General features: G+C 39.1%; 1 protein-coding gene across 2 annotated transcripts; it reads left to right on the top strand.

Annotated features, from left to right (window-relative positions):
• The first annotated feature begins 29454 nt into the window (after positions 1-29454).
• On the top strand, positions 29455-41660 carry SYT4 (synaptotagmin 4). Of its 2 annotated transcripts, none has more exons than XM_042028771.1 (4): positions 29455-29910; positions 32681-33489; positions 35035-35155; positions 38157-41660. In XM_042028771.1, exons 1-4 carry the CDS (start codon positions 29877-29879, stop codon positions 38462-38464), a joined length of 1272 nt encoding a protein of 423 aa, XP_041884705.1. In that variant the 5' UTR covers positions 29455-29876; the 3' UTR covers positions 38465-41660. The 2 variants fall into 2 exon arrangements, with proteins under 2 accessions (XP_041884705.1, XP_041884704.1); XM_042028770.1 differs by having other exon boundaries at positions 32681-33495.
• The last annotated feature ends 30429 nt before the right edge of the window (positions 41661-72089 follow it).

Below are 72089 nucleotides of genomic sequence, written 5' to 3'. Positions count from 1 at the left end.
AAAGCCCTGCCAAATTCTGTTTTCAATCAATCTGTCATGAGCACCCAAATGCCATTCCCAAGGCCCAGCCTCGCTTCTCACTTCTTTGTATTTATCCTCCCCCCCACACTTTGATGCTCCTTCCCCTCTGACACAGAGTTTGTCACTTCACAGTCCACCCTCTTGTTCTCTGCTGTTCAGTCTCCCACCCCTCTCTCAGAAGTTATGTACACCTATTTTTATGTTTTAACACTCCAGTTGTGCTGATTTCCTGGTGTGGTCAGAGTGCAGTTCTGCAGAACAGGAATCCTCTTCCTCTGACAGGGGTGAATTGTAGCATGTCACAAGCAAGTGACGCAGCCTTACAAGAGCCAGCTGTGACCTGGCTTCAGCCAAGCACTGAGAGCAGAGAGGTAACACAAAAACCTTCTCATGTCTGGCTTGAAAAGAAACTCACATCCTCAGAAAGTCTTTGCCTGCATACTCTTTGCATGCACACCAAGTCTTTATTTTTAGTTTCACATCCCCCAAAGGATAGGAAATATACACATAACAGTAATAGTCAACAGTAATAATGAGGATAACTACTTGAAGTAGTTATGAACCATGGGCAGTATTTGAAGTGTGAATCAGATCTGGGCAAGGAGATGTGGTTTGTCAACTTTTTTAAACACTCTTTCAAGGGCAGGATAAAATCTTGGGATCTGGAGTATTATCCATAATCATTTCCCCTTTCTACAGAAACTCAAACAAGCATTTTGATTTTTATGTTTTTAAAAGAAAATTGTTCTCAGTTTCCACTGCAGTTATAGGTTGAAGTTATATTTACCTAGGATGACTAGTCATGTTACAACCACAACTTTTGAGGGCAGGAATAATTTCAGCACAGGGCAAAAAGAGAAAAATTACCTGTTATTTTCAAAAATTCTGAAGTTGCTGTAATATGGATTAGATCACAAACCAAATCTCACATGATATTCTAATGCTGTAGAGTGTTTGCAAACAGCATGGTAAACTTCCCCCAAATCACTGATTTCAGGCTGCTATAAATGATTAATTGTTCAGCACATATTGGAATTGTAGTATCTTATATATATATGTAAGATTTCTCAGCTGTGTCAGTTGTCAGTTCTGTTTAAGGATAAGGCTGAGTTGAGAAATGGGTAAGATTCTTCCCCACAATCCTTTCCACTGGTATTGGCACTCATTTTGGTGTCCTTGCTCACTAACTGTGTCAATATTGGGGGGTAAAAAAGAGCAAAGAACTTTGTGAAGAGACACTGATTGCATTTATGTGGCTGAACTCCCTATCCAGCTGCCCTATCCCCAAAAAGAAAATAAACATCCATGATAACTTCTGGAAAAAATCCCTGTCCCTTTCTGTTTTGTAAACTGCTTTAGCACTGGCTGTAAAAATACAAACAGTCACAGATCAAAACCATGCTGGTGTGCCAGCAATTTTTATTTTATATTCCTGAAGCATAAACACAGGGATTTTCACATGTAGGTCCATGGGTAAAGAACCATTAATTTGGAAAAAATGCATTAAAGTGATTTTGCTGGAAAAATTAGCAGTTATTTCATCTGCCAGTCAAGTCCCAGTCAGGGTCATTGACCTTACTTGGTATCACTGGGCTCCATGGTTTTTAAAGTTTTTTAGTATTTTCAAGTGATGTTAATTAGATATGGGTGAGCCCCTCACCCCCCTTTTACCCACTCTTAACAGTATTAATCTTGAGATTTATACACTTAAATGTCCTTTATCTTACATAGAGGGTACTTTCTCTCTCCCTGTTTAATTTGAGCATCCTTGAAAGAGAATTTGAAAAATTTCTTAAATACCTTCAGGGTTGTGGAGCATGTTTTCCTGTTTTCCTAAGCACCTGAACTTCAGCAAATCCCATAGTCTTGGTTACTTACCCATTTTTCTTAGCCTGCTTTTTACATTTCTGTATCCTTTTGTATTGCCATGATTTGACAATAGGAAATTATTTTATTTGCTTTGCATGCATATTAACCTGCAGGCAGCAGCTTTGCATGTAATAAATGATTCTGTCAAAGAGAGACTTGGACAAAACAGAGTTTTCGGGTAATACTCATTTCATCTAAAAAAGAATTACACAGCAAGCAGACATTTATTCCAGATCTAACTGCCTATTCATACAGTTCAACAGACTGTCAGATTAACTGTAATGGTGCCTTCTGGTGACTGAATAATACAACAGTCTGGGCCCTCTCAGTGTTTTTTACCTGTTTTGTTTAAGTGGCTGTAAGAGGTGTGTCTAGATTCAGGTTTTGGAAGTGAGGAGTTGAAGGACTGACCTTTGTTAGAAGAAGTTGATGTTTCTCCCTACCTAAGTCTCTTTTAATTGAAAATAAAGTATGAAGCCATAAGGGTTTTACTAGTGAGATGCCATGATGATTTTTTGCCTTTTCTTTTATACCCCTGTTATACCTTTTTACAACTTCTGTATTCTTAGTGCTTTTTGCCTATACTCTTGGACTTGTTTGTCAAGCTGAGAGACTAAACATTTTAGAAGCTTTCTAAGTAGGGGTTAGTGTGCCCCAGAGCCCAAGGTCCTCTCCAGAACACATTCTATAAAATAAGATAGAACCATCCAGGAGAGGGTTCCTTGGGGAGGGCGGGGCTCATTCAAGCCTCTCGCCTCTCATTGGGGAGTTTTTGATAGATATGCTAATTAGTAACACCTATAGTGTTTTACCAGATCTTTTGGGGGGCATTGTGGTGTGCAATTTGGTGCATTCAACCTGGATGTGTGCGCCTAAGGATCCTTAAAATAAATACCAAGATAAAATGCCTTTTTCCCTTCTAACCATGTTTGACTCTTGATTTTAAGACCAGGAAAAGGCATCACTAGGACCTAAAACATATCAATATCTTTTCCCCAAGTAGAGTCTGTGGTGATAAGTGATAAGCAGTTCCCCTGCCTCTATAAGATGCTTTGCCTATGAGTCCAAGTAGTTGAGCAAAGTCTGGTTTGGCTTTGAGCAGCACTGCCAGAATGAAGTGCCTCACTTGTAACTCAGTGATTTTGACACAGCTGGACTGGTCAGCTTTATCTAACCTGGAAAAGGGACACAGACTCCTCATCTTTTCCCCCCCCATAACACTGAGCAGCTGGGTGAGCAGTAGAGTTAAGACATAGCTCTTGAAAACATAGTTATTGCTTTTCCTTGATACAGAGAAGTGAATTTAGTTAGTTCAGTTTTACTTAAGTACTTCCAGGCCAGACTTACATTTTCTGATTATTTAAATGAAAAAAAAAAAAAAAAAAAAGAAGTACCTGTGTAAAGATACATGTAGCTGTGCAAACCATGCACACACTTGAATAATACACATGCATTTTATATGTGATGCTTTTTAAATGCAAGAGAACTTACCTTACAAGTTTTAGACAGAAGAGAATCTTAGGTCTGTCATTAAATTATTTGAAAGCAAAAAGTAACAATTTAGACAGACAAAAAAGAATTGCCACACAACACTTTACTGAATCACAGAATCATGAAATCAAAGAATTATGGTTGGAAAAGACATTTCAAATCATGGAGTCCAACCTTCAACCTGGCACCAGCCCAATGTTCATCACTAAACCATGTCCTCACTAAATCATACCCACATGTGTTTTGAACACTTCCAGAGTTGATGGTTACACCACTTCCCTGGGCAGCCTGTTCCAATGCTTTACAACCTTTCCATGAAGAAGTTTTCCCTAATATCCAACCTAAATCTCCCCTGACACAGCTTGAGGCCATTTCCATTCATCCTGTCCCTGTTCCCTAGGAGCAGAGCTAAATTCCCCCCGGCTGCCCCCTCCTGTCAGGGAGTTGTGAAGAGCCAGAAGGTTCCCCCTGAGCCTCCTTTGCTCCAGGCTGACCTGACCCCTCTCCCTCGGCTGCTCCCGGTGCTCCAGTGCCTTCCTCAACTCTGTTCCCAACTCTGGACACGCTCCAGCCCCTCAGTGTGTTTCCTGTATTGAACAAGAGGAAAGAAAAGGGCAGCAAAGTGAACAACAAATCTGACTAGCCCAAGTACTTCCTGGTCTGTTCCACTGTGAACAACTACCCATTTGACTTCTAATAATTACTTTCTCTATAATTTGGCAATCGTCATTTCTTCTTCAACTGAAAGGTAGAGAAAGTCAGTGCAAAATCCTCTTCACCACAGAGTCCCTGAGAGTAAGAGGTTAACAGTGCAGGAGAAATCTTATCTTCAGTCCATAATAAAAATGAAAACACATTATTAGCTTAGACAGGATACAGGTTTCAGAAGAACACAAACAACTGAGGAGTTGAAGCTCATATAGGCTTTCAATGAGATTTAATTTCTAAGTAAAGTTGCATCTTGTTTATCAGTTGAAATACGTTGTCCTAACCTGTACATTCAGATTAACTTAAGCAATTTGTGAATTCAAGACAATTTCAGCTAATTGCTTGAATCATAAAAGACAAAAGAAAAGAATATTTCTTTGCTGATATTTCTAAATGGAAACAGTAGGGTTTTTTTCAACTCAAAATACTTTATAATTATTAAAGTAACTCAGAATTAAAAAAAAATCAAATATTTTCAGGTTAGTTTTTCCAATAATTTTCTTATGGTGTATACTTGGCTTTGTGCACTTACATTCTATTTCTGACTGTGGGCTGCGGAGAAATTGGCTTTTGATTGCACAAGTTTTTTTCTGTGTCTTTTATTTCCTTTTCACACTACTTATATGAACTGTATACATTAACAAAAATGCCATTTTAATTTTACCTAATGCAAAAGGTGGTACAATAGTCTGGTTTGAATCTTATTGCACTTTTTATTTTCAACTAGTGCTCAAATATAAATAAAAATATTTAGTTCAATTAAAAAACAGACATAATTTATTTTGGAATTAAATTGTTGTGAACACTTATTTCAGATTTGTAAATCAACATTCTCCTATTGAAATCAACAGAGTTTCCTCTGGTTTTAGTAGAACAGTTCTGATTAAACTGCAAAGAAGGCTCCAGCCTTGCTTTCCAAATCCAAGAGTGATAGGTATTTATAGGAAAAGACAGTTTCCCTGCCTGCTGCAGATATGGAGTCTTATACATACATAAAACATAAAAACACACACCAGTGTGCCAACAGGTTTTTAATTATTCATCACACTCAGTACACAGAGTGTGATAACATTTCTGAAGTCACTTTTTCGTTTGTTATAGCAGGTTTGCTTAATGAATGTTCAGCATTTGTTTGCAAAGCATGAATGCAAAATGCAACAAAGTAAGATCCTTGTCAAAGACCATTTAAATGGTAATGCCAGTATTGCAAAAGGTGATAGTCTGTGTCCCTTCTACAGAATTTATTTCTACTACCCCTGCATAGCCTTCTTGCTAAGCTGACTGATTTACCACCCAGTGATTTGGATTGACTGAAATTTTTCTAAATGTCCGTGTATTTTAAGAGGTACATACTTTAAAGGTGTGCTTGCACCAGGGTGTGCAAGCAGGGAGGGGGTCTTTCATAATTTAGGAGTTGTTTGGTGTTTTTTTCCTTCCTTTCAGAGAAGATGACTCCAGTAATTTCACTTTTATTTATACCTGTGGTATAGGACTCAGAGTTTTCAAACCCAAGGTATCTCAAAAGTGACACAATTTAATTCCAAAAAAAAAGAATGTCTGATTTTTAATTAAACTAAATATTTTTGTTTATATTTGAGCACTAGGTGAAAATAAAAATTGCAAAAATATTCAAACCAGACTATTGTATCACCTTTTGCATTGGGTAAAATTAAAATGGCATTTGTGTTAATGTATACGGTTCATATTAGTAGTGTGAAAAGGAAATAAACTCCTTTCTGACATTGAGTGTCTGTGCCATCACCCAAAGTTACAAGTGTCTTCAGGAAATAAGATACAGAAAATTTTCTTTTTCAATACAGATACAATATTATGTACAAAATGCATCTATGTTTATTGCCTGCTTAGACTACAGAAGTACATCTACAAAGGAGTTAATATTTAAGCTACATTTTAAGGGTCTGGATATAAAAATCACCTTATTAAGCTCACATTTGGTTGAACCTCCAAAGTACCTAAGGGGAATCACTTTTCCAATGCCCCTCAGCCATCATTCCCTTAAGCTGCTGAGCACAGATGTACCAACCTCAATTGTTATTGGACAGTTTATATCAACTGTGTCTTTGAAATTATCCGGGAGAAAAAAAATCACCATTTTTGTTACGGGGTTGGGATACAAAATGTCCTTTATAATCAGTGATTGTCACTTAAATAAGCAATTTCATGATGAAACATCTTGACTAACAACTTTTTTTTTTTTTTTTTTTAAGTTTTTGGGGATAAAACTCAGAGATCATTGGGGATTCAAATACTGATTGCTGGTTACATATACATTTTTTTCCTGGTAATGATAACGCTTTTATATGTGGTTAATTTAATTTTAGCTGTCAGAGGAGATGTTCAGTGTAAATTAGTCATTGTTGGAGTTCCTGGTACAACAGAAAAAGAAAAGGATTCTCTTAGAGAGGGCGAAGAGCTCCTTTCAAGAGCCTCTGGCCAACAGTATGACATACCTTCCAGAAGAGTTTTTTAGCAGACTAGACAGAAAGCTTACACTAATTTTAGATTCCAAAGTTAGGTGAAGTGATCCATTAACTACAGTGCCTTTTTATACTCAAAGGGTACCAACATCCAAATCTAAACTACCTGTAACTAACAAAAAGACTGCTCTTCAAACCAGTTGTCTCAAACTCATCCTTCTTCATCAGAATTTTTTCACATATATTTATTACATTTACATAATAAATTGCTTATAGTTATTAGTTTGTCCTCTGTCACTTTACTGCTTCTGAGAGTTCTTTCCACACTTCCAGACCAGACAACTGCATAGTTCAATAGTCATTTAATAAAGTTTTGAACCTGTTCTTCGTATGTATAAGGTGCAATATGGAGCTTGCAGGCAGAACTCACAAAAAATATTTTCAAGAAAAAGGTTTTCACAAGGGGCACAGGAAAGAACGCTGTCATTAGAAGAACGGTTCTCAAATCCAGGATAAAATTTCTACTCTACTGAGAGACAGATCCACCTGTCCTAGAACACTTTTTTTATTATGGATAGAATGTATCTGCATTCTGAGTTCCATTTTGGAAAAATTCTAGTTCTTAGTTTAGTTACCGCCTTATTCCTTTGCAGTTGCCCTTTTTGTCCTTTCATTCAGTAAGTTCTCCTTCACTGGCTACACTGGGACTATTTTAGCTCTGTATTTCAAAACCAATGTCAAAGTTGTGGCTGGCTCAAGTACGGACAAGGTGACTGAATCCCCCATCTAATCACAAGGTGACAAGAACCTCTTCAGCTTGTTGTTTGTTGTAGCTGTTTCTCATTAGCTTTTTTTTCAAAGTAAGTCCACTCCTACATTCAGCTTCCTTTCTAGAGGTTAATCTTCATGAAGCATGCTCTCCTATTCTGTTTGAATGCTAAAAACGGTCCACAAATACTTCTTTTTCCTCTCTGTTTTTGAGGATATTCCAGTTCTATCTGTATCAAATGAAAAAATTCAGCAGTAGTAGGGTACACTGAGGTACAGGAATGTCATTCCAAGCACAAGAAGACAAAATAGGGGTTTTGGGAAAGCTCAATGCTTCCCACATTTTGCCATTCTAATATTGCTGCTTGACAGGGAACTGTAGCTGGCAACACCACTCACGTGGAGGGGAAAGGGATGTTGGTCCCATGGAGCACATGGAAATTTCTGAGTAACTGGTGGCTTTCTTCTGTACAGGGAGCACATGAAGAAAGTCTAGATCTACCAAGATTGCGGTGCAGATATCACTCCTTCGCATTTCTGGTAGCTGCCTGTAGTACACTCTTTTTTCACTTTTTCCAGGACATCAGCAGCAGTGTGTGTAACAGCAGTTCCCAAATTTCCCCTCTCACCACATTTTTGAGTAATGACTATTCTTTCTCCTACCGTGTAGCTTTACATCGTGAAATGTATAAACTGGACATGTTTTGAGAATTCATTTCCCTTCTGCTTTTATGCAGCCTTTCATTTTAATGTGATGTTTGCTTTTTCATCTTTGCTGTATGAACTTAAAGAAGAGAAGGAACAAATCTTAATTTATTATCAAGTTCACCAATTTTACACAAGCAAGATTATATTTCCTATTCCTTTCTGTATTTCCAGAGATCTCTAGTCATGAAGGTATCTCTCACTCCAAGCTAATCTTTGCCAAGATTTCAAAAATATTGCCTTAGTATGAACTCTGACACTGTGAATAAATAATTTCTTTCATTTTTGCAGGAGTCTATGTAGTTGAAAATTGCTACCAGCTCACTCTGCTGTTACTCTCCCAGAAAACAATTTGAAAGCTGTTCAGTCTCCTAGCATAAGTTTCCTGAAATTTTGCTTGCTTTCCTCTTGACTCCCTTCAACTGTTCAACATTTCCTTAGAAATTCAGGGACTCAAAAGGGTCACACTTGCCTTCCCTTCTTAACTTCTCTGGTTTGTTCCCAGTCTTGGATATCTCCACAAAAGAGATGATACTGAAGTGAACTAACCCTGTTTGGGGTGAAGCTGAAAAGGTGTTTTTAAAGGTTGTCTGTTCTCTGATCTCTAGAATGAAAAAGACTGCCCGTACACTTCTAAAAAGTTTGTTTTCCTTTACATTGGTAAATAATGTCTTCTGCTTCAGATTTCCTGTTACTTGTGCAAGAAGTTCCTGAGATAGCTTTTCCCTTTATGAATATAGCATTTCTTCTTATTTTAGAAAATTTTAAGATTTTTCTCTAATTACCTTGGAGCTTAAAATAATGGTCTGATTATTTTCCATCTCAACTTTTAACCAAGCCAGAGTGAAGAAACAATTATTCATTATTGGAAGGAACCTTGAAAATACTGTTCAGAAGAAAAACTGGTGGCTTTTTGATGTTTGTCTCAGATATTCAATATACTGCACAGAATGAAGTTCCTCAAAGTAGAATTTCTGGCTAACAGTCAGTTCAAATTTGAGGTTTCTGGGATGAAGACACATTTATTATTCCTGTAGGGTCATGGGTGATGATTTCAATATCTACTTCCAGAATAAATGTTAGAAGAATAACTTATTTGTGACTGATTCTGGATAGCATGTGTATGTGATGAGAATATATTAGGATTACTGCAGATTGTTCTTCAGAAATTCAGCATATTGCTATGGAAGTGAGCTGGGTGAGCAGGAGAAAGAGAATAAAGTATTTGGGAGAAAAAAAAGAGATTTAGTCTCAGGCTGGAGGAGGGATAAGGGATAGGAAAAGGAAAAATAGGGGAAGCTTGACAGTGAGCTCTAAATTAAACATTTTTGGGGCATCAATATGAATCTGTCACTGTATGCACAATCCTTGATAGTTTTAGTTCTTGCATGAAACACGAGTTTGGGAATTCTTCTGTTTCTGAAGATGTCTAATTGCCCTATTTTTTGCACTCCCCCACAGTACCAAATTCCAAATGGCTTTGGGACATCTTTCCCCTCTGACAGGGGTCTGATTCTTCCTGTTCTCTCCATATACTGTCTCCCAGAGGCAGAAGAGAAAACCCACTTCTCTGAAGTGAAACTCTATGGAGGATCTCAAATCCAGGCTGGGGCAGAGTGAAGATGGCAAATGCAAGGTGCACATCCTTGGAACAGAAGCATTGATTCTTCTAAGGCAGCAATAATAGAACCAGCTCTGGTGACTGAAGCTGTTCAAACATTTAAAAGCTGCTGCTTCAGACTAGATTCATCTCCATGCTCTTTTCTCATTCAGCTGGGAACATTTCATGGAGATGAATTGGTGACTTCACACTTCTGTGAACCTCCTAAACTACAGATGGATGTGGAGAGCCCTTTGCTTTCATCCTTCTTTTTAAAAGTCCCTTTTTCAATACTGGCAATGCCACTACGAAAAAAGTAGTGTTTTGTGATTAATTTTACATCGTAGTACAGTGGATAATAGACTTCCTAAAGTTAGGCTGAAGAATTTCTGTCTTCCAGGAACTTTGGAAACATTTTAGTCTGGATGACTGGCAGGATTGTTTAAAACTTGTTTCCTTTGGTAGTGATTCAAGAAAAGTTAAGATTTTAGGGTAAGGGCTTCTGAAGCAAAGTCCTCCCAAAAGTCAAAGACAGATATTCTATTATTACTTTGAACGGGAAGAAGTTCTAATTAGTGAGTTTTACTGTGTTCCAGCTATTGTAATAAGACAGGTGATTTCTCCTTTGCAGGCAAGCAGCACATGTGCCAACCTGCATATTCCACACGTCTTTAAGGACAGGAAAAAAACATTATCAGAAAACAACTGTTGGTGCATTGCTAAAATCCATTCTGAATTTTACTTCTGGAAAATACAAGAGGGTAGAAATGTAGGAAAGAAGGAAAAGAACAAAAAATTGTGTAGAAAAGATTGATTTGACTGGGTAGAAGAGGAGAAAGCAAGGCTACACTAATGTATTGGTGGCTTACAGGAATGAAACTAAGCAGAAACAGATGTAAACGGAGAGAAGATGTAAAGGTGCCAAGTGGGAGAAACTGGAATAGGTTTGACAGGTTAGTCTTGGAAAAGAGATAATAGATTACCTGTTATGGATCATAGAATGTGAGGGAAACATCGCAGCAGCACTTCCCTTTCACATTTTAGGATCTCCAGCAACGTAAGGATGAAGTACAGCTAGGTGGGGAGAGTATCTAGAGCTTCACAAGAGAGTTCCAAAAGTCCAAAGGAGCTTCACAGGTCTTTTTATTTCCCTTCAGTGGAGACCCAGAGCTTGGGCCAAGGGTGGCTTTCAAGTGGCATTGAAGATCCCAAGAAATACAGCTCTTGAGTAGACAGGTAGAGAAAATATCTTCTTCATGACCTCAAAAAGCAAAGAGAAAATGTTTTGGTGAACAAGTTGACTATCTTCTATGTCACAGCTGAAGGTAAAAAACCTGAAGACACGGATGCTGGTTGGCTGCGTTTTTTTTAGCTAATGATACATTGTTTGCTTGTATTCTAACAGCAGAAGGAGCTGATTTTGATTAATTAGAGCAGTGTAAATTTGCCACAGTGAAAATTTAACCAAAACTTGAAAGAGTATTAAATAAAGTAATAATTCAATAAAGTCTCTTGTAGTAAGTATGTAATTTATTTTGTTGTGGGTTATTTCTGAAAGGTGAAATTTCCAAATCACAGCATTTATCAACATTCAGAAAATATCTATTCTAGTAAAAAATAATTTAAGGAAAACCTTTTATGTTGAAGAAGCATGAATATAGATTCAATTTTCATTTAATTGCTTAAAAAATAGGTAAGTGTTTTTGATGGAATGTACATAAGATACGTAAGAGACCCAATAACATGTTCATGCCAGTGCAGGAAATAGCACAATATGAGAATGATATAATGAAAGAACCTGAAGTTCTACTAATGTGTTAATGAAGATGGTTGTGTTAGGTTTTGTTTGTTTGTTTGTTTGTTTTTATTAAGATGTTTGCCATTCTTTGATACATTTCTTTAAAAACTGCATAATCTCTAAAATGTACAGAATATTGGAAATCACTTGTCCTACACATTAATATAAAACTACATTTCCCAGGGTGCATTTCTCAGGCTTTCACGTGTGGTCACTGTAACTTTTTTCTTTTTCTCCTCTCAACACAGAAATATCAGCATTTTTTTCATTACATCTATTCTTAAGCTATTATATTGTGAAATAACCATTCTTTGCCCCTTCAGCGATGACAGAGAGAGACAGTGCAGTGTAAAGCACAGGATTTCTCAGTGAGGGAACTGTCTCACATTTTAGGGAAGCAGCATTGTTTGGTAGTTACAAGTTTAGGGCATGCAGGTTTTTGCTACTAAATAATGAAAAAAGAGAGTGTTTTCTCAAATCACCTGTCTACCATTTCTTTAACTTCTTTCCAAAGATACCCATTTATCAATTTATCTGAGCCATACCTTTATCCGCCACAGCACTCCTTACCACCTAAATCAACAAAGTTGTATGTCTTTCATCTTGACTGAAGAATGTTCTTTTCCTTTCTCTCCTTCTGCTGTGAGTCATTAAAATATGAGACAAACTTTGTTTTTGTTTAAACCCTATACAGAGGCTCAGGACACCTCAGTTTTGCAGTGGTGACTCAATGCACAGTGACACTGAGAATTGTCTCCCTTCCACAGGGAGAAGAACCCCAATGCTGATGCTGCCACCACATAAATGGGTACTTTAGACTGTGTGATTTTCCTTCTAATGATGCCATAGGGATAACTTCAGCTTCCCTCTTCATTCCCCTCCCCATAAGAGTGAAAAACAGTGCTTTCAGAATGAGAGTAGGTTAATTTATATTTCTTCTGGTAAAGTAGAACAACCTTGGTTTCAGCAAGAACAATACATATTTTATAGAATCATAAAATCATTCGGGTTGGAATGTACCATAAAGATCACCCAGTTTCACCCCCTGCCATGGGCAGGGACACCTTCCACTACCCCAGGTTGCTTCAAGCTCTGTCCAAGCTGGCCTTGGACACTTCCAGGGATGTGGTAGCCACAGCCTCTCTGGGCAACCTGTGCCAGGGCCTCACCACCCTCACACAGAAGAATTTCTTAGTACTTAAACTGAATACAACCTCTGGCAGTTTAAAGTCATTACCCTTTATCTTATCACTATATACCCTTGTGAAAAGTCCCTCCCCATCTTTTTTGTAGCCCCTTTAGTTGCTGGAAGACCACCACAAGATTTCCCTGGAGCATCCTCTTCTCCTGGCTCAACAACCCCAAATCTTTCAGCCTGTCTTAATAGGAGAGCTGATCCAGCCTTCTGATCACCTTTTTGACGTCACACTAATATTAATATTTTTTGAATCAGACTAATAATTTTTCTTAGTACTGACTGAAAGGCAGTGCCAGTCCATGAGTCATGGTTCTCTACCTCTTTCCATCTTGTTTACTGGAAAAAATAATTCTATGCTGCTATTGCTTTCTGTGCAGTCTTACTGAAAATAATAAGTGTCTGTTTTTCCTTTTCTTCCTGCTTGCCTACGGAATAATATGAAAAAACAGCTTCTCAAAGCCTGAGAACCAATGTTCAGGCAGATTAAGAAGAAAGATTAGTAAAAACAGCACAAGTGATAGTATGTCTCAGCATGTATGAGGGGGAAGAAACACTCTTGTATAAGCCCTAATCCTGCGTTTTGATGAATTTTAACAACCACTTCAAAACCTTGCCTAGACTCTCAAGATAACTCCTGTGTGATGAAAATTCTTACGAGTGTTTCTGTATAATGCAGACTCATTATGGTGGGGAGCTAGACTCTCCTTGAGAGACACAGAAGACTTTCATCAGGTGTTTCTCTAGTGGTTTGACCCTGGATGAACACCAGCTCCCCAACCAGCCACTCCATCACTCCCCTCCTCATCTGGACAGAGAGGAGAAAATATGTTTGAAAAAAAATATATGAGTCAAGATAAAGGCAGCTTAATAAAACAGAAGCTATATGTGAAAGAAAAGGAAGACAAAATATGGACACAAATATGCTGGTAGCAAGAATTTTCCTTGCTTCTTTCCAGTCCCGTGAGATATTTTTCTCTCTCACGGAAGATATTAGTAGAGTTCTATAAACTATGAAGATCTGTGACCTTGCAGAGCTTTGTTTATGGTACAGTAGAAAAATATTTTGACAATGAGTATTTTAGGATTTTAGCCAATCACCCCAAGGGGTGGCTGATCCTTTTACCAATTAGACTATGAAGAAAAAAGTCTATAAAAGACTTTGTAAAATAACTAAATAAATCAATCTTGCTGCACAATTCCTGCCTGTTGGATCTCTCTTCTCCTCCCTACCACTGTGGGATACCGTGACAACAAAAGATTTGTTCTGTGCTTTCCGTCAGCAGGCAATGTCCAACCACTTCCCAGGATTCAGCATGCGTGGCAGTTGCTCCAGAAGACAAATGCTGTAAGAAGTGATGCATCCTCATTCTCCTTTCAAGAGAAGCAATGTTTATTGTTGAGCTGACAACAAAGGGTCTGTTGGGTCAGCATTCCTGGCTGTGTCTTCTCGCAAGATCTTGCCCACCCTCAATATATTGGTAGAGGGGGGTTGTTGGAGAGATGTTACTGGTGCTGTGCCAGCACTGCTCAGAGTAGCCAAAACACCGGTTTTGGCTACACCAACACCTTTCCAGCTACCAATGCACAGCACAGCACTGGGAGGACTGCTATGGGGAAAATTAACACCATCTCAGAGTGACCAAAAGGAGCTTCTTAGCACTAGTGGAAAAACACAGGATTTATTTTCTTGGTTCCAGTGGTGTTTCTTGGCCTGTTGTCCATGAATACTCAAGGCACCCTTCTAAGAGCGGCTCAAAAGAACAGACAACTTTTTGTTCACTCTCAAGGGGTCTGTGCCTCCCTAAGAATATTTGAGGACTGACAAACTTTCACAAGAATTTGATGGCCGCTTCTTTAATTTATTAGATTTTAGCCAATATAGATGAATTATATCCGTATTTAATTATTTGAAACTTTCTGCTTTCATGACATTTTCAGAATGGTGTGGCACTTTTTCAGGTTATTCACTGTTGACAGGCAATGTAACCCTGTGAAACATAGGCAATTTATCTATGATGCAAGTTCTTTATTTAAGAGGTTTTGTTAGGTTTCAGTATTTACAGAATCAAAACCTTTTCTCTTAAAATTGTTTGTAACTTAGTTTGCAGTATTTGGCAATTTGCTCTTAAAAATTCACATTTAATATTTACCAGAATGGTTTTGTGCCTTAATGCCCTGAATCTGAGACTCAAATTCCTATACATAATTGAAGTTTTAGCATTCACAAGACAGCGTGAATGAAAACAGAGAAGTAGTTAGGTATAATTTTCTCATTCTGATTACATTCAGAAACCTGACCAACCGTACCCCCATGCCACATCTGTTCCACACATAGATGTATAAACCTATCAGGACTTCTAAAATGAGAGACAGGTTCCAAAGGGTTGTTTAGAAACTGCAGTATGAATCCATAGATTGCAAGGAATCAATCAGTGATGCATTTACTTTGGTTCCAAACGAGACTCTGGATACGGGCTAGGCTGTGAAATTATTCCTGTCACCAGATGCTGTTTGTCTGCTTCTGTGCTCTAATTACTATCAATAATTGAACACAGGTCTCTGATTCATATGCACAGAGGCAGAGATTCTTAAATTAAACATTTTAAAGTCATTACCGTACATTTTATATGTTCAGCTAAACACTGCACTCAGGCTGATTATGATTAAATACACTGATACCAAATTATATATTGATTCCATAAATATCAACGGATACCCAGAACAAATAACATTCCTAGTAAAGAGAAGGAACATTTTCATTTCAGGTGACTAACAGAAAGTAGCTTATATTCATTTATATATGATATGTTGCACATTGTGCAAAAAGATGGCATCTCCCAGCTGACGTGCAGAAAACATGAAATAATTTCCATCCATTTGGAAAATATCAAATGTAGACAATGGGGTAGACCCAAGTTTGTGTGAGAGCCACTTGAAAATCCAAGTCTGAACGCAAGTGAAGCTTACGCTTGTTAACCAGTCTGTGGTGTGCATGATCTTTTCCAAAACTGTGTCCCCAAGGTCATTCTCACTCTCTTTAAATAGAATACAGTCTTCAGTAAGACTGGAGGAAACAGGGAAATTGCAGTCTTTGAAGCTCTGTTTACCCTTTGGCAGGCTGTACAAGGTGATGACATACTTTCTTATGATGATTGCTATTAGTCATGCTACCATCCTCGACAAAGGTTTGGCACACCCTCAAACGGAGGGATGATGATGATGAGCTGGTGATTCACTCTTACCACTCCAGCCACTGAGGTCACTGTAGTGTGACCACAAATATCATGTTCCAAAGTACAGTTCCTCTGGAGTCTGATGCCTCTGTTCAGACATTATTCATCTACTTGTTCCAGATATTTGGGACTGTTGTCCTCTGTTTCCAGAATCCCATAAGCTTCTTTCTGTGACTTCTGGTTGGCATGAGAAGATTTCAAACCACTCAAATATCCCTTGGCTAAAGTTTATTTCATTTGCAAGTCCAAGGCAGGTTGTCTTTTGAAATCTGCATCTAGAAGTGGGTCCTATTCAAAGTTATATTAATTTTCTTTGTTTCCTTTGATAAGCTGCCACTGAATAGCTCTGGGAAGGCACAAATCTGGGAAAGAGATTTGTGCCTGGACAAAGGTTACTGAAAGACAATGAGTTTTGTTAGACTTTGAAAAGCCCTCCTCTATTTGCAGAACAGCTCTCAAATCTAGTTTATCTTTTGCTAATAGAGTCTCAGAAGTGTTAACTCCAGGGAAATATTTGGAAAAATAGTGTACCTGAAGTATAGTGTGTGTCATAAAATTTTATAGAGGCTTCACCACTGTACACTGTGGGAATCTGAAGGTGACTTTCAGTCTGAGACATTGGCAAGAAATCATCATAAAAATTGCATCATTTAATGTTCTCTTCCTCAGCTCACATGACCAATTACTTAGGCTCTCTTCCACAGGTTTTGTTATCAGAAGGGAAAATCTCATCTTCTGAAAAATCAGTTCAGATCCTAAGATGACCAGTGCAAATCAGCAGTTGTTTCTACAGTCAGCTGCATTCCTGAAAGGAGCTCAGCATACGAGATAATTGAACTATTGCTTGACACAATATGGGTACTTGAACATAATTGTCAAATTGTCATTTGTCATTTTAGATGTACTAGGGGTTTATGTACGTATGCCAACAGCTACACTCCAAAAAAGCTTAGGTCTCTCCTAAGTGCTGTGTCATGCACACCTCAGATTTCTAGGATGTTGAAAATGACATTTATGTTGAAGCAAGCTGACTCATAGACGCATCTTTATGTGTTGCTCATAGAGTCCCATGCGGGTTAATGTTCATGAAGTTCTTGGAAAAGAAGTGCCCAAAGTGTAGCATGTGTCATCATACAGTCAATAAATCTAGAAATCTTCAATTAGCTGTTGTTTGCTGTTAGCTTGAGTTTTTGTATTGCTTTGCAATAGCTCTACTATACAAAAAAAAAAAAAAAAAACCAAAAAAAATCTGCCAGAAAAAATTTGCCAAAATTCCACATTTTCTCATAAGCTGATATTATTTTCCAGAACAGCTTAGTAACCTGCTAAAAAGTACAATTGATGTTATGCATTTTAAGACCTTGTTTACAGCTGCTCACAACTTTACAAACCCATAATTATGTGGACTAAAAAACTTTATGTACATATGGTGCTTTGTGCATGGACTGAACACATAGCTAGACCACACAAAATATTGTTGAAATTTTTTAGCCAAAACAGCTCAAATAGCTCCTATTATAGGCAAGCTAGAGAAACAATCTTCTGTTTTGTTCCCAGAAAACTCACAGTTAAAACCATAATAATGCAATCATTTTCTTTTCACAGCTGTGTGTTGTAGTACAGGCTGTGCATTTGGCAGGGATCTGGCCTTAGCAAACTGACTGAGCCACTTTAATTCAGTCCCTCCCTGGGAATTACTTAATGATGGAATTATGTACATGGGTTCCCTATCTGCTCCAGAAAACTGATGTATCCTAGGGAGCAGGCTCATGGAATAATGCAGACTGCTGTTAGTAGGATTCGATCTCAAAAGCTGAAAGGAAAATAGTAAACAAAGTTGAAGCCTGAAAAGGAAAAAATATAATCTGAAAACTTAATGAAGTCCTGTTTGCATTGGATTGAGGGACTGATGACTAGTGAGCTTGTAAACAGAATTAATTGAAGGTTGTAAAGTGAACTCACACGTTTGCAGACCTGCAGAAAAACAGGAGGAAGAAATACCATGAAAGCTTTTATGAACAGATCTCCAGCATATTGGGCATACTCGTAGTGGTCAAAAACATACTTGGGGACAAATTATTTTTGAGGTGTAAAATTCCTAATGAGCAATGAGGCACAAAATCTGTTCCTTTCCTCCTCCTGTGTTTAGGACATCTCTAGTGACAGCAGACAGGTGAATTTTGTGATTTCTGAAAATGAGTGAATTTACCATCCAGTGTTTTCCTCACTGAGATCCTCCAACTGTCCTATTACCTCTCTCTGGTCATTCATTCTAGAGCTCCATTCTTATGAGTTAAAAAATATGACAGGCTAATAAAGATTTCTCCTTCAGAAAGTGAGGCAGAACTTTCGTCTCCTCCTCCACAAAACCAACCTTTTTTCTGCCCTATGCATCCTACTTGCCAAAGACCATCTACTTCCTTCCCAATAATTTTCCATGTTCCTGTTTCTTTTTGGCCTGTCTGTTAGACAAGAAGCACTACGGGTAGTGCAGTGAATAGAGTGACTGGTCATTTGCCTCTTAGCAGCTGAGTTGGTCAGGCAGAATGTAATATTTTTGAGCAGGCACGTGTAATCCTTAGGCAGTATTTTTGTACATCTCAGTCATGAGTACTTTAACATCTTTAAGATTTCTACTCGTCTGTCCAGTTTGGCTGATATCAGCCAGACGGATCCAAAGTTATTGTGAGAAAGAGGACTGACAGAAAGAATCAGTCACAGAGACAGAAGAGATGCCATCACATCAGGTTCACCCCCTTAGGAAATCAGACTAAAATGTTGGACATTTTCAGTATTAAGGAATTGATTGCTGCCCCAGAGAATTTCCTCACTGAATCTGCCACAGCTTTCTTATATGATGGTGGGCACATCACTTCAATCATCTAAGTATGATTTCAAACATGAAACGCAGTGGAGCTGAGCTATGGCAACAAGGCTGAAGTAACTAGGGCTTGTGCTTTAAAAAAACATAAACTACTATATAGTACTAAGAAGTCTGAAAACACAAGCCCTCTGGGACTGGTGTGGGACACTGAATTAGGGCAGACTGATGGCCTGAATTTTTCTTGCAGGCATTTAAGAAAACCTTTGGGTTCTTGAAGTGACATTTGGGTGAAATTTAGAAGCAGAGGTTTAAGAAGACAGTTCTGAAGAAATGTGTTTACTTTTAACGTGTCTACCTGCTACCTTGGTGAAATGGAGGTCCTTAATAAGATACTAAGAATTTGCAGATTCTGATCATGTGCTTTGCTTTTTAGTTTCCACTGATTTCTCAAATCAAAATACACAACTAGTCCTTGAAGAAAACCATCCCATAGTTTGGTGGTGGGACTGGAACTGGTGTCAGTAGTATCACAGTCAGTCACAAAGGTGCCAGCAGGAGGTTGTTACTGCCTGCTGGTCTACAACTTACAACTATATTCCTTCTGTTCTTACCACATCCTACAGCCAAACAAATTCCAAGCACAACCCCACTCCTCTGTCTTCCTCATGCTCCTTGTCATGATTTTCCACTGACTTCCATAAAGTTAACCCTGTCCTGTTAGTATTCATATCATCTAGGAGTAACATTCCATGGTCATACGCTTGCATTTAAATTATTCTAAGAATACTTTTTTCTGCAAATTTCCTGTGGGTCCTGGAACACTACATCTTGCTGTCACATCCGTCTCTGTAAACAGATTTTACAGTGGACAATTGTGCTATCATTTTTCATTTATTTAACTTGATTGCCATTGGAAAGAGGAGATTTCTGAGGGAAAGACTTCCATTATGAGCAACAGGAAGTACATTTTCTGTGTCACGTTGTTTTCCAGAAAGATAAAGACAATTCAGTTTCTGTTGAATTTTCTTAGGAAAACCATGCCAAGCAGAATTCATGTACATATGGCCAATTAGACAGAGAACATGCTTCCATTACTTTAATTCGAAAGTGAAGCTTTCCATGAAAGAGCCAAGCAAGTAAGATGAGGCTGGAGGGCCAAGATTAATCTGTACTGATGTGTAATCCTCAATATGTGTCATATACTTAATTACAGCTTTTGATGGTTGTGGTTTGTATCATCATATTTTGTTCCTGTAATCAAAATCTCTGTTGTGTTTTCTCAGCTATGTCATTCCACTGAAATATTGCTCTTTTCTTAAAGTGTCAGTTTGTGGGACACCTTGCAACACCCATCAGAATGAGCTGAAGCTCCTCTGGGTGGGTGTAATTTTATAAAGTGTTTTGAGGTGCATAAACATGCACAAGACGAGCAAATCCACGACATGGATAACCTGGACTCCAACATGTCTGAATATTGAGTACAGTAGTGTTGGAGATTTGCTAAGAGGTTTTTGTCTACCTACTAGTTAAATTGCAAGAGGAGTATTAAGAATTTTCCTCACTAAATTTTATTAATATAGGTTCTCCTTGTGAGAATCCCATTGAAAAGAATTCAGGGAAGCTGGGTAAGCCTATGAACATTTCCAAATCTTACAATCTAATAAAAAAATTCAAAAATATTATTTGAACTGTTCTTTAATACTGCAAAATTTAGGAGAATTTGAATCTCTCTATTCAGGATGTTAGTAAATATCAAAAATGTAAAGTAGATGGCTCACTGAAACACTAGGAATTGTTTGATGGCATAATAATGTAGGTAATTTTCTATCTGCTGCTTATGAAAATGAAAAACAACAAAAAATGCATAAAGTTATTTTCTGCTACTTCTTATTGAATGAAAAAAAATGTATTGTTCCTTTTTTCTAACAATATGTATTTGCATCTGACAGAATTACTTTCTTAACCCAAAATCTTGTGTGAAAATACAGAAAAAAACTTTACTTATGCTTGTCAGCAATTCAAACACTGTCTAGATTTCAACATAAAAGGTCTGGACTGTTGGTCTCCTGTTTTGTCTGTCTTCCTTTTTTTTTTTTTAATATTACAGCAGTTGGTTCCTTTAAACTTATCTGCATGAAGTGAAAGCTGTATCGAGCACTCTTCATGTTCTCAAGGATCTCTAACAAAAGCAGCTCTCGAGATGTGATGCGTACCATATTAAGCACAAATTCAGCAGAGCAGAATTCTAGTCGTAGATTCCTCTCTTGGCTTGTCAGCCGCTTGCATCACTACATTACTAATTTTTTTCATCCTTGCTATCCTACAGAGCTGAACAACCTCTTTTCCTCCCTTCTTTCCTTTTCCCTCCCTCCTTGTGTTCTGCTTTTGAATTAGTTTGCAATAAAATTTGTCCAAATTCAGGCTTCAGATTTTATCCTAATCACATTTTAGAGAATTCTACAGACATATTGAAGAGTAAATGTTCATTTCTATCTGTTACTGGTTAGAATGTGAATGATTTGGATCCATCAACATACAGGATGTATAGTGGGAAGAAGCAGACAGGGAGGAAGGTACCCACTTTCTTCCAGCACAGAAGAAGAATTGAACCCTTCACCATTTGGCAGATTTGTATGGATTACAAACAGAGAGCTTCAGGATGATCACTTAAACTTCACATATACTTCAAACTTCATAGCACGGATGTAGAAATAATTTGGCTCAGAAATCCTAATGCTATATTTAGTTAAATGAAAGCACGTCTCATAAATGCTTTTATCTGGATGGTGCACTTGGTTTTCATCTACAATTTCCATTTATTTCTGTAGTGGCTGCAGAAGCCCCACCCCACCTTAAAAAATTTAGATCTTACTGACACTGTTTTTCAATTTTTTACTTGATATGTTTCTCTTCCCCAAAGAGCACACACTGTGTCGGGAAAACATCACTTGGAATGGAGAGCAATATGTAACAGTATGGTATCAGATTTTCAATGAATTTTGGGAGTACTTGATCTTTAAATCTAAGCTCCACACATTGTAATATTAATTTGCATGCTTAAATTGTAGTGTGTTAGCCTTAAGAACTTCAGTCAGAGCTTTTACATCTGATGAAGACACACACTAAGGGCAGAATATTTGGGATCAAATATTTACTTGTAGATATGGATTTTTACAGGGTTTTTATCTTTAAAAAACCTCTTTTTCCTTCCCTTCCCCTCTTTTTTACTGTGACTCCAGTTTATGTGTGTTTCCTCTATACAGAAAAGTAAACGTTGCAGCATTTCCACAATTAAACTCTGTAAATGTTAACGGTAATACCTTTGCTGAATTGTACCATGTAATCCTTAAAGACCAGACAAAAGGCACTGTTAAGAAAGTGTTATATATTGCATCAATTGCCCTTGCTAAATTCCCTCTGTAGTGCAGAGCCTTTAGTCTGATTTTCTGAGAATTTCTCCAGGGTTTGAGCCTTTAAACATTGAACCTCCTGCTGGAATGAATCATTTGCTCCTGTAATATTCAGCTGCCATTGGTACTGTGATAGAGAAGGGCTTGGAAGGAAGATGAGAAAGTACATCTCCACCCTTTGAGGATTGATCTAAACCCTGTCTTCCCATGCAACCCATGTTGCATATTTATTTTCTGACCCAGAAAAGTATTACATTGGCAAATTATCATTAGGTCCATTTCTAATTTTAAAGAATGTTGATCAGGATATTTCCGCAAGAATTAGGTGCACAGGAAGTTTTGAACTTCCTGGTGGAATGCTGTAATGTCTGATATCCTAGAAGGATATAAGGCTCTCTAGATGCTTTTGTCTGGTGCCTGCTCCATCAGTCATGTCTGAGGAAAGGATACAAAGCAGGTGAACAGGGGTTAAAAATTGACTACTTACCTCATTTCTTCATATAGCAGAGCAAGCATTCTGGAGCATGGCCAGATGAGAAAACATTTTACAGGATGTCCTTATTGTTCTAAGGTTTCGCAAGAGGTTCAGTCTTAAATGTAAGTCCATTGCAGACTTGAAGGCTTGAATTTTATATTAAAGTTCATGAAACTGGAGTTAGGTGAGATTTAAGCCTTAAACCTCTGGGTTTGCATAGTTTTCAGTCCTTATATTTATTAATTAAATAAAAACATAAAAGGCCTCTCTGTCAATTAAGGCTGAAATTTCTAAAGAAATTTGAATTAATTAGGTAAGGACTTAAAATTAATTTGAGCCTTCTAATACCATAATACTTCTCCAAAATCTCAGCCTGTCCTTCTCTAGTGAAACATTTTTTTCTTTATTTGAGTTATACTTCAACTGCTAGTGCTAAGTAACAGGCAAAAGAGATCCATGACAAAAATAAGATTCTGATTCTGCCTCCTATTTTCAGCATTGTTTGTTATCAAAACCTTTACTTGAAGAGGAAATGAAATTTTCTTTTCCTCTACAGGCAGAAGTTACTAATATTAAAGAGTATTCTATCTCCTGAGGTATTTATAGATCTGGCTGAAAGTGTGAGAGTTGTTCTGACTCACCTAGACTGCAGAACCTATAAAACAGGTACAGGCACAGTAATTTTACCAGCTCACACATGAACCTTTACACATTAAGACCAGCAGAATCTAGCTTTTAAGAAAGTAAAACTGTCAATTGATGTGATATATTGCCTGGGAAAATTTATCTTAAAAATAAAAAAAAAAAATAAAGTAAGAAATGTCATAGGGATCATTAGTAGCTGCTGCTTCCAAGACCAAGGTCTGCTTTTTGACACCTTGTTACACAAATGTGCCAGTAACCCCCAGAGACCTGATTTACAGGTACTTTGGAAAGACTGTGAGTTTCAGTACATAAGGATTTAAATCAATCTGAAAAAAAAAAATTAATGGGAAGAGTGAGAGCTTTTTCCCTCTCTTCATCCACCATGTAGAACTGCAGGGATGTCTTAAAATGAAAAAAAGGAAAACAAAATAAATTCCATTGTGTGCTCAGCAAAACATTGTGGAGGCTGGCCCAATTCTGAAGGCATGGCAGTACTGCTCATCTGTGGAAGATCCTTGTCACCAATCAAACAACCAATGTTGCTTCTTCAATATAAAAGTCACTTCTAATTGATTGAAATTGTATCTTTCACTCAGTCTTAAAATCCTATCAAGATGCTGGTCTACACAGTGCCATTATGGAGAAGGAAAATACTTGTTTGCTTTTTTTTCTAGTGAGACAAGGCAACTGCAACTGTAGACTCCTCATAAAGCCTTAGGAATGGAGGTCAGCCTTAAAACTACCATATCAAACTTCATCCAACATTGCCTTGAAGACCTCTCTGGACGGGACATCCACAACTTCTCTGGGCAACCTGCTCCAGTGATCCCTGGAGCATGACTGAATTTCATGTTGAAAGCATTAATTTACACTTCTACACATCTGTAGCTGAGATAGGGGATTTCCTCAGCTGCTTAAATGACGTAGTATAATGAAATTTGAGGCAGGTTGCCTAGACCAACCATTGCAGCAGGCACCTCTACCCCACCCTCTGCTGCTGCTCCAGGTCTGTAGAGGTGTCCTGTTCATGCTGTCTTGTAGTCACTAGTTCTGTGCGAAAGTTTAGGGCTTTACAGTGACTCTAGACACATGTTCAGAAGCAATTCGACCAAGTCCCAGAGAAGGAAAAGTTCATCTCTAGATTTGCGGGCCTGAAATTAGATGTTTAGATGAAGTGCATGTGCTAGAGGATGATTCAGTTACCAAAAGCCATACCTCTTGTGCGATTTTGGAAGCTCTGTGATATCTGGTGTAGCCATATGGGACTGGTAAATACAGTCCAGAAAGCGTACACCATTCTTCAGCAGAAACTGGAAGCCATGCCAAAGTATTACGCTGTAGCACTGAACATTAAAATGCGTGCAGATGAATTCAGTAACAACCTAGGGAAATGAAGTCATATGGACAAATAGGCAGCAAGGTGAGTCTTCAGGTGACAAGTCCAGGGTTTTGTGTGAGTGGCACTCAAAAACTTGCCTTTAGGCATTTAAGAAGTGTCAAAGGCTTGAGAGATAAGATGGGGAGGGACGCTGGCCCCTTTCTACTGTCTAATTGTGGAGCTAACTGAAGTGGAAATTAAGCAGAGTATGACTACCTAAATCCTTTGTAGATACCTTTGAAGTTGTTTGACTTTCAGAAGTGTTGAATGCTTTTCACTTCCCAAAACGAGGGACTGATATCAGTGTTCTTGCTGAGGTTTTATTTTGTAAGCATGGCTGGAGGGCCTGATTTTCATAGGTGCTGAATAGTATTAATTAATGTCTATAGTTTGGCACCTGGCAACTGCAGAACTCAAAATTATATGCTATTTTTGAAAATGTAAAACTGTCTAAGCTCCAGGGAAACATTCTACAGAGATGGAAAGGGGCTATTTTCCCAGATTCACCTCATACATATAAATCTCTGAGTTTTATTTTTAAATGTTGGCTGACTTTTGGGAATCGGGGAGGGGATGGACTTGTTTAAAAAAATGTTGTGGTTTTGTTCTTTCTTAAAGGGAAAGGATTAGGTTTTCTTCTCACACAGGCTTTGGGATCTGAAAAACAGCGACAGTTCACTTGTAGGTGGCGGGCCACCATTTCCAGCCCCATATGTGTATTTGGGGACTTGGCGAGTATCTGCTTTGGGAAGTGTACAGTCTCTGTCACTTAGCAACCACACACCCTCTTCTTGGAGTAGCAGGATGATGCTCTGCACATGCATGTGCACCAGTAACCTGGTTTTCAGACCATAGAAGGTCTCATTGTAATACAGTCAGCCAGATCACCTACTGTGATATTTTCCAGATGATCAATCCATTTTGATTCTGTGCAGGCAAAATCTCAACCAGCTCCTATTAATGTTCTCTGTCTGAGCTGAAAGTGTTTGAGATCATTGTTTGCTGGGAAAAGGAAGGGAATATTACCCAGGCAGTGAGTTCCTAGCTTGAGTCTATGCTGAAGAGCCTGTTGCAAACTGAGTGAAAGGAAGTATACACAATGCTGCCTTAGAACAGGGGGAAATGTGAAGAACTTACAGTCCCAGAAATGAAGAGTCATTACTGTTTTGCAGGACTGAAAGGCCATCACTTAATTGGTTAAGAAACACACAGCGTTCACATTATTTTCTCTCTGGACACTTGTCAGAAGTGCAATGAATCAGCAATGAGCTGGTTATGTATCCTTGTGCTTGTAGTACCTACAGGAGTGCACGTTCGTCATCCAGCGCTGGTGGGTCTGAGATGTACACTAGATGGTGCTTGCACAACGCAGGCAGCAAACGTGTGTCTGTCTCAAGATGTGTCAGCAACTCAGTGCTCCACCTCCTCCTCAAGTATTTTCTGTGATGAGCACTCTGTTCCATTAAGTGGAGTCCCATATTAAATAAAAAAGGTTCATGTGTGATGCAAAAAAACGGTTATTTTCTATGTCACTGACCAGTGCAATAAAGAGAAAAATATACTTATTTTCATATCTATAGACATGTTTGCACACGCTTCTGTATATACACAGTCCAAGTTTATAAAGACAGAGACCTGCTATTGTGAAACCTTTTTTATGTTACCTTTATTAAAGTGATACACATGCACAGAACTGAGATGAATGGAAGGGCTTTCTACTCCATGTTTGTACAGCACAAATTACCATTCAGTTTTGAACTGGTGTCTAAAACCTATAATGAACTATCATGATTTTCTGAAAAGGAGAAAAAAAAAATACAAGGATTTGTATCTTCCCCATTTCATCAGCATTGTCCCAGAAAAGAAAAGTAAAAGAAAAAAGACTGAATGCTGAAGAAAATAATCCTTGTGAATTATAAAAATAAAGTACATATTGTGTATAAAGATTTTTATATATCCCTGGGACCTGTGAGAAACTAAACAGAAGAAAATCTGAATTGATCATTTTTTATAATTCCATGTGGCCTCTAAATGATGTATATTTCAACAAAGGACGTCTTGAGGTTTATTCAAAAATAAAAAAAAATTTAAAAAGCTTCAAAAATAATTGACAATAATTCAAGTGTCAGCATAATATTTATGCTCACCCTATCCCAGCTCAAAGAGGATAAATGCACTATCAGGATATACCATATATTGATTCTCAGTCTTTTGTTTTTAAAGTCCAGACATAGTAATTTACAATAATCCAATAATCCAGTTATACACATTTAACTCCAAATTTCTTTCAGGATTTTGTTTATTTCAGTCATGTCTGGAGTCTCGTACACCTGGAATGTAGTCTAAAATCAAATGTGATTACTTTCAATGTGTGCACATTTTGAGAAAGGCTGGATTTTGGACAGAGAAAGGGAAATGGATAGCAGGGCTAGGGAAATAAAGATTTCCAGAGAGACGAAAAAAGCTGAGCCAGGTTTGCTTGGTTTGGTTGCCAACATGTGAATCCAAAGATTCCAAATCAAATTGTGCTGTCAAAACACACCAAAAAAAGAGCTCTACAACAGTTTCTTCAGTCTTCTTATACCTGAGTTCATTGTACTCTGGGTGTTTGTAAGAGGAACAGTGGTGGCAAGCTATACTCTGCACTTTATTGAAAGGAATGGGATGTAGTGATGATTAGGGTAGTGCGTATGGCTGTTCCTGCAACAGTTTTGGAGGTGTATACTGAGACCAAGTTGCTGACGGTACAACAGAAGTAGATAAGCATAGACAATATTAACCAATGGACTCTCAAGACCCAGGATACATCAGGCACTTCATTCAGATGTGTTTTTTACACCAGATTGTCATGTTGACTTGAAGGGAGGCATGTGTTTTTTACACCAGATTGTCATGTTGACTTGAAGGGAGGCTAACTAATGATACCAAGTTGGGAGGATCTGTCAACTCCCTCAAGGGCAGGGAGGCCTCTTGAAGAGGCCTGTTAAAGAGAGACCTCAACAAATGAGAGAGATGGGAAATCACCAGCTGTATGAAGTTCAACAAAGGAAAGTCTTGGATTCTGCACCTGGGATGGGACAGCCCTGGATGTACAGACAGACTGGGTAATGAGATGTTGGAAAGCAGTGCCAGGGAAAGGAACCTGGGTGTTCTGGTCAGTGGCAAGTTGAACATGAGTCAGCAGTGCCTTTGCAGCCAGGAGGGGCATCCTGGGGGGTATGAGGCCCATGTCCTGGAGGGTATCAGGCCCAGCACTGCCAGCAAGGGAGGAGATTGTCCCGCTCTGCTCTGCACTGGGGTGGTCTCACCTTGCATGTTGTGTGAAGTTTTGGGTGCCACAATATAGGAAAAATACGAAGGTCTTAGAGGGTGTCCAAAGGAGGGCTATAAGGAGGGTGAAGGATCCAGAGGGGAAGCCATGCGTGGCTGAGGGCACTTGATCTGTTCAGCTGGAGAAGAGGAGACTGAGGAGGGATACCATCACTGGATACAACTTTGTATGTATTCTGTGTATTTCTCATGAGAGACAGCAGAGGGGCAGGCACTGATCTCTCCTCTGTGGTGACCATTGTCAGGGCATCAGGGAATGGCCTGAAGCTCAGTCAGGGAGGTTTAGGCTGGATGTTAAGAAAAGGTTCTTCCCTGAAACAGTGGTTGGGCGCTGGAACAGGCTTCCCAGGGAATGATCACAGCACCGAACCTGAGGGGGTTCAAGGAGCCTTTGAACAACACTGTCAGGCACATGGTGGGATTCTTGGTGTGTTCTGCTGAGGGCCAAGAGTTGGACTTTGATGATCCTTGTGGGTCCCTTCCAACTCAAGATATTCTATGATTCCATGACATTCCTACTTTAGTTTTTCTAAAATCACAGGAGCTTCACTGAGAAGGAAGAAAATGCTTTTAAATGGGGCAAGTCATACTAGCTTCCAAGTGGCTGATCATGGAGTAAGGCCATGCCAGACTATGTCTGCGTCTGGATTTCATTATTTGGAGAAGCAACAACACCTGTTTCCCATTTATGCAGAAGAATTAGCTCCAAACCTGGCTGCTATACTTCGTTTTGAATCCAGGAGGAGTCAGATGCCAGGTGCTGGCTTTTGCAGCTCTGTTTCACGAGGAGTTAGCTTGGTTTATTACACACTGTAGACATTCTAGTTACAGGCAGCCCTGCTTTCTTGTCCTGTTCACGCCCCTCCCCCCCCACCCCCCATTTCTCCTGTCTGCCAGACTCTCCCTGCCTCTCCACCACACTCTCAGTTCACACTGGGAGACAGACATCTAAACCAGTAAAATGCAGAAGTATCTAGGTAAAGTCATCTCTTTCCCAGACCTGCAGGAAGATCAAGAGGATTTCCAAAGTAGGGGCTGAATGTTTATATGGGGGTGGATGTTGGGATGAAGCAGGGAGGATGCACAGGGACAAGTCACACCCGGAGTTTTCGTGACTCAAATTCAGTAAATGTATCACGTCAGTCATAGGAAAAACGTGTGCCCTGAAGCTGGAGAGAAGGTGTCTGGACTGTCTCAGGTTGATAACTCTTTCACATTGTTGTGACCTGTACAGCTGATAGTTAATTAAATAAATAAATAGATCTTACCCTGGCAAAAAAAGGCACACCCATGTCTTTCAGAGGGTGCACTGAATCACAGACATTGCCATTTCACTCTGTGTCCTATTGAGGGGTGTGTGGGGGAGCTCATAACCTGCAGCAAGGCAGATAAAATAATCGATGAGTGTGTGTTCAATCCCAAGACAGGGACGGGGGTGTAGGAGGAGGGTGTAGGAAGGGAGAGAGAGAGACAGAGAGGAAGGGAGGGAGGGTGTGGTGGCTAGGGAGGGGGGGAGGGAGGCGGGAAAGGTGCTGATTTCAGCCCTGTAGCGTCAGGATTGCGTCAATTTGGGTTTCAACCACGTACTCAGTCTCAGAGCGGAGCTACTCAGAAGAGCCAAAACAGGAAGGGGGTTGCAAATCAGTGTGCAAAGGGGAGGACCGAAGGTTCCCCTCCCCCCTCTCCTCCAGTCCCCTTGCAGCCTCCTCCTCCACTGTCCCCACTGCTCGTGTCTCCGGGTTTTGGGTGGTTTTTGTTGTTGTTTCCCTTTTTTCCTCTCTTTACTATTTTTTTTTTTTTAACTGCGGTGGCAAAGACGGCTGCCCAGGCGCCCTGAGAGCGGAGAGCCGGGGGACAGCAGGGCAGTGCTCTTGGTGCCCCGGGCAGGTCGCTTGGCATCCGGCGAGGCGGCTCTCGCACCCTGGACAGCGGCTCCAGCACCGCGGACAGCGGCTCCAGCACCGCGGACATCGCTCGCCACCAACATGGCTCCGATCGCGGACAGCCGCCAGCAGTTCGGTAAGCGAGTCCCGGCTCCCCGCACTCGCGGCCGGGCGGTGCTCCCCTCCCCTCCCCGGGAGAACAGCAGCCTCTGCTGAGCCTCCCGGTGCCTCCCAGCACGCAGCTTGTTGGGAGGGACCCGGTTTTCCCCCAGTTCTCTTTAGGTCTCAGAAGTTGTGTGAATTTGCTTTCTGTCCATAATTTCTCTTGCTTCTTCCCTCCCCGTTCCTTCTCCCCAGTAAAGTACCGGAAGAGATAAAGAGATTTTTTGTAGGTGCGGTTTTGGATGAGAGAGATTTGGGGTTGTTTTCTGTGTCTCTGTTCAAGTAACGTGCATCAAGAGTTAGATGATGTAAACGCATTTTGTGCCACAGAGAAAATCTTTGTTCAAGTCATTTTTGGAATAACTGCCATTCCTTTTATTCTTCTTGTAGGTCAATCATTAGTTAAAGTGAAAGGACATTGCTAGGAAGATGAAAAAGAGGATTTCAGTGGTTTTAGCTGAACAGCTGCATCTTAACCAGCCCAGTTTCACTGAGAATAACAAAGATGACAGTGAACTTTTCAGTTTGGTCATTTCTATGCACTGGATGTAGTGTGGTACCGAAGTTTCAGAAACAATCATGGATGTGCACTTATAAAAAGCATACATAAGTTGCTTTAGTCAGAAAAGCAGTAAGTGGGAATGTTTCTGAACTCTGCTTGACAAATATTGAGTCTAGCCTATATTACACTTGCTTTAGCAGTGGTTTGATTTAAGGATCATTCCACTGACTTAGGTGAAGAGACTCCAGGTTTATATCACATAACTGGAATAATAACTTCTCCCAGAACCAGTAGGTGATGTTTTCTATTAATGCACTGCCTTGAATGTTAACCGATTGATTTACGTTACGACAAAAGCAAGAAATTAATGTTGTGATACAATTATTTGTAAATAGAAAACCATTCTAGTTACCATTTCATCTTCTCTCCTATGCCACCCACTTGAGGTTTCTAACCACGCTTGTGACATCATGCTTGTCTAATTACTTATTTAAGAAAGATAATTAATAATAAATGTCAGATTGATTCTACCACTACTTTCAGTAGCTGTAGAATTAAAGTAGAACATAATTATAGTAATATCCATTACTATAAAAAGTCTATTAGCTCATGAGAAAGTATTGTAAATGTACAAACCATTCTTAAAAGATATTAAAGTATTCTGATTAGTTTTCAATTACTTTTAGCTTTCTATTTTTATACCATGTATACTTTAATTTCTGCAGCCCAGGGAATTCTTGAAACTCAAAGCCACGTGCTTAAGTTAGGAAAAATTCTTTTTGGTTATATATGTGGTTTTCAATCATTTCATTAAGTTCTTGCAATTAAGTATATAGACTAGTACAGCTTGTAGGTGTCAGGAAAGTGACATGACTGTTGTCATAAAAAATTAATAGCCAGGCCTGATCCTTTCTGTGCTGGAACATTATGTCCTACTTTGCTCTGATAGTATTGTTGTCTATTTTTTTTTCTGAATCATCCCACTAAAAAGCAAAGGTATATTGGCAGCCCATTTATCTGCCCAGCTTGTCCCTGAATGAAGCTGATTTAGTAATACAGGGGAATAGTTTTCCTTTGCTCATCCAGAATGACCAGAGAGAAACAGAAGTGTTACATAATTGCCTTTATACATAAACAATGTCATGACATTAATATTCTATTGGCCATCCACAGTTGCAGGGAATAAAGATTAAGCTCTGATTGTTACATTGTGGGAGGTTTAAACTCACTTAGTAATATTACTTATGGGCAAAATTGGATTTCCAATTAGTTGTGCTCATTTACCCTTCGATGCATGCTTTGAAGGGCTAATGAGACTCCATATGTAAATAATGACACATGGCAATGGAGGTTGTAACACTTGCTCAGGTTCCTTTTTATTCAGTGTGAGTATAGGATTCATATTAAAACTGCAGAGAATTTTGTTTTAATGTTTTCTCTTATATGCTCCTAAGAAGTACAGACCTGTTCTGTAACCTCCCCACAAGCTTTGCTTCAGTGTCTTAAATGTAAAGCTTAGTGGTTATCAGTGTTAAACTTAACATGATTTTTTCAGCTTTGAACTCACATGTGACTACCTAATGTCACATCCATCTGGAAAAGACACTTTGTATATAATTATTCTAAGTTTTCTTGATAGACTTCCTCCTGCAAAGTATCAAAAATCCCAGTGAAACTGTTGAGTGCTATAACCTCCAATTAAACTCACTTCTTTCAAGAGATACCTCCAGGCAATTATAGGATCAGACCATAAAAAATTAGTTAATTGAGTGTATAGAGTATTCTAGGAAATGCTATGAAAAGCAGATGATGTATCTATAAGTAATGCATATTTCAGAGTGTGTTTTGGCTAAACAACAAACCTCCATAAATCCAAAGCTGAAACCAGCTGAGAGCTGGTATTATTCACATACATATAAGCTCAGAAACTACACACAGACGGTTGAGACAGTCGAGAAATTATGAGCAATGATTATTATTAGGATGGGAATAGTGTTTTCCTCCCTAACTCTTCGTGTATGGAAAAATACTAGCATAACAAGTGTGCCTTAATTTGGGACTGCACACTGCTGCCTGCAGGTGGCGAGCATTATGTACAATGCAGAGCACTTCCAGTATGTCAACCCTGCTGATATCACCATCTCGTATCAATTTGTTTTACTAAATTATGGCTTTATTAAATATCACGCAGAATTCAAGGTACTGCTGCTTATGTGCTTGTTGCTATTTATTTGATTTGCAGATGAAATTCCTACAGTGGTTGGCATCTTTAGTGCATTTGGCCTTGTCTTCTCTGTCTCCCTCTTTGCTTGGATCTGCTGCCAACGCAAATCTTCCAAATCCAATAAGACCCCTCCATACAAGTTTGTCCATGTTCTGAAGGGGGTTGATATTTACCCTGAGAATCTCAACAGTAAGAAAAAGTTTGGAGCAGATGATAAAAGTGAAGCAAAGAACAAATCAGCCATGCCAAAGAATTCTCTCCACCTTGACCTGGAGAAGAGAGATCTAAATGGCAATTTCCCCAAAACAACCACAAAAATGCAGAGCTCTCCAGATCTTGAAAATTCGTCTCCTAAGCACTTTGCAGAAAGGAAGAAAGATTCAGTGTCCCCTGATAGCTTAAAATCCATCACTTCCCTGTCATCTGAAGATAAACAAGACAAGCTAGGAACTCTCTTTTTCTCCTTAGAGTACAACTTTGAGAAAAAAGCATTTGTAGTGAACATCAAAGAAGCTCGTGGGCTGCCAGCAATGGATGAACAGTCAATGACTTCTGATCCCTACATCAAAATGACAATTCTGCCTGAGAAAAAGCACAAGGTGAAAACCAGAGTGCTGAGAAAAACCTTAGATCCAGCTTTCGATGAAACTTTCACGTTTTATGGGATCCCCTACAGCCAAATTCAAGATTTAACACTGCACTTCATGGTCTTGAGCTTCGACAGATTTTCCAGAGATGATGTCATTGGAGAAGTCCTCATCCCTCTCGCTGGAATTGAACTCTCAGAAGGAAGGCTGCTAATGGACAGAGAGATCATCAAAAGAAATGTTAGGGTAACATATTTTTTATCCGAAGTTTGAAAATGTTGTGCTAGGGTTAGCTATGATTCTTGTGTAACGCTGCTGCCATCTTGGAAAGAAAAGCAGAAAAGCTCAGCATGCAATTCCTGAGATGCTTTCCTAATGGCAGTGTGAGGAAGCCATTACACAAATACAATAAAAAAAAAAACCATTACAAAAAGCCTGTTGAAAGACATTGCTAATGCCATAAGCTCTAATTTCTTATTCATCTGGTCCAGCACATTTGAGTGGACCCATTCCATCCAGGTGAAGCAGATTCAATCCACATTGATTTGCTTTTAATTGCTTTTAAATGAAAGAAAATATATATTTATATATTATTTTCTTTCTCCTCCCTCTCCTTTCCTATTTGACATCATTCTTTCTTAAATCTTACAACTACAGGGGTTGTAGAGCACATTCTTAAGGAAGTCTTTAGTTATGGAAGTGGGACCTGCTAGAGATCATACTGGTGATGTTGTAGCATCACACTGGTGCTTTCAACACCTTGTCTCTCATGAATTGTGATACAGGCTGCACCTTTACTAAAGGTAGTAAGGGAGAAGCCATAGACTTGCTGGAGTCACTGGCAAAATGTCCTGACTTCACTGGGACGAAAATATTTCATACCCTGTTGTCTCAGTTCAGAATGTAATGGTCATTTACAACCACCCCAGCTGAACCACAGAAATGCACAGGCATCACAAAAACATCTCTTAAATCTCTGCTAAGGAAGTGGAATGTGCATTGACGTTCAACATGATAGTTTTCAAATGACAAGCATACTGCCAAATAAAATAAATGTTGACTAGACAACATACTTATAGCTAATACTGTTACTTTGCAATCCTATCACAATATGGCAACAAATATAACTGTGCTACTGATCTTTTGTTGAAAACTTATAGGATTTTCTGGTATATAAGGTACTATCTTTTCCTGTTTCTCTTGCCTTCCTTCTCCCTTTGAAATAAACTACTACTGCAAATTCAAATCAAATAATCATAGAGAAAATCTTTGATCTCATCTTTATTCCATGTATATTATACTGCCTTAGAAAGTGTCAGTAGATAAGATTTCACTGACACTTTGAATCCTTCCTGTTTAAAATACTTTACTGAATATTTTTTTCTGTACCTGTACTAGACTTTTTTCCTCCCCAATATACCTTTCTGGAATTTTGTTTTGCTTAAGATAATTTTCTTTTTAACTGAGATTTTTTTCTCAGGATTTCAGTTCTACTCTCTGAAGATAGTGATGACATGTCAGCATACATTTTCCATTTATTTATTATTTATTTTTGTTCAGTCTAATAACCAATTATAAGAAAAGTTATATAACTACTATAGAGAGAAATTATAGTCACTATGTAAATCAGAATAGCACCATGTGTTACATCCTTTTACACAGTTTTTGAACATACACTTCTGTGAAACTCCATAAATCTTAATTCTGGCTTAAAGCCTGGTCAATACAATTGCTTATAAATAGTTTGTTGTCTTTTTTTTTTTTTTTTCCCTTTAATTTCCTCAGAAATCATCTGGGCGCGGAGAATTACTGGTCTCTCTCTGTTATCAGTCTACAACAAACACACTCACTGTCGTCGTTCTAAAAGCCAGGCATCTACCTAAATCTGATGTGTCAGGATTATCAGGTAATGGTTTAATAATGAATATGCCCTGAGAATATAAAACAGAATGACAAAAGACAGCTGAAATGTGGCATTTTGAAGACTAAAAATATTCCATAAATGCAGAAATGGTGTTTCTATTATTTACAGCCTATTCATTTTACTCGTATCTAGGTCAATGCTTTATTTCCAGGGTATGTATTTTACAAATTTGTTCTTCAATCACATCGAGAAAAGGTGGCATCTGTTAGGAGTGGAAACCAATGAGTTTTATGATTGTCTTGAACAGAACCCATCTGCCATAAGCATGGGATATTGTTTGCAGATACCAAAAGCTTTTATTTATGACAAAAAATGAGTTTATTTGTAGAAGATCAGTATTGAGTGAGATCATCATATGATTTATCTCAGAATAAAAGCAGCCACTTACCTCTGTGTTGAATTTGGCCCACTAACATTTATTTGGCAAGGTGAAAAGGTGAGCTGTGCCAGTGCTGGGAGGAGGCTGCAGCATCACACTCATGCTTTATCATGAGCCAAACTTGGGGTGCACTAAGAGTGATCAGATTTTATCCTCTCTTCTACTTGTCTGCTGCCATTTCTCATTCAGTGGAAACTCCTCTGAAGCCAATTCTAGAATTGCATATAGAAGACACATTAGAAGGCTATATAACATAATAACAGTATAAAATTTAATGCCCTATATATATAAGAATGCCACACAAAACCAACAGTACACAACAAAGGGCTGTAGTACCACATCTGCTGCTGCTTCTTTATAGAACCGGTAGTCTTTCATTTCACTGGATATTTTGAAATAAGCAGAAGGTGAGGTAGTTTTGGGAAACACTGAATAATTATCACTGCAGCCAATAATGCAGTTTTTCTATTTCTCATACTGCGATTTACCTAGAAAGCTAACCCATCCTGAACCCAATGTAACAAAGCTGTAGATAACTCCCATCAGGTCTCATTTAAATCTTCCTTTGGATCTAAATTTTTTTCACATATCAGGAAGAGAAAGGATATATATGGAGCCCAACTATTTACTTGACTAAAAGAGAGGATATGTACTTTTAAAAATTGAGCCCAAAATCGTAGGAGACAGTAGTGGTTTCATGAAGGCATCATGACAGCAAGCTGATCTCAACAGACCTGCCTGATGTTTACTCAGGAGGGAAAATAACTTGATAAAAAAAAGCCCTCCTGGTCACAGCATCCACCTGGACCCTACAGAGCAACCAAACTACACACTTATTTACTGCACCTCCTACGACTAAAGCCAGAAAATTTGTTTGCTTTTCCTGCTTCCCCCAGGAGAGCCTTGCTAACTATAATGGGAATGTAGTATTTCTACAGGCAGCCATGTTGCACCTGGACACCTACTTCATTTAAACAGCTCTTCATTATTTTCTGTTCATCAATAAGGCCAGGTTCAGTAGATATTTGTGTGTCAGTAGCATACCGCACTCAGTACAGTCATAATTTGCTCTGTGACTTTCCCCTTATCCCAACAGTAGTCTTGGAAAAGGAGGGGGGTGAAATGGTGCTTCTGTGGGATAAAATAAAAAATTGCACGATTCAATCTCCTTGAGAAGAGGGGAATATTTTTATACTCAGAAGTTGTTCCATTTTTACAATCTCCTTGATTTCCTTGGTCACTGATGATGAGGTCTCCTAACAGACCTAAAAAATCTGGAACTCTCTAGCCTTATCTAGTAGCTGGTCAGAGGTAAGAGTCATAAAACTTCCTCTAAAAAGAAATGGAAACCAGTATGAATCCATTGATAGATATTGATTTTGATATTTCTGATGCTTGCATGGCATACAATAATTTTGAAGCCAGTGAGTGTTTCCATTAAGCCCTGTTTTTGAAATGTTCATTATGGTAATAGACTATGAAAGCAAAGAGGTACTCTATTACATCCCACTTCTGGTAGACTAAAGTCAGTTCAAGGAAAAATATAACTTTTACTCATCTAACCATTTCAGCCTGAGAACTGTGACATAACATTTATAAATACTGTTCAGTTTTAGTAGTACTTCTTTTAAAAAAGTATCCAAGTGTTCTTGATTAACTTGGCTGATTGTTTACATAAACTATCATGTTTGACTGGGTTCAGTAGAAAAGATTTTGTACTACATCAAGGCACCATGAGAACCTGGAAACAGGCCCGCAATTTCACAGAATAAATGCCAAGGTAATTGAAAGGGTTCCGTTTTAAAATGTTCCCTCTGAAAGAATAAATATGGCCATTACTGAAGACAATAGCAAGGGAATCTCACAACAATTAAATAATTATGAGGAATGCAAACACTCGAAGTTGGTAGACAGCTGAAAATATGAACATTTTCCCTTCCCATATTCAACAGTAGTACAGCCCAGGTGTAAAGTCAGATACACACTCCCACAGCAAACATACCCTTACATTTAAAGTTTATTGTCAGATTTGTTCAATAACAATTGGTGGCCTCAATTTAATCAGGTTAATTGACTTCAGTAGAACCCCAGCAGAAATATCACATCCATTATCTTAGCCTAAGTTTATTCACTCCTTTCTGAAGCTTTTCTTTTCATGAGTCTGATTAGTGCTGATGATTATACACCTGTAGAATGTGTGAAAAGCAAATTTCTGTTACACATAAATATGCAATGATACATATTTTTCAGAGACCATTAGAATTTTGTGCACTTTCAGACCATCTTTGAATGTGGTAGAGATGTTGTTAGGTTTAATGAACTTCAGCACAGGATTTATCTCATGAAGGAAGCAGCTGTATTTGACCATGGTCTAAACTCCCCTGCCTCCCTTGAACATAATTTTGGTGACCATAAAGGGAAATTAATGGGGATCATTCAGATGAAAAAAAAAAAAGGATGAGATGAATCGTCTTTAATAACCTGAAACATCTACTCATTGTGATGTAATTGCATTGGATAATTATGGAATTTTCCATAAACTAGATCAAGGAATTTCTAAACAACACTGTTCAATAGCTGATCTGTGCTTTCTTTTCATTGCAGATCCTTATGTCAAAGTGAACCTGTACCATGCCAAGAAGAGAATTTCTAAAAAGAAAACCCATGTGAAGAAGTGCACCCCAAATGCAGTGTTCAATGAATTGTTTGTCTTTGACATTCCTTGTGAGGGCCTTGATGATATCAGCATTGAATTTCTGGTTTTAGATTCAGATAGGGGGTCAAGGAATGAGGTCATTGGCCGGTTAACCTTGGGATCTTCAGCAGAAGGAACAGGTGGAGAGCACTGGAAAGAAATTTGTGAATATCCTAGGAGACAAATTGCCAAATGGCATATGTTATGTGATGGTTAGCAGCTTAGAGAGGGGTTGGATCTTAAAAAACTATATATATTTCCATAGGCAAGGAGCAGGTTTTTTTCTTTGCTACATATAATTACAAGCTTTTAACTACAAAACTTTTTTTTTTTTTTTTTTCAAAGGGGGTAGGGGATTTGAAATAAAATTGGATTGAGTTATCAGAACAGAAGGTAACTTAATTTTCACAATAAATAACGGAATTTCTATTTCATTAAACTTTAGCATAATTAGTTCAGATTCATATTCTTCTAGAGTTTAAGTAGCCTGTAAATTCTGAAGCACTATAAACCTCAAAGTTTTGAAAAAGTCACTTATTAGTGACTCATATATAGAAGAAGAAAACCTTATTACAATATATCCAAAAAAATTCCCACCTGTGGCTTATTAGGGAAGGGGATGGATCTAGAAAAGCCATGGGGATTGAGGAAGGGGGGGGGGGTGAATTCCTTTTACCCCTCCACCAAAAAACCTTCTTTTATGAAAATTCAATCATTATTTGTAAGTTTTGTTTACTTATACTTTGATCATCCCAAAGAATGAACATGTTTTCAGCATTTTGCTTTACATATCATGTTGTATAAAACTATTTTTTTTAATAGTCAAAATAATATATAATTATTTACACTTGGATTTTTTAAGTAAGTTTATATATATAATTTGTTTTATTACGGTGACCAAAATAGATGCATATTTCAAATTGATGATCAAGTTAACATACATTTTTTGTTAAAAGGGCTCCTTTACGGGTGACTGTATGTGTTACAGTATATTTAGAATTTGGGGTTAGATATGGCTTGCATTTTTTTCCTCTAGGTAGGATTACACTTTAAACATTTCAAGCCATACAAAAGAATTTCTGTTGAGATGAGGTAACCTACAGGATATTGGAATCAATTATTTTTCACCAATTATATTTTAACCATTCACTAACCATTCATTAAAGAAAAGTTGTTGCCTTTTTTATTTGTTTTTTTTTTGGTAGTTTCATTAAAGAATAAACAAAATAGTGAGACAGAAAAGAAAACCTTATTCTGCTGTTTAATTTCCTGTGTTTAACTTCCTGGACTGTAATGAATGCCATTACAGTCAGTACCAATATATGAACTTCAGTGCATTTTTAAAATTTTGCAGGAGAAGAAACCAAATTTACCTTATAATTTCTCCAATATTATGTAGACAAAGCACTTAGAAGGTGCATTTCACTTTGATTATATGAATTAATGTACATTACTGACTCTACTGAAAATGGTGGTGGTAAGGGAAAATAACTTTCTGATTTCATGTCAGTGTGACATGTCTATTTAAACTTAAATTGTGTCAGGTTGAGGAAATGTCAAGTATAACAATAACAAGTGTACAAATAAAGCATTTAGACCTGTCTAAATGTCAGGTCACACCAGATAGGTTTTTAGGCCGTCAGAACTATAGCACAACTATAAGCAGATTATTTCCTAAAGTTTGTGCACTAATTTGTGATACAGAATTGTTTGCAAGTATTAGTCCTACTTCATGTTCAAGTACAATATGTATAAAGAAGAAGATAGTGATGCTAGTTGTTGACACAAGAAGGGTTAAAAAAGTGGAAAACTATTTTCAGTATTTTTGCATACGTCATTTGTCACGTGTAATCCCGTTGAAGTGAACGAGACTACTTGGGAATTAAGGTACTGCTCATTGTGAGTAAAGGTAGCAGAATGGGCATGCCAGGTTAGAACAAACCAAACATACATTGAATGTCAATCTAGTTTCATTAAACAACAGACCTAGGTCCTACTTAAAACTGTTGGGGATTTGTTGTCTACTTTACCTGTTCTCATATGGCCAAATTATGTTTGCAGGAAAGGACACTGAAATATGAAATATGCAAGTAGACAAATAGTAACTGGAAGAATTCCATTGAGGCTCTTCCAGGTTTTGTGTCAGTATTTTCTCCAGTTTTTGAGAATGTGTTTGATACAACAGTGTTTATAGATTTCTGTAAAAATACACTTTCAAAATAACATAAACATGCTTTTTATGATAATGCTAAATGTAAAAATATTGCGTATTGTATGTATAAAGGAGAGGAATCTTTTTTGATTATTTCTTTAGAAAGCTGATTAGCTGCTTAAGGGCTAGAGTTTGCCAGCCACGTTCAAGCGGAACAAATCCAAAGCCACCAAGTGAAAGGAAAGATGCCCACAGGCTTCAGTGGGGCTTGACGTGCAATCACTGAGCAAAACTCTTCTGAGTCAACCCAGAAATGTCACTGGGACCATGGATATGGGGAGATACTGTTTTATCCAATGGAGACTGGGAGAGTTTAGGTCAGTATAACACAATCAGAGTTATTAAAATTTCTATAAAGGAAAGAACTGAGCTGGAAATGATTGCATCAAAGAGAGCGGGGCATCTTGCAAATACAAAAGATGGAGGTTTTTGTGTGCTGGCCCATAAGTAGTTAATTATCTCTAGAAATCAGATGGCAGGCATCATCTGTCTCCAATGAACACAAAATATTACATTAGGGGATAAAACTTCATCATTTTGAATTAATGCTGGGCTGTGATCATCTTTCATTTTGCATCCAACAAGTCGTCGTCAATTTTTTTTTTTTTTTTTTTTTTAGTTTATATAGGAGCTTGAGGGTTAAGATTTCTACCAGATAAATGGCAGTTTTTGTTGGGGGTGGGGGGATGGAATGGGAAAGGGAAGCAAAGACATTTTTATTAAATCTAAAAACACTGTAAATAGATTTTTTTTTTTTTTTCCATTTAAAGCAATGCTTAGCTTGGAAAGTTGAGTAAAGACGACTTGTAACACATTTTAAATCAGAAAGAGGCAGGAGAGCGAATGTATGCCTGTACTGAGGTGAGAAATTCTGCTGTTTTACAAAGTATTCAATTCTCATTGTGAATATCTTGAACTCTGTTACGGATACTGTACTGTATTAAACATGTAAAAAAAAAAAAAAGATGTTTGTCTAAGTAGCTTACAAAAATAATAACTCCTTGAATGGGAGACTATCCATGTCTGGAGATCTGTCGTAACTAAATACCTGATTCGTTATGGTGTTGTAACTTAATAGAAACTATTCAAGAGGAAGCATGGTGTATGAGATTTTGTAAGTTATTTGTGCTGGTTCTGTATGTTGTGCCATGTGTGTAAGACAAGAATAAACTGCTGCTTTTGTTCATCCCATCCCAAATAATTATCCCACCTTGTATCTTTATTTTTCCCAAAGATTTCTGCTATTTTTTGTGTTCATGGTCTACTCTCTCATGTTTCTATCAAAAACACATTTTACTTGCAAAGTTTTCCTCTTCTCACAGAGGTGGATTAGATTTGTTCTGCCAAATACTACCCAGGTACATCACATGTTCTTTATTCCTAGCTGTTTGCTGCATATCAGTCCTGAATTATACTCTGCACTCTGGCTAGAACTTGGAACATGGCCCTTGACAGAAAACATGGGCCTTATAGGGACAGATATACAGATGTAAACAAGAATGAATTCTGACATATTATGTGGAAGGAGCAAAATTCAAGTCACATTATCCTGCTGTCATTCTAGTTGTTTTCTGGAAGCAAAACATATCCCCTGGCCAATCATGCCATACCACTTCCTTGTAGACAAGGAAGTTGTGTCAGGCATCAGGTTGCCAGGTGAGTTTGGAAGTTAAGGTAGAGAAAACATTTATTCAAATGCTATATACAAATACAAACTTTGCTGTTGTGGTCTCTAAGATTATCAGAGTACTTACTAGCACAGAAAAAAAAGCTAGAGAAAGAAGGTGGCAGCTGCAGCTGGGATACGTGCTGCCATTTAATGACTCCCATTGTGAGCTCCAACACCTAGAATGGATCCCTGATTCTTGTAGCAGAAGTCAAGTACAGGATTCACTAGCCAGATGTATAAAATAGAACATCTTCCACGGTTATAAGCTGGCATATTCTCTCTGACAAGTCTCCTGTCCCCAGGAGACAGGTACCAAGTGTGAGACATCTCTGCTCCATCCCATGCAGGCACTTCTTTTCTCTTCCTTGCATTGTACAGTTCTCCTAAAACAATGGTGATTCACACGGTTCACATTCCAGACATATTTCTTCAGAACAGAGATCAAGAATGTCTTCAGGTTTTCCAAGTACAATGCAGGTGAGCCTCAGGGGGAGTCTCAATGGTAATATCCTGATTGCTATTTGTATCTCAAATTGCTGCAACAGACCATTGAGAGGGCCCTTGCAGATGTCCTCCTCTTTACAGGACAAATCCCTGAGGTCTAACACTATTTTGTAAGCCCCTTATATTTCACAGCATCATGGATAACAACACGATTAACACATGGTAAAAATATATAACCACAGATGGCTACACAACACTTTTTTTTCCTGGAACAAGACTCAAATATGGTCTGTGTAAGCTGCTACCTTTTCATCTGCTCTCTCCTTCATGATGCCTCATGGAGATGCTGAACAACTCACAGCACTCTTGTGACTGCTATAACTGGCACTGACACTTATTTGCTTTGCTGCTGGTGACTCCTGAGCAACTACCTTTATTCAAAAAGTGTTACCCAGTTCTCACAGGCTTTTTCTATATCTTTAACCCTCCACCACTGAACAGCTGTTGTAACCCAACTTTGGTCCAGAAGCATCACTGGAGTACTGTTTACGGTTGCAGCATGGAATAACTTTAAAGTTAAGTAGAAACAAAGGATCAAAATCAGTAAGAAGATAAATGAAAACATAGCTTTACTATGTTTTTGCTATGTCTGCATTGTTATGCCAGTTTTGCCATTGTGTGCCTCTTTGCATGACCAGAGAACTTGCAGTCACAAGTGTGAATGCTCTGATTGCACCACCAGCAACAAAATCAGGTGTTGTCCTAAAAAATCTGTTGACTTCTGCTGCGCCCCTCAGTCTCAGTTGCAGCAGGAGACACCACTTAGTCCCCCCCACCTCTTCCTTACCCCCAGTGCTCTGCAGTCACCCTTGACATGCTCTGAATACACCCTGGCAGTACTGTTCATGCCCAGATGGAAGAGCTGAAATAGTCCAAGGGCTGGAAAAGCTTTGGCAACACTCTTGATCCTGGTCTCATGGCAAGGACCAGATGTCCCAAGATATCACCAGGGCAGGTTGGCACACTGGGCATCCCTCCCCATGTGAAGGGTGTCTCCAGTATCTCTCAGCCTCCTTTCCTTCTCTGTGAACACACACAGCCTGTTGCTCCAGGCTGAGGCTTGCTCCTGTGTCCCATCTCTGGACACTGAAAATCTCAACAGTTTCTGTCATGTGCCACTGCCCGCCCTCACTACTCACTGCTCCTGAAGCTGCAGCAGGCCCAGCCACATAACTCCCACATATTTTAAAGTTTCTATAATTGTGTAACTGCTTCTCTTTTAAAAGCAGCATGTCGTTCACCCTGCAGATCCAGCCAGATTTCTTTCTGTGAATCTTACTGACAGCAACATGCTCTTAGGTCAGTGAAGAACAGGTTGGGTCTGACTGGAAGATGCTCAGCCTCCTCTCATCCTGACAAGGGAAATTTCACTCATTACTGAATCTTATTCTTCCTCTTTGGACAGTCTCTCAAGAGGGTTTTTATAGGTGACTGAGCTGTAAGAAGACATGTAGGCTTGCGTTTTTGTAAGTGGATGTTTTGGAATTTGGGGTTAAGTGAAACATGCAAGAATGTCAGGTCCCACTGGGTGACAGGTAAGTGCTGTGCTACCGAAAGCAGCTTCACTGGGGCCGTGCTTGTACACAGGGCTGAGGTAGCAGTCATATGCAGGAGTTCTGAGTCATAGCATTTTGGATTGTGGCTTAAACTAGAATAGATTGTTTGCAATATAAGTTAATGTTGCAAAAAGAACTCTGTCTTTCTTCCACATAAGAAATACTGTGTTATGAAAGGCTCTAGTTCTAAAAAATACCAAACCAAAAACCAAGAAAAAGAAATACAAAATTCAAGATGCAGAAGTTCAAAATACACAATGAAACACATTAGGATTATCTTCTTTATTTGTGGGTATATTGCAGGTAAAAAAGAATAACTGTAAAACAATATGATTGCTGTTACAGTTCTTTTTGCTAACCAGCTAAGGGTGTTGCATGGTGACTGTAATATTTAATTTAGTCTTGAAGACAACCCCAGGGATAACCATGAATTTTCTCTGACAGATGCTGTAAATATTTTATGTGGCTCAGCAAACACAACTGTTTTTATGGAAACAAGTAAGAAGTATTTCACAGTATCACTGGCCATAATGATTGCATCTCCATAATACACTCTCAATGAAATAGCCTTTAGGACTGTGTGAATGAAAGTTTCTAGTTGAAGAGGGAAAGCTCTGCATGCCTGCATCTGAAGTGCCTCTGTACACTGATTTCTGGGGCAAATAAACTATTCTAGCCTCAATTTTCCTTTCAGTATCATGGGATAAAGCTTAACAACATCAATAGCAGATACTAACTTCATGGCTTTTGATATGAATTATTATTTTTGCTTTCTCTGGGGTTGTAATGCTGATCTGGGGACTGCATTTTTCTTGAGATAAATCCCTCAAAGCTGTATGCTGCAATGGATATATATGGAGAAGAAAGTAGATGTGAATCACAAATAGGCATGTAACAATAGAGAATTATCGCAGGCTAAAATCAGAAGTTATAGTAAACAGCAATAAAAAGTGCAGATAGGTAAATCAGTTTGAAGTGCAGATGAGTAAAACGTTGTCAGCAGAGAAAAGGAGGCAGAAGTCTGATACTTTTACAGAACAAGCAAAACCAAAGTGCAGTTGGCCTCTGATACACATTTATAAGTCCTGTGAGGATCAGCTGAGGGAGCTGGGAAAGGGGCTCAGGCTGGAGCAAAGGAGGCTCAGGGGGGACCTTGCGGCTCTGCACAAGTCCCTGACAGGAGGGGGCAGCCGGGGGCGTCGGGCTCTGCTCCCAGGGAACAGGGACAGGAGGAGAGGGAACAGCCTCAAGCTGTGCCGGGGAAGTTCAGGCTCAACATCAGAAAAAATTACCTCATGGAAAAGGCTCTTAAGCGTTGGAAGTGGCTGCCTAGGGGGTGGTGGAGTCACCACCCCTGGAGGTCTTTAAGAACTGACTGGGCTTGGCACTCAGTGCACTGGTCTGGGTGACAAGGGGGGATCAGTGACAGGTTGAACTTGATGATCTCGGAGGTCTTTTCCAACCTAAACGATTCTGTGATTCTGTGACTTATGTTGGTTGTTTTCCACCTTACTCACTCAGTGAAAGCAACATACCCTTATTTCAGCCTGCTTTGATACACACTGTGTTCCCTGTGTGTGATTGGTGGTGCCTTTCCTTTGAACAAAGGCTGCAAGGGGTGAATATTGCACTTCTTTATATGTACAACAATTGCCTAAGGAACTGTCAAGGTTTCACTGTTAGGAAGTGCTGGGCCAAGGCTGCTGCTGTCAGGTCTGGACCGACACAGTGATACCAGGAAGTTTTGTTTGTCTCAGATGATCCTCTAGTATCCAGGAAAAGCCCTTCTTTCTTTCCTTGCTAGGAGACTCAAAGAGGGAAATTCTGACCAGGAGTATGTTCAGAAGAAAAGGTTTGGTTTCCTGCTCTACTCCAGGCTTTTTGAATCACTGCATTACTTGCTACATTTTTAGTAGCTACTAGAACTATCTTAGTTTTGCTGCCTTTATCTTTCCTTTTCATAGGTGTGAACTGATCAAGAGCAGCCCTGCCAAGAAGGACTTGGGGTGCTGGTGGATGAGAGGCTGGACCTGCCCTGGCCATGTGCACTCACAGCCCAGAAAATCATATCCCAGGCTTCATCCAAAGCACCATGGGCAACAGGTTGAGGGAGGCAATTTTGTCTCTGCTTTCATGAGACCCCACCTTGAATACTGCATCCAGCTCTGGGGTTCTCAGCACAAGAAACACATCAACCTGCTGGATTGAGTCCAGAGAAAAGCCATCAGGATGATCAGAGAGATGGAACACCTTTGCTTTGAGGAAAGGCTGAGAAAAATGGGATTGTTCAGCCAGGAGAAAAAAAGGCTTTGGGGTGACCTATTTGCAGCCTTTCAGTACCTGAAGGGAGCCTAAAAGAAAGCTGGAGAGAGACTATTTACACAGTAATGTAGTGAAAGCACAAGAGAATGGTTTTAAACTGAAACAGAGCTGGTTTAGATTAGATATTAGGAAAAAAAATTCTTTACTGTGAGGGTGCTGAGGCTGTGGCAAAGGTTGCCCATAGAAGCTGTGGCTGCCCCATCTCTGGAAGTGTTCAAGGCCAGGTTGGATGAAGATCTGAGCAATCTTGTGTAGTGGAAGTTGTCCCTGCCCACGACACTGGAGTTGGAATGAGATGATCTTCAAAGTCCCTCCCAACCCACACATTTCATTATTCACCCAGACAACCTATGTTTGTTACTTCCTCTGCACCCATTTTCAATAGTCATGGTTCTGCTACATCCATAGCCAAATTCTGAATTTCTGATACAGTTACCTAGGTAAGCACATCCTCACAGGCTTTCATTGAGACCTTTTCTTGGACACTGCCAATTTGACTCCCACAAAAGTCTCCAGTGCTTCTGTGAAAGTATGCCTTTTCTGGCTGTGACTGTACCTTAATCATGTGTGATATCCAGCCCTCCCCCATATTACCACAGTCCTAGGCCCTAGGGTATATCAGTGTGTCCCGCAGCCATAGGGAGGAGGAGAGAAGATCCAGCAGGCAGGAATTGTGCAGCAAGATTGATTTATTTAATTATTTTATGTTGCAGCGGGGATTACTGCAACAAGCATATTTCAAACCAGGAGTCGCGTGGAAATGAAGTATATATGGACAGATTCGTGGTAGATGTTTCAGAGATGTTTATTTCTCCAGCCGCATGGCCGGGGCTCTCCTCAGGAACTCCCCCAGTCACGGGACCCCAGGGTCCTTGGCCACCCTGGGGAACACAAAACAACCAATGGGGAATGAGACTGACCAGGGGCAGTGAAACCCTGTGTCTCCCCCCAGGGCCGATCTCCCAGGGCTCCATGGCAGGGGAGGAGACTCCAACATCTCACCTGTTTTATTTTAATAAAAGGAGAATGAAAATGACTGGATAACAAGAACAGTTTCAAGACAAAACAAGCCACCCTCCTGAGTCTTTAAATGTCCAAACAGATTCTGTGGAACGTCTTAGGGCTGACAGAAGGGAGACAGAACTCTCCGGGCATGCTTTGTGGGGAAACTGAGGCAGAAGAGGGTTTAATTTCTTCCCTCCCTCTTTTCATCCCCCCCTTGGCATCGGAGAGGAATTGTAGGGAAATGGAATTGTATAGGGAAGCCATGGGGTGAAAAACGGATTAGGAATAAACTGGGGATAGGGTAAACTTAGGAAAGGGTTCATATTGGGTATAGGGTAAAAGGGGAAAGTAGGCTGTGAGTAGGGAAATTGCTGGGATGGATATTGTTTATAATTTTGTGCATAACGGCTGCCTTTGACAGGAATACCTCCAGGCCCAGTAACATTTGCTGCTTGTAAACCCTTCTTTCCTTGCACTATATCAAATTGTACAACTTCCCCATCTCTTACACTTTGCAGGTAATTTTTAGGGTTATTCCTTTTAATGGCAGTTCTATGGATGAATAGATCTTCCCCTGTATCATCTCGTGTTATAAATCCATAGTTGTTTTTTACATTGTACCATTTCACAGTTCCTGTGACTTTCGTGGCTATAACTCCTCCTATCACGTGCTTGCGTGTTCGTCGTGGCTGCTGGTCTCGTGTGGCCGCCGCCTCGCCGACTCCGACGTCTCGGCCGGGCCCCCGCGTTGCGGTCGCTCCACGCTCTCCGAGGGGCGCTGCTCCAGCGCGTGTCTGGGTTCTGTGCGGCCCCGCGTTGCCATCGTCACTGGCTCTGTGCCCTGTGAGCGGTTCTGCTCCGCAAACTCCACGCTGCTTTGAGTGCAGCCCGGTTTCGGCTCGGCGCTGCGCGGCTTCTCGTGTCGCTGTGGAAACCGCCGCTTCTCCCTCCACAGGGCTCTCCGAGCCGTGTGCTCAGAGCGGGCTGCCACGCCGATGCCCGGTTCCTGGCTGCTTGTGGCCCACGGCACCGCGGCGCCTGCGGCATCGCTCCCTCACTCGCGGCCGCATGGCCGGGGACCCCGAGAAAGGGATGGGGTCCGCCATAAGGCGCGCGCTCCCGAGGGGGCCAGGCGCATCCAGCACAGGCACCTCCGCCGGCACGGCTGCAGTCATGCGCTCATGGGATGGCGGCCGCGCGGCCTCGGCCACGGGATTAGTATGATCTTCTGCTTTAGGGGTAATGGGACCATACAAATGCTCCTCAAGAGCTTCCCTGATTATAAGGTATGCACGGAAAGCTTCTATTTGATCCCATACTTTATCCCAGATCTCGTCCCAGAAACACCCCTCACAAGAGACAGGAGGTTCGATATCAAAAAGTAAGTCTCGAGAAATACAGGAGAACCTTTTGAAAAGCCAGATGAAGAAATGTTCTAGATCTCCCGGTTGCATTACTTTTTTGTTTTGTTGTTCAAGGATTCCTTTTACTTCTAGATAAATTTTTTTCTGTGGCTCAGAGAGCCCCATTTCCCACGATTCTTCCATAGTCCAGAGAGAATATCCAAACCAAGATGAGAAGAGAGAGGTCTAGAGTGGTTATTTTACTCACGAATCTTCCTCAGGGATCGGTGTCCTGCCCGCATTCCTCCACCAGTTTGTCGCAGCAGGGATTACTGCAACAAGCATATTTCAAACCAGGAGTCCCGTGGAAATGAAGTATATATGGACAGATTCGTGGTAGATGTTTCAGAGATGTTTATTTCTCCAGCCGCATGGCCGGGGCTCTGCTCAGGAACCCCTCAGTCACGGGACCCCAGGGTCCTTGGCCACCCCGGGGAACACAAACCAACCAATGGGAAATGAGACTGACCAGGGGCAGGGAAACCCCGTGTCTCCCCGCCCAGGGCCGATCTCCCAGGGCTCCATGGCAGGGGAGGAGACCCCAACAATTTTACAAACTCTTTTATAGACTTTTCATAGTCTATTTGGACAAAGGATCAGCCACCCCTTGGGGGTGATTGGCTAAAATCCTAAAACATCCATTGTCAAAATATTTTTCTACTATACCATAAACAAGACTTTTCAAGGTTGCAGGTGGCTTGGTTGTTTACATTCCCTGCTACCTCTTCTGTGAGAGAGAAAAGTCTCTCACGGACTTAGAAAATAGCAAGAAAATCCTTGCTAGCAGCATTTTTGTATCCACACCCCCATAATGCTTTCTGGGGCTTTTTTGCATCGTCTTACACTACAGTTGGTCACACTGAGGAATTTCTTACATCAGGTTCAGTAGTTTTCTTGTCAAGCTGGCTAAACTTCAGGCCGATGCCTAGTCACTGGTTATTTATTTGTCTGTGGTCTAACATTAACTGTCATGTTCCACGCGTGTTCCTGTGCTTTTGTGGGATAGAAACAAAGCCTCAAGAATTAGGCTTGGACTGTTGATGTCCAATATATCTGTGTTAAAAAAGTAGCTAATTTGTTTTGCCTTTGTACCACTGGATGACATTCTAGTTCTGGCCTAAATCATTAAGATGTGGAACGCTATTATGCCTCTTAACATTTCATTTGAGTCAAAGTGTGCCTGTCTTGAACCTTTCTTAAGCCTTTCCTTGTTTAATATTTTGTGATCTTTTATCGCTAATTTGGATGAAGTTTGTTGCCTCACATTTAATGCACAGATTCTGAAAAAAACATCCCTTACTGTAATACAGTCAACAGAAAACTTCTCTTTTCTTCTCTCCCTACAGCCAACATTACAAAGCCAGAGATTGAGATAGAAATGATCCTTAAATACCCAGTGGAAAACCCTGATGCACAAAGCTGGGGCAGCTCTGAGGTTTCACAAACTGAAGTTTATCCATCTCTGGTAAAAAATAAAAAAAATGTAAGTAAGGTGAAAGTGAATTTGTGCTTAATCTCAAAGAAAGACAGCTTTAAGTGACCCCTGAATAATAATATAAGACTATTCTTTATGGAGAAGCACTATCTTGCCCATCAGTTTTGTTGTGGACTTATTGTTTTAGTTGATTTTTTTTATTATTCACATTTACACAGGATACAAGGATCTCGTCACACATTGTCCCTGCTGGACCTGCCTCTCACCCAAGGGGTTGTGTTCTTTGCCCACAGAGGCAAGCTTCACACAGCATTCTATGAGAGGCAATCTTCTGAGTGGAAATTGTTACCAAAACTGTATGGAGCTCAGAAAATATCTTCTATGGACAGAAATTTTATTGTGATAGGGTTTTTTTCCTGTTTAGAAGATCAGTATAAATTTTGGAAAGGAAACAGTTTTCACAGACTTTTCATGGTCTATAACAGATAGTTATTTAGAAATAAGTTGAAGATGTAAAGTTATTATTTTAATGTCTGTTACATTAATTGAGTCATTAATGCATTTATGACTTGAAGAATGCTGGTTCTAGCAATTAAGGCTTGTTACTCTGCCTCAATTTCAGGTAAATATTCTACCTCTGAGACCACTGCATACTTAAAGAAGCAACTCTTTCCATCACCCCCTTTTTTAATTGATAAGAATTAGAAGCAGGCATAGATATGACTCTAAGGGAGAATGTTTAGTTTAGGACTTGACAGTCCTGGGGTGATGGTTGGACCTGATTATCTTGAAGGCCTTTTCCAAGCTAAATGATTCTATGATTCTGAAATGAATGTTTTGGTGCAGAAAAGCAATATAGTTGCTGTGAGCTAAGAAAATAGTTAATTCACAGCAAGTAAAAAAAAAAAACAAAAAACAATCCAAACAAAAAAAATGCCATAAACAAACAAACAAGCAAAATAACAAAATGTCTTGGGGTGACCTTATGATGTGTATCCCGTATTACTGCCCTACACCCAAAAATTAATTCTTGTGCCTTTCTATGCCTTTAAACTGAGCCTGAGAGGGGGAAGGAAAAACTGAGCAAAACTTTCTCAAAGCAGTTTGCAGCTTGTTCAAGGTCACACAGAGATAGCAACTTTTTTTTCCCCAGCTGCGGCAGGGGAGTGAGGAAGCACCCGGCTTGCTGCTTCCCAGTCAGATTTTGGCCAGTTGTTTCAGTTTATTTTTCTCCAGAGAGAGACTGAGAGTTGAACTTTGTTTTTCCTTCCCTGGAATTCCAGATTTTCTCCCTTTTCTACTGGACTGCCTCAATATCAGAGCACATTGGGAGGACTTTCCACCGAGCACAGAGGGCCTGGCCCTGGGCCAAGCCCCAGCTCCAAGGAGACCAAAGGGAGGACTCTAACACTTCCCCAGGTTTTTCTTCCACAGCGAAAGATTTTATTATTTAGCATTATTTTCCTTTTCCCATCTGTTTGTTAAACAAATAGCTTTTATCTCCTTCACTTTCCTTCGAGGAAAATTTATTTTTCCCAAACCTGGTGGGGGAGGAGTGGTGACCTGCCTTCTCTCAGAGGATATGTTTCTAAATTTGGCCAAACTGGAACACAAACAAACAAACAAAAAACCCCCCAAGCAATAAAACCTACAAAACCTATGAAAAAAAACCCAAGCAAAATGAAAAAAAACAAAACACACAAAAAAGAAATAGCCCCATAACCCAAAACATTCAAGCAACTTTCTTAGTTCAGAATGGAAAGTAAAATCAGATTATGTTCAAGATTGTCACTACACTCTTTAGAAATCAGAGCAACAAAAGCATCACTATGGCTTTGGAGTTCCTTCTTCAGAAAACTGAATATCTGAGCTTTTGAAGGTGGAGCTGACATAAAGGGGCTGTTACAAATGTGTTATACAATGTGTAAATTAACGGATGACACATCTCCAGGGCCAAGAATTGTACTGACCCAAAATACCTTAGTATTTTATCCTTGTTTATGTTTAATCCTTATTATGTTTATTCCTTAGGGAAAAGAGCAGAAGTAAATGGTGGGGACTTGTCCACAGCACTCACATATGGGCAGAGTGCATGCATCTGATTATTTCTATTTTACCTCTGACCATAACAGACAGTTTTAAAGAGGGATGATGGGTCAATCTGCTCTCAATAGGAAGAAGGTGTTAATGCTTTATACTTCTCAGGGTGATTTTAAACCTCAGCGAAAGCACATTTGCAAACTCTATGTAGATGAGTATTGCTAAGAATTGTTGTGAAAGTGATCAAATCGGAGCTTGTGCTTGCCTGGCATTTTTTGCTCTCTCAACGGTAATTTGCAACTCAGAAATGTAAGAGAGTTATGATACCCAGAGCTAAGAAATATCTGCAAAAAGATTATACTGTCAGCCAACATCAATTACTATGATTAAAACCTAATGCAACAATAATGCCTGTCCTAGAATCCCCTTGACAATAAGTTTGTTATATATACATGGCACTGCAAAACAGCATTCACACAGACACTTAACTGAATTTGCCCTTTGCGTAAATCTATAATATATAGTACCTATATAAAGCAGGCAAAGTTTGATATGAATCCTCTCTGAAATATGGTCCATAAAACTGATACAAAACAGGAACAAAGTCAATGTAACTAAAATACTTACAGTAAGTTATTTAGGTCTATAATATGAATTTCCTATTTTTTTCCCCTCATACTTTTGTGTTAAATGCCAAAACTGGCCTGTAATTGTGAATGAATGAGAGAGCTATGATACGGTGTACAGCAGTCATGTCACTTTTATTCTGTGCAATAAATTTAAATGAAATACACATTATCCGAAGTGATGTTTGCTATCTGAGCTGAAAACAGACGTTCTCCGGCAATCTTCATGTTATATTACCCCAACTGTGCTTCACACTTGTAATTTTTTTCCTCACTTCTGATTAAAAACATCAAAAAATTTATCTTCCACAACTTCTTCTGGAACCACATCAATCAGCCTGTATTCCTAATTCCTGATGGCTTCAGGGTACAGGAATTGCTCTGAACTCAAGAAAACTTGGTGAGAGGTAATTCCCTCTAAACAGCCATGTAGATGTCAGACTGTGAATGGGGCATTTAACTTCTGCCCATTGCAACCAGTTCTCAGGACAGGTGCTGTTACCTGAGTCATTTCCACAACAAACCTAGGAAGAGTCGTTCTCAGCCAGACCGCACAGTCAGCAGCAGGTGAAGAGAATGGAGCACAAGTCTGTTGAGGAGATCTGGGGGGCCTCAGCCTGGAGAAAAGGAGACTCAGGGGGGACCTTGTGGCTCTGCACAACTCCCTGATAGGAGAGGGCAGCCAGGGTTCGGCGGGCTCTGCTCCCAGGGAACAAGGGACAGGAGGAGAGGATTTAGCCTGTCTGTGCCACGGGAAGTTCAGACTGGACACCGGGAAGAATTTCTTTACTGGAAGAGTGGTCAAGCATTAGAAGAGACTACCCAGGAAAGTGGTGGAATCACCATCCTGGAAGATTTCGAGGACTGAATGTGGCACTTAAGTGCTGTGGTTTAGTTGACCAGGTGGTAATGATCAGTCAAAGGTTGGACTCTATGAACCTGGAAGTCTTTTCCAACCTAATTGATTCTATTATCCCCCTTTAACAATGTGTGTGTGCATCTTTGGGTCATCATTTCTATCTGTGGACCAATGCAGCAAACCCATATCCTGTTACATGTCATTGGAATGTAATTGTGGAGTGCTCACCCCTGTGGTTTGTTAGTTTCGGCCATTGGTTTTGCTAACAAATTAAAGTTCAAGTTTTTTCTGCACACAGCTGTTTTCATGCACCTCCAAGACAGCCTTCTCCAGTGATTTGCAGGTGATCTGTGTTCAGAGTGCTGAGCAACTGTGAATAATGTCAGAGAAGGGAAGAGACCTCACGTGTCAGCATTGTGCTGTGTGAGAGAGTGGGGGTTCTTGCTTGAAAAACTGAAATATACCAGAATCCATCTATGGAGCTAGTCAAAACAAATAGCGATGAGATTCTGTCAGGTGAAAAGGAAAAAAAATCATTTTTGAGGAGCAATTCATTCTCCTATGAAGATATTTTCAAAAGTGGATTTTTTTTAAAGTATTGTTGGAACTATTTTATTTGTCAAAAATGAGGATTGTCTGAGGCAGTATTGGTGTTTGACTACAGCTTTGTTACTTTGATTCATTTATTAAAGTTTTACACCATTTTCAATGTTGCATTTGCATACCACAGTAAGTCGGAAATAAACCTTGATATATTGTCACTATAAAAACTGGTTCAGAGATTCTGAGTAAAATTACTATGTATTTATCTTAAAAATGATGCAGATGCAAAGATTTGAAAATTTGGATGGTTTTCTAGTTTCAAATTATAAAAGTTTTGAAATAGCGTTTGTCCTGTAAAATTGAAGTTATATTTTCTGAATAACTGTTGTTAGGAATTTGATTCTGCAGCTTTAACACACTTAAAGTGAAACAGATTAACTGCAACCTGCAGGAATGAAGAAGCCTGAAGGAACTTTTTAGTTTCCAGGGCTTTTTCAAGAACAATTTTTTTCATGTTAATGCATTCTACCGTGTTGTAGAAGGCAACAAAACAGCATCCAAAGCGGAGCCTTTTTATGTGTTGCACTGTATATAGTAAAGACAGCAACAGAGAATTTGTGGGTAAGTCCAAGTTTTTTAGGGTGGTTACAGCCCTATCCTTCACAGACCACTCTTCTAATTGATGTGTTTCCTAGGGGCACACAGAGATCTCTTGCAGGGTTTGGAGATGGAACTCTGCTATTTATTTGTGTCTTTGAACTCGGGCTTGGTTTGCTACTGTGGTTAAGAAACTTAACTGTGCCTCTATCTTCTCCTTAAAGGTAAAGGGGTTTGAGAAGTGAAGTATTCCTCAAAGTTTTCAGGGAGGCCTGAACACATGCTCTGCTCTGTTTGAAGTCGAATGCTTTAACAAAGAGATTTACGCTGTTCTTGTGTTCAGCCTGGTGATGAAATAGGACTCTGAGCCTCAGGGGCTGCAAGATAAGAGTTAACATGAAATTTTTACACAACTTTCCTCAATATAATAGAGCTGTAATACATGTTCATTTCCAGTAATATATCATGAAGGACATGATTAGAAGCCAGCAGAGCTATACCAGATGGGTATCCAAAAAATTAACTGCAAACTTTCCAGTTGATGCTTTTGGATTTTCAGGAGTGTTCCACATTTTAGAGCCCAAAATGAAGGACTGTGGTTCATTTTCTCAGAATTGCACTTTAACAATGTAGTGTGTGTTATCACCAGTTGCCAGGAAGAAACATTGTGTACAAGTTAAGCTGTTGCTTCTGATAAAACTGGATTCCTGCAGATTGCTGCATCAATGTTTTTGATTTTGACACAATATTCCAAACTTTACACAAGGAAGAAAATATAAGGACTCTTGATTGCCAGGCTCAAGGATTTAATAACTTGAGCTGAATAGAAGAAAGGAGATGTCCTTCAGAACAAGCTAAGCAATGTAAACAATGTTTTTACCAGGACTTTCTGCCTGAAAATTTTAAACTTTATTAGCCCTTATTTATTAAAAAGCAACATCAGTGAATTTTACCACAAATAAATGGACACTGCTCTCACTATCATCAGAACAGATCCTCAGAAAGAATAATGCATTAGCCTGAAAGTTGCTGCATATTAGAGGCAAATAGTGTAGGAAAACTCCTATTTTTATGAACTTTAAAAAATGATCCTTATACCCTTTCTTACCCGCTTAGCTCATTATCACTTAAGCACAAATACAGTATTGAAAAGAATTTGCAAACTCCTCAAGTTCCTCTGCTGGTTTTCTTCCTGAATTTATCAGAGTCTCTGTTTCAAGTGTTCCCAGTAGTCACAGAGGACTAGGCCAATGCCTATGTGGAAATGAAGTTCTCTTTATAAACTCATTCATTCTTTTCTCCCTGCTCAGAGAAGGAATTTGGCTATCACCCAGACTCCAACATCAGACAGAATAGTCAGGGTACTTGTTTACCTAATGAATCGGAAAAGACAAAATCTGGTCACTTTTGCATCATGGATGAAACTTCTTTCTCATTTGCTATGCAGATTACAGATAAATTGGGTGTTCTTCAGTATGAAAAATAGCTATTGATATCTAAATTAAATAGAAAACAACATTTTCCTGACTTTAAAATATAGCTATTGATAATATCTGAAAACAATATTACATTAAATTTCCAGAATAATATATTGAAAAGGAAATTAAAGACAGCATTAAAAAAAGACAGAAAGCAATAAAAGGATTATATTCTAAGTTATCATTGTTTTTAAGAACAGTTCAAATTTTTCTACCAGATAAAAAAAATAATGTAGAAAAAGAAGTCTGTTTGGAATGGTATCCTGATGGAAGAGAAGGCTGGAAGGACAAAGGTGTTATTGATATTATTGTCATTGTGGTCAAGTGAATTCTCCATAAAGGTGCCCAAACCATGTAACTGTTAATTCAGTGAAAATATACTAACCAGAGCAGTTATTTTTGAAAATATCAAATAAGTACAATATAGGAGTATTATGGACTATAGGAACATGTTACAATATTATAGAGTGATCATTTGCATCTTAAAATTAATATACCAGATTACTGATATTAAAAGAGTTAAAAATTTCATTGGAACAGCTAGATTCAAATGGAAATATATTTTGATCAAGGATGTTTCAGGATAAAGGGAAGGGCCTTATCTAGAGGTTTTTACTTTCCTTTTAATGAGTGTGTGATCTGGATCCCCTTTAAAGATTCCCTTTATCAAGATTCAGTTTTTTATGGAAGAGTCATGAGAGATTTTACAAGGTCATGCTTAACCACCTTCCTCTTAGCAGGAAGGGGACATTACAGTCATTAATGAAATAGGGACTTGGATTTCCTCGGTACTTTAAGTGCGAACAAACAGGTGTCTGATACTAGAAGACAAAAATATTGAGGATAATCTGACAAAGAAAGTTTTTATGGAAATGCTGCTAACTAATCTTTTAGTCAAAGAGGCATGTATCTCACTTGTAATGCCTTCCTGTGGACTACCCAAGAAGCCACTTTTCCAGGTCAGCTGTGTCCAACTTTCATGGGATTGCTCGGTGAACTGGGAGAAGCAAGGTTAAAAAGCTCCTTGTTTTCCACCCTGGTTTTGCTGGAAAGGAGAGAAGGGTACTGTAGTAGCAACAGTTTAGAGGTGTGAATCTGTCAGCCTTTTGTTAACTAGAAAGCACATTGGCAGGGAACAGTCTGCACTCTCTTAAGGATGAGTAAATGCTCTTTTTGAGAGTATAACTGCAACGACAAAGGATAAGATGCAGTTCAAATATTCCTCTAATATAAGTGTCTGTCATTTTTTCCACTGGACAAGGTCAGTCTCTACCTCTAGCCTTGTGTTGCTCCCCTTCTGTTGCTCCCCTTCTGTGTTGTACAAGCTAGACGAAATAGAAGTAAAAGCAGGGCTTGAAGGTTTTCAAGCTTATAAGGAGGGGCATTCAGAAACTGTGTTTCAATAAAAGTTGTCTCATGTGTTCTCCAGGTGTCTGACAGGCAATTAGGATTACATCAGCTAAACTAAGCTGTGTAAAGGTGATAACTTATATTTACCTATAAACTAAAATTGTATTAGAGTTCCCTGCTTTGAACAGTTGTATCGGTTTTGCATGGCCTGGTTTTAGGTAGCAGGGGGGCCACAAAGACGGGTCCTGTGAGGAAGCTGCTGGAAGCTTCCCACCATGGCCAGCAGAGCCAATGGCTCTTGGCTCTGAAGATGGACATGCTGCTGGCCAAACCTGGGCCAATGAGAGAGGTTGGTAATGCCTCTGTGATGACATATTTAAGAAGAAAATCAAAACAAATTCACCAGATTTTGGGATTCTAGTCAGAGAAGAGGAGGAGGTGAGAACATGTGAGGGAAACAACGTGGTGACACCAATGTCAGCGAAGAAGGAGGGGCAGGAGGTTCTCCAGGCACCGGAGCCGAGGTTCCTCTGCAGGCTGTGGTGCAGACCATGGTGCAGCAGCTGTGCCCCTGCAGCCCCTGGGGATCCACGGGGGATGCAGAGATCCTCCCGCAGCCCTGGGGATCCACGGGGGATGCAGAGATACACCCGCAGCCCGTGGGGATCCACAGGGGATGCAAGGATCCACCCGCAGCCCTGGGGATCCACGGGGGATGCAGAGATCCACCCTCAGCCCCTGGGGATCCACAGGGGATGCAGAGATCCACCCTCAGCCCGCGGGGGAGGGGCCCGTGCCGGAGCGGGTGGATGCCTGGAGGAGGCTGTGATCCAGTGGGAGACCCAGTGGAGAGAGAGGGCCCTGCTCCCAGGCTGGAGCAGCCTGTCCTTGGAGGGCTGCACCCCATGGAAAGAGAGAGCCATGGCACAGCAGTTTTGGGGGGCTGTGTGCCCGTGGGAGGGGCTCAGGCTGCAGCAGGGGCGGTGTGGCTGCTGCTCCTGAGAGCGGACCCACGCCAGGGAAGTTCAGGAGAACTGTCTCCCATGGGAGGGACCCCACGGCCTCACAAGGGAAGACTCCTCTCCTGGAGCAGAGGAAGGAAATCTCGGGGATGGACTGACCAAACCCCCGTGCCCTGTCCCCCTGCACTGTCGGTGGGAGGGAGGGAGGGGCTGGGGAGTGAAAGGTGTGTTGCAGTGGGGATCCTGCAACACGCATATACCAAACCAGGAGTCCCGTGGAAAGGAAATATATATAGACAGACAGATTCTTGATAGCTGTTTCAGAGATGTTTATTTCTCCAGCCGCATGGCCGGGGCTCTGCCCAGGAACTGTTCCAGTCACGGGACCAAGAGTCCTTCTGCCCGCGCAGGGAACACAAACCAACCAATGGGAACGAGGCTGAGCAGGGGCAGGGAAACCCCGTGTCTGTGCCCTCAGGGCCCCTCTCCCAGGGCTACACGGCAGGGGAGGGACCCCAACAAAGGTGTACTAAGGGTTTACTTTACTTCTCATAATCCTCCTCTGATTCTGTTAGTAATAAATTCACTTCACAACTTAAGCCGAACCTGTTTCGCCGTCGAAGCATTTCTCCCGGTCCTTATCTCGCTCATGAGGTGTTCATTAATTTTTTTTCTTTTTTTTTCCTTTTTCCCTCCTCTGCCCCGCTGTGGCAGGGGAGGGTGAGTGAGTAGCTCTCGTGGGTGCCTGGCACTGGGCCAGTGTCAAACCATGACAACAGTCATTGAGCTTCCCTCTTGCACTTGGTATTTAGTTGTGATAAAATTAAAGGTAACAGGCTGAAGAACCAGGATGCCTTTGATGGGAAGTGATATTTAATGACCCAAGTCCTTTGTTACAGAGATCAAAGGAGACATAATTAAAGTATATTTTGGCTACAGAAATTATTCTTGAAAATGACAGAAAAGTTATTATTATTTGAAATTTAATAATAATTTTATTACAATAGGTAATTTTACCTATATATATTTACCCATATGTATTATATTGGCACTAAAAAGACATGTCAGTAGTAAAATTAGGAAATTTGAATTAGCTGAATTTATATAAGTTCATTAAAAACAATAGGTTCACAATGGCTTAATTATAGCAGCAATTTGATGGGCAAGAAATTTACTTCAGAAGGTGATAGCCAAAATGGATTTCTGTAATAAAATCAGGATTCTAAATCTTGTCTTTACTTTACTTTACTTTACTTTGCTTTGCTTTGCTTTGCTTTACTTTACTTTACTTTAACTTATGAGTCTACCTTACCACCACCTTCCTGAAAAAAAAAAAAAAAAAATTATTCCTTTACTTGTAGTTACCAGACTGCAACAAAAGACATGAATTCAACTTGAAGAAAAGCTCAGTGATCTCTAGACAGAGATGGAATTGGTACTAGGATGACCTTTAGAGGGAAATCTGAGAGTCTGTATAATCTGATTGTCAGACTTTACTTCAAGATCAGAGGTTCACACTTATATGCTCAGGGAGGTGTACTTGTAATGATCTGATGTATTCATCTGTGACATTACTAAGAATTAATTGTAAAAATGAAAAAAAAAACCAACCAACCTATACTGGCAATGGGCAAAAGGAAAATACGGGACTGGAAAAGTCTACATTGTGCAAAAATTCATTTTAAGTTTCAGAGAGAAAATATTTCCATAACTTTATGCATTGGTCCCTATTTTTTAGTGGTTTTTATACTGTACCATTAGTTTGTGTTCCAAGGTTAAAAAGCCCCACCAGTAACAAAAAGTCCATTCTGAAGAAAACATAATTGTGCATTTTAAGGGCAGAGGTGAACATCAACGTTGTATAGAGAAATATTTTCTCTCCTAATTAACTACATTGAGATTAACATTTTTGTTTTAACTCTCACAGAGCTATAATGTTTCTCTGCATAACAGCCAAGCAAATCATTGGAATAGCAAAGAGCAGCTATGTTAAATTCAAATGGAACTATAAACTGTAAAATGACTTAAACTGTGCCTGGCATCAAATGAGCACATTATGGATTATGTGTTTGGCCCAGTGCCATCCTCTCCACTTGGATAGATGAACAAACACAGGAAGGGTTTCAGCAGAGGATGTTTCTGAATGGTTTCAATGGTTTTAATGTTTGTAAATAAAGAACCTTGAAAGCCACAATGCTGCACAACTGATTGGGATAAAGGTTACACAAATGTGTCCCTTGTAGCTGGATAGACACTGCTGACATAGCTGGTCTCAACAATTCCACTGCAACTTTCTGAGTAAATAGCCACAAGCCCAGTGTTGTGGCTGAGAGGTTATGTCTTTGTTGCTCTTCTCAGCTAGGCTGCTTGCTGAATCAACAAAGAACTCAGGAGAGTCCCGCGAGGTTCCCAGCCCAGTGTCTCACATATTGGCTAAGCAAGGTGGTGTGATTTTCCTGCTTTAGTACAGCTTCATTAAAGTGTTTGATGTTTTCTCTAATTGTGTGTTGAATTGCACAGAATAAACATATCTTGGGAGAAAACAGTGATTCAGAGCTTCCAGCAGTTTCATAGTCAAATCTCTGTTTTCTTTATAGAATTGATCAATAGTCCAAGTTTAATCAGTTTAGTAACGCTCAAACAACCTTTCACTAGAGAGAATACATCTGAATATTTCTTAGTGTCCCTTTAGTCCATCACTCCTCTTAAGAGTAGTCCTTGTCTTTTCCCCCATTTTTATTTTGAGTCCATGAAAGAATGTTGAGTACACACTTTTTAATTCTCTTAAGAGGACTCGCACTGTAGCCTTGCCTACCTGGCTGCAATAATCTTTTTATTAACCACAAAACTAATTTGTGTTCAAAAAGTTGCTATGGGATTATTCTCTTCTGTACAAGGAAGTGGGTCATAGTTTTTGTTTTTCCTCTTTGTCTCACATCTGCTGTAGTAGAGGAACTCGTGCAGAGAAAACTGGCATTTCTATCCTTTGTCCAAAAATCAGCATTCACTCTTGTGAACTCAAATGACTTCCAAGTTTCTGAGTGGTCAAGAGTTTATATAAAACTTAACTTTTTTTTCTCATATTGAAGCCTCAGATAGCCTCAATGTGTTCAATTGTCTAGAAATAATAAAAAGCATGAGAAACAGAGACCATCTTGACAAGCTTCTTGTTTAGAAATCAAAGAAAAGAAATGCACAACAAAATGACTGAAAATCACTACTCACAGCCTACAGGCTTTAACAGGCAGACAGAAAAATCAGCACCAAATTTAGCAGTTTACTCGGTTTCAACATATAACCTATAGATGTGTTGAGGAGAAATGGACAATATTAAATAAGAAAGGGATTTAAGTTACTTTCTGTTTTTTTCCTTTGTCTTAGTTCCTGCAATAACTTTTTCCAGAGGAAGAAATACAAATCATACTTCTCCAAGTAAGCATTGCAGCTGGAGAGCCAACAAAAGCTACACTTACTCAGTTGTTCAGAACTTCATGAAACTTTCAGGCTTCAGGCTACAATTTTATAGCATCAGCTTAACCCTTATGTATTTTATATCAAAAGCTAAACATAGCAAACAAAAGTCTTCTCCCACTGTCACTTGTAGGAACCCAGAGTGCCAAGAATATTTCTCTGCCTGTTTTTAAGGGTTCTTACCCCCCTGAACAACACTGTTTTAGCCTCCAACCTTAGAAAAAAATTACCAACAGTCAGACAAGAACTAGAAAATACAGTGGTGTGAATTAGGTGATAGACTACTATGTAGGATTGTCACAGGGTGAAAAATTTAGAGGTTTTGGGCTTCTCTTTGTAGTACATAGATAAGAGTAAAAAATATCAAAATGGAGGATTGTTGTTGTTCTCTAAACCTTCTTCTCCTTCTTCTACTACTCCATATTCTGCAGTAAAAGTAGTTTGGAATGACTGGATAGAAAATTCTGCAGTTCCTGCCTGTGTTACTGAATAATTGGTAGGAAAGTGAAAATAATGTACGTTTTCAGTAACTATTGGTTAAAATATCTTTAAAAGGCTGTGTAAATCTTGATAATTGGTCTCACTCCTGCTTTTCCTCCTTCTATGCTGTACCTGGGTCACGCTAGTGGCTCAGTTCCTCTGATAAGACTTAATAAACAACTATCTAGAAGCATTGAAACTACAGAAGACATCTCACTTTATCTCTCAAACTCCTTGCAAGGACTTTCAGCAAATCCTCTCCCATCAGGAGAGACTTGATTTATGGCACGGTAAAGTGTCAGTCACTGTTTTGACATTAAGAGGAGCTCCAGAACACTGTGAACACCTTCATCCCTAGAAGAAGAGTTAGGTTAATGGATCACAGAAGTGACCTGCATCATACCTATCCCCCCAAACCAGGAACCCACTCCGAATGTACATACCACACACCAGATACAGTCACACAGCCACAGACAACAGCTGCATACAACAGGACATGTATATCTTTGATTCCTTCTTTGACTCTTAATGACAATTTTCTCTCTGAAAGAAATGTATTGCCATTTTTAAAATTAAAAGTATATTTGCAACTGACAAGGTAAAATTAATGCAAACCAGTGCCCTTTTTGGCTCAGAAAAAAACCTCAGATCTTTCTTCTTCTTTTACTTCTTTATGGTTTCTCAGAATTTTTTCATAGTGTATATGCACCTTTTTGTCGTCATTTAAAATGAAGCGGCCAGAGCAGGGGGATTGGAACTAGATATTTAAGGTCCCTTCCAACCCAAACCATACTGCTATTCTAGATTCTGTGATTTTAAAATTGCCTATAAAAGGTCATTAACACTTCCAAGAAGTGTTGATTCTTTTTCGTACATTGCAGAAACGTAATAATTTCACAAAAGCACTTTTTACCCCACTTGCATGAGGATTTATATGGTGTGTACTTATATTGAACTATAAAGTCTTTACTCCAGGAGCTATAACAGCCTGTAATCTGCTGGCACACTTTATAGCCTGTTAAGATATTTATTAGTATATTCAAGGACAGTGGTAAAAATAAGTCATACATTTCATTAATATGTAATTATTAGTGATCATTTGAATACCAGAAGGTTTACCAGACTGAACAAGTAGAGCAAATTTAGTCCGAGCCAAAAAATTAGGAGTACAGAATGTAAGACCTATTAATGTTGTCCAGTCAAATGAACTAAATGGAATGACATTGGGCTTTCTTTGAAATTATAACTTAATAGTTCTATCTCTCTCTTTCTAAGGGTCTGATCCCACAAGAAAGTCTTTATTACAACATTCCTACGATGATGGGAAGTGTAATCTTCACCTATTCACTTAAAAAACAGTAGAACTTGAACAGTTTTTTGTTTGTTAAGCTGAGCTCCTGCTTCCCCTCTGTAGAAATTAGCACAGCAGGCTCTGAGTCACCAGAATGCCATGATCTACAGACAGAAATGGGGCTGTGATTCCTCTCTAATGATAGAGCTTAAGAATGTGGAATACCTAGTGACAGCTGCTATGTGAAAATAATCAGCCTTAAATCAGTGGGAATGATCTCACAGCAGGCTTCTATTGTTCCACAGCAAATGTTTAGAATAACAATTTTATTGCTGCAGAAAGGAAGAAGAATTAAGCAATAAATAGTTTGTCAGCAACCCCACAGCAACTTTGATTAGGGTTACACTATTACAAACATACTCTAGGGACAAAGAATAATATCTGGGATTTTTTTCATCCAAGACTGGAACATGTTGTTGTTCCTGTTGATTTCATTTCTCTTTCTTTCTTTGTAAATGCTTAATAATAGGAAATGAATTATTTATGAAAATACAGACTTGAAACGCTGACCTGCACCTTCAATGTAGAACTAAAAATCAGCAATTTTACCACCCACGACAAACAAGATCTTGTGGTTTCACTGAAAGTCACAGTTCTCCTTCTGAGAGTTGTTCATGCCTTCACATCAAACTTTAGCCACTGCAGTGGGTTCAACAGAGGCCATACCAATAAGCTCAACAAAACAACTGATGGTACAGATCTGGATGCTTTCAACACATGCATTTACAATAGGATTAGAGTATAGTCATCCTAAACTCAGATCATAATCATAGTAATAACAATGCACTTTGAGTCCCTGAAAAAAACACAGAGAAGAAGTTAGATTCAATGGTACTGCTCTCTGAGCTTGTGATATAACCTTAGAAGAATAACCTTTTAATAAATAGGGAGAAAGAATTCCAACTTTATCTAAAAATTAGAAGGAAATTAGTGCCTTAGTGTATGTGATGTACTTTTATTGTTCATTTGCCCAGGTAGCTGGCATGGAAAAGGTGAGTGTGAAAGTATAAATTCACTCCATTCCTTACTGCTATTTCAGACTGTGATTGGATTAATACTGGCAAATAGTGAATCAACTAATTAAAAGGAAGATTTTTCCCACCTTTGTTCAGTTCTCCTTTAGTAACCCCTTTAGAAGTGTTAGTTTAGACACAACTCTCTAATTTCTATGGTCCCAGGACACATGGAGGCCTCCGTTCTGTGCACTGAAGAGACCTGACACTCATAAACACTAAAATGTATTTTGGGAAAACAAGTCACTGATTTCAATGTCCTGATTTGGGGAACCCCAGTGAACACTTTGGTAGAACTGAGATTAGATGTGATCCAATGGATTCTTCTGGAACATATCCCATATTAATATGACACATACATATAGATTTAAATATATGTGGACTAAAGACACAGTGGCTTTAATTGATTTTTTTTCTTTTTAAGAAAGAAAGCAAATCCTTCAAAACGCAGCTTTTTTTTTTTTTTTTTTTTTTTTTACGGTACAAACTATTTTGGAGTTTCTTTCATTCACTTTGTCTTAGGTCAGCAAGAAACCAATCCTTTGAAAATTGCATGGGAAGCTTTTGTCTTGACTGACTCTAGGCAAAAACAAATGAAGTCAAGTTCAAACCCAGGGACTGATTTTGAAGTTAAATGATTCTTAGTGAATCACTTTGTTGCAGGTAAGAAATTTAACAAAAATAGAGTTCAAAAAGAAAGTTTTTGCCTTCATAACCTTTATAAATTATCTTTTATAAAAACGATTCAAACCTAGCTTTATTTCAGCTGAGAAAAGACTGTATTTTTGATACTGTTCTAAATGTTTCACAGACTTCTTTTTTTATTTAACTCTGCTAATTTTTTATCTATAGTGATCGCTCAAGTGGAGGGGATTTGGATGCCTCTCAGGAAAGACATGTCCCAGAGCATTTGGTTACAAAACACATTAGTACATCATTCTGTTCCTTATTTCACATGATGAGCTGCCTGAAGGAGGATAAATGGCTCATAAAGTTCTCAATGGCCTAAAAGCAGGACCATCTGTTGAAGTCATCAGTGACTTTGTGTCTGAGCTTAGCAGCTGGGAAGCCTTCAATTCATCAGCTCTTCTTTAATCAGCTAGGTATCTCTGAAGTCAGTGGGAATTATTGTAATAGATTCTGGAAGAGCTGAGACAATGGTAAGAGCTTTCCCCATTTTGAGATGATATCCATATTTCAACTCATTTCAATACACAGATTTTTGGCTGTTCAGGTACCTGGCCCTCTCAGGCTAAAAATGCTCCACAGCTGTTCATATTGCTCAGAGAGATTTGTCAGATTATTAAAAGGTGATAAAGATCTACTGGACCCTTACATCTTGTACTGCTGGTAAATTTGAGTACTCAAATTCACATATGTGCTCTTAATGAATTCTTGCTTGTGTATGCCATCACCCTTGGGAAGAGAAAGCATGAAATGCCAGCACAAAGGGAAGAAGAACTTGGTTTTCATGGCCTCTGAAAGATCAGAAAGTTCTGTTATCCTTTCCTGTTTGATCCACATTTCCGTGTACAGGCAGACTAATACTTTTAATTTGAATTACAGACCTGAAGTAATATTTAAAGTCTACAGTCATTACTTGAGGAAAGGAAATCAAACACACAACAGCGGATGATAAGGGTTGGTTTAACTATTTTCTAGGGAAAAAATGGGGATAGGAGTGTGCCTTAAATATACCTTCTCTGAGAGGAATATTTCTTTGAATTGTGATGTTATATATTCCCCATGGAATTCTCCTCAAAATATAGCAAAATTACCTTCGAAACTTATTGCAGGAAACTGGGGGAAATGAGGGAGGCTTGTCATTCTTGTAAAAGATCTCGCCTGCTCTTTTCCCTGGCTTTAGAAATTAAATTATTAAAGTTACTTGAAAATAATAACAAAAAAATAAAATCCAACCCTTCCCCTCATAGAATTTAAATATGGAAGTCATATTTCCTAAACCTCAATGTTGTATAGAACTGTAAATGACAACAATTTTTGAATAATTTTCTTTTCATGTTTTTTTCCTCTTCATTTTTGCCAATGTATCTGGTAAATCAATTAAGAGTCTGTATGTACTTCATCTCTGCATTACCTGTGTCTCATTTGCCAGGAACACTGCCTGAATCCCCATCAAAGTATTAGCACTGAAGTTTCAACAGTGTCATTAAGAGGAAAAATTTTAATACCCTTATGCACTGATAATGTGATTGTGTTCACCTAAGTGAAAGATCTTTATATAAATATTGGAGCATAAAATGCTACTGAAACTTAAAAGTAATTTGCTTTTCATAACATGCAAATTCAAAACCTATTAATGGGAAATATAAAATCTATCTATCAAAACTGAGAAAGATGAAATCTTACAGAAGTTCTTTATCCTTTTGAAAAAAAACCCAACTAAACTAAATCATAAATTTATTTGCATATCCAGAATAAGAGCTAATATTATTTAATACATGTTTATTGCAATATTTTATTAGATTACATTAGGGAGGGAATATCTATTAAACAAAATATTTCAAATGAAGTTAAGTGGGTTATTTTTCACTTCTCTGCTTATTATGCATCATTTCAGCCAAGGAAGGGTCAACAATTATGAGAAATAGATCTATTTTTCTCTTGGTTTAACATGTGAATCAACATCTTTAACCCATCTACCTTAGGAAATGAAATATAATGCAAAAATAATATAAAAATATAACAACCTCATGCTACTTTTTGCTTCCTGAAGTTTCACAACTTGAGGATAAAAGTGTTCATGTGGACTACAAAAGCACTCTTTTTTGCATTGTTAACTCAGGACATATTTTTAACCTCTCAGCATGCAGAGAAGAACTTGAAAGGTATTGTAAGTGCACACTCTCATGATTAACACCCAGTGGGGGGAAAAATAAGTAGAATTTAAATGATGTAATGATTTTAAATAGTCTGTAATTGCAGTTTCCACATCCTTTATTTGCTAATAGCGGATAAATATCTCAAAGACCTGAACAAAGTGGTGGATGTCCTCTGGACAATAAGGAGGATTTGATTTTTGAGAGTCCCATTGTGATTTCCATTATCAGAGTGAGATTTGTATAATTTTCTTTGATGGTGTATATATAACCTTTTTCAACTTCTGCGTGAAACCAACTAGATAAAGATGACATCACTTGGTGAGTAAAATTATATGTTCAGCAACAGCAGCAAACATTAGTAGGTGCTGCATGCTTCAAACCCATCTAGTGGGATGCATTGGTTTGAAGTAGCCATCATTCACAGAGTGAGACTGAAAAGTCACAAAACGTTTTACTAAGTACAGACAGTCAACATATCTCACTGCCCAACTGGTAGGAATATCCTATTATCTGCAGAGAACCTGAAAAACTAGCTTTATGGAGGGATTTTTCTCCACTTTTTTCCATTCTACTGAGAAACTTAGAAGTTATTAGTTGTTCTTGTCAACTGCTGGGGGATTTTTTTGTGACTGTTAGGTGGAAAGAAGCCTTGAGGCAAAAACCCTAAAAGAATTCCCCTTGCAGTCAGCCATATCACCCATAACTGGAGGGTTAACTGAATGTTGTAGTTGTCAGGGTGAGTCACTGATTTCAGCTTTCTTAATCTTCTCACTCAAAAAGAGAAACCTCCTGTTGAGGGATGGACTGGACATGCTGTGGTTTGTGAACAAGGAAAATTATCGAGGCTGTGCAAAAAGGATTGGGAGAGTCACAGTTCACAGGGATACGGAAGTTTACACCCAGCCCCTGGAGTATGGAAGCATTCCCTGTTGAAGAGGCCACTAGCCACGATCTTATATAAAAACCACAATGTATTGCACATTTTCAAGGTGTCAGCCACTGAGTTTTGAGATGCCTGTGCAGTTGCACATGGCAGAAATCCCTCGGAGATGAGTCAAATGAATGCAACAAATGCAGCAACAGTTAAGCAGCTGTTTTGAGGTGAGTTGTTATTCTGACATGCATTAATATCTCACCCACCCCTTGTTGTAGGACTCTTGTGTTATAACTTCAGTGAAAGAATGGTGAGAATTAGTCAAAAGAATACAGTTTAGTATGCCCATCTCTCTTACAGGTTCCTTGATGTCAATATTCCTCTGCCTTCTAAACTCAGAGCTCTCCACACTGGCAGACCTCTAAAATGCCCCTCTTTCTTTTCCTATACAGTATGCCCTGCTGCCCAAGACATATTTTCTCTTCTGACAGCAGTACCCAGTCTTTCTCCTCTGCACTTTCAATTCTTACAATAAGTCCTAGGAATTGCTCTACACAGTTTGTCAGTCAGTCGGAGAGTCACAGAGTCAGGCTTTCCTGTTAGTCTGTGCTGTGTGGTCCTATTCCCTGCTGCATGGCTGGGTCCTGTTAGCTGTGACCCTTGGCTGCTGATTGTTTAACCAAGATGTAGGAGCCCCACCATTGCAAACTCCCCATCCTGCCAGGGAAGATGTGATTTTTGGTGGCAGTTAAACTGCATTGTTGGGCTGGACTTTTTAAAACATCCTGCTTATAAATGGCATTGAATTATTAGAGGATAATTCTCAGTGGATTGCTTAGAAGACCATCTACCACGTCAAGAACCAGCAGAATACAATCACTTCAGGAAACAGAATTGTGATTTTGGCTTTTATTTCAAAACAGAATTACTTTTGATAGTCTTGCAATTGAAAAATTGTTCTGCAGCTGACAAAGTTTATGAAATTTTAAGCAATCAATGTGCCCGAGGCAAAGACAGGCTTGGCCACTCTAGATTTGGCAAAAAAAAAGCACTTTCCAGAAATTGATTTTTGGTTATTGGGTCCATGTATAAACACTATATGAGTGTTTTGGGGAAATTTTTTTTGGAAAAAAGTGTCCTGTGAATCTTTTTGAACTCACATCTCTGTCTGTAGAAAACTTGTTTCACAGGAAGAAAGAGGTGACTGTAAGTATCAGTGCATTTGGAAATGTCTGAGTGTGACCTGGGACTTTAAACTTTTTTGTCTTTTCCTAAAAACAGAAGTAAAGAGGAATAAAAAGACACTTCTAGAGGCACAGTTTGGAGGATTACTAGAAGCTGTACAGATTCTATAGCACAGATAATTGTTCAAGGATCTGTTTGGTATGACTATGCATCTTTTTTCCTCAAAAAGGGAAAAGATGCGTTCCAGAGCTTCTTGGTGGTTGAGGTGAATAAACTGGGTTTGTTTCAAATTATTTGGGTCTATTCCAGATGATTAAGCTCTGCAGCTGCTTGACATGAGTGATATTCTATGTTGCTAGGTTTGGAAGAGCCAGGCCCCCATAAAAAAGAACAGAAAAAATCAATATTATTGCATGGTTTAGAAAAGACATTGTTTTTTCTTTATTACAGAAGAGGCTGTCAGTGTAACCTCATGAAGTGAGATGATATCTCGATTTACCAAGCTAGGTGCTTGCTTGCTTGCTTATGACAGCTCTTTTTCTCCCTTTTCCTAGCAACCAAGGAACACAATGTTATCAGGCTAAGTGAAGTAGGCTCTACTCAACAGGAATTAATCTCCCTTTGCAATACAGAAACAGGTTTTCTGGAATCTTTGTGCTCCTTAGGTCCACTTACACCCACAAAGACACCTACAAGCCTTGGGGCATGGATGAGGCTGTTTTAAGTATCCTACTTTAAAATCAAACCCTTAGGGATGAACTGAAGAAAGCTGGTGCAAAATGGGAACACTTTCTTATCTCTTTTCAGAATTCTGTGCATTTTTTCCCCCAAGCCATACACCTTTCTTTCTCCTTGATATTTTTATTTCTTTCCTGCCTTCCACATTTCAGCATAATTTTGAAGCTTAGACACTTAAGGAAATAATATTTTTTTGCATTATGCTCTAGGAGGGCTGTGACAACAAATCAGTTTCTGCATTTTCTTTCAAAATACCTGTTTAAAATAATTTTGAAAACCCTAGTAACTCCAGTCATGTTCTCAGGTACTGCACTAGGCTACAGTCTTCTTAGTTTTATTCTGAAATTAAGGATTTACCTTTCCTAGATAAATTAAATATTGCCTATTATATTGAAGATATGAATTTACACATGGATATTGTGTTTACTCTGTGTTAATATCAAACGGTACATTTACTTTTGCATCTTCACATAAATGGTTTCACACCATGAAACGCTTGTGGGTTTGGATAAGTTTTCTTATCCAAATTCTTAGCAAGATATTATTAATCATTCTGTAGAGTACAGGACAGATTCCTCATGGCTTTGAGGCTGAAGTGAATTGTCACATTTTATACTGTATCCTTATAAACAAACAGTATTCAAGCAATTAACTATTTTCCTTGTGTTTTCCATTCTGGATTTATGATGAGTTGTAGTAACAAGATTTTTGAACAGGACTTTATCAGTTCTCATTGGGTTGTGGAGCTCAGTTGATCTTCCTAAAAACAGACTCTCGATAGAGGATCAACCATTGCTTAGCAGGTAGATGAATTCTGATTTCTTTCTGCCAGTGTTGTTGAAATGACTTAATCACCAGGTACGTTCTAACTTCAGCTATGCATGATCAGAGGGCTAAAAATACGTGTTTTTTCGGACCTTCTGTTGAGTGGAGAAAATAAGTAAAGCTACCAAATGTTCCCAGCTTTCAATTGCATTTAAAGTTCCTTAAAGTCTGAAGACAGAAAAATAGCTCATACTGAGATCATCCAAAAGGTGAAAAGAACTGCTGCCATGCAAAATAAGGAAGAAGACAAACTCTACTTTCTACCCCTCTCACAAAATTTTCTTCCCTATTGCTATTGATACAGAGAGTGTTTTAACCTAACTTGATCTATTCTGAGCAATCTGGGAGTCGTAGGGAGAACTGTATTTCACTTAAAAGAGTGTCGGTGAGGAAAATATACAGCTGGGATTTTTCCAAATCAAAAGGAAGGAGAAGTGTTTCTGAAATCAGAAAGCAACTACAAGCCTTATTTTACAGATGATATAAAATTTGGGACATGTC

Source organism: Corvus kubaryi, unplaced genomic scaffold (genome assembly GCF_017639235.1).
Source record: "Corvus kubaryi isolate FWS band 111438036 unplaced genomic scaffold, C.kubaryi_AGA036_p1.0 37308, whole genome shotgun sequence".
In the NCBI taxonomy this organism is placed as follows: domain Eukaryota; kingdom Metazoa; phylum Chordata; class Aves; order Passeriformes; family Corvidae; genus Corvus; species Corvus kubaryi.
Note: the sequence above shows the minus strand (reverse complement) of the source record. Positions and strands in the feature narration are given on the sequence as shown.

What these genes read in the sequence shown, in the direction of transcription:
- SYT4 (XM_042028770.1), top strand. Translation starts at nt 29,877, where the DNA reads ATGGCTCCGATCGCGGACAGCCGCCAGCAGTTCG. An exon ending in GGACAGCCGCCAGCAGTTCG is followed by an intron (nt 29,911 to 32,680) that starts GTAAGCGAGTCC and finishes TTTGATTTGCAG; the next exon opens with ATGAAATTCCTACAGTGGTT. An exon ending in TCATCAAAAGAAATGTTAGG is followed by an intron (nt 33,496 to 35,034) that starts GTAACATATTTT and finishes TAATTTCCTCAG; the next exon opens with AAATCATCTGGGCGCGGAGA.